This window comes from Rattus rattus, chromosome X, assembly GCF_011064425.1.
Source record: "Rattus rattus isolate New Zealand chromosome X, Rrattus_CSIRO_v1, whole genome shotgun sequence".
Classification (NCBI taxonomy): domain Eukaryota; kingdom Metazoa; phylum Chordata; class Mammalia; order Rodentia; family Muridae; genus Rattus; species Rattus rattus.
The window spans coordinates 122,546,355-122,618,443 of NC_046172.1; positions in this window are offsets into that span (position 1 = coordinate 122,546,355).

Below are 72,089 nucleotides of genomic sequence, written 5' to 3' on the forward strand. Positions count from 1 at the left end.
TTAGATAAATGATGCATTAGTTGAAGGAAGAGAGAAAAAATATTGAAAGAAGTCATAGAAGATACTCTTTTGAAGCTGATAAGATAGTTCAGCACTTAAAAACATGTTCTGTTCCTACAGAGAAATTATGTTCAGATCCTAACACTATCACCCTCTGGCAATTCCAGGGCATTTGAAACCTACCACTTGCAGATACATATTTCTCTCTCTCTCTGTCTCTCTCTCTCTCTCTCTCTCTCTCTCTCACACACACACACACACACACACACACACACACACACACACACATACACACAAATAAATCTGAAAACAGGCATCTCTTTTTTTATGATAACAAGGAAAAAAGAGTACGAGTAAGAGGCAAAACAAGAAGAACAAATAACTAGGGAAACTGAGGGGATATTTATTTTGTATAAAAAGGTATAGTTCTCTTATTATTACAGATAAATGGTAGATTTTTTTCACTATAAAATATTAATTTATAATCCATTGTATAAAACATATATGGGTATGTTAAAGAATGTAGATAATACATAGAGTTATATAGAGATATAAAATATAGGGAGTAATCATAGTATTACCAAACATTTTGCAAATGTGAACTGCTTTCCTTTACAAAAATCTCACATCCTTTACCTCTAGTCATTAAATAATTTTCATTTAAATTAATATTGTTATTTTCTGGAACCTCTCCAACTCCTATATATAGGTCAAGACTATAATCCTTTTAATTTGTTTATATTTCTCAGAGTAAAGCAACACATTTTTATTCAGTCATTATATATATATATATATATATATTTTTTTTTTTCTCGATGCATCAGAGAAGGTAGGCATACTTAGTTCCATTTTGAAAACTTTTTCTGCCTAAGTTTCAGGACTTTTGCACTCAGTCTGACTTCTCTTCATCCTACTTTGGCCCAATTTTCAAGAAAATTATTATACTTAAAATTGAACTTATTCCTTTCAGAGTACTGAGAACTTAAATGTGTTACAATCTGTGTGCATGAACATCAAATTCATTATAATTAGGGAAAACAAGTATATTAAATAATGTGTATTCCATGTATCACCGATACCAGGTTCCTTAATAATCTCATTTAATTCAAACTATTTTAAAAACAATTTTAACTACAAAGAATCCCCCAAACTGGTATCAATATGGAACATATATTTCTAAAGGAGACCATGAAACAGATTGATTCGCTATTGCTTTTAATTAATTTTCTTCCTTGGAGATGTATTAGTTCCAAATCCACCATTAGTAATATTTTAGGTTGCTACTGTCTATAATGCTTAATGGCTTGTGGTTGTTCTGGGATATATGCCAATTCCTTAAGTAGCCTAGAGTGACAGTTATCAATGTTTTCTTATACAAATCATCCTACTTCCTATTTAGCTTTCCTCATTCAGACATGCGTGGGATAAATTAATAAGTGTCTTCCCCATTTATTTGAGCAATATTTGAACTTTGCTGACCTAATATCATTAAGGCCAGTTGTTCTCATTTAAAGTAATGTATTACAGGCTACAAGTGAAGTCAAGTAAATCACATATTCCTGCAGCATCTTTGGGTTAAATAATCAGCATCAACCCAATGTCTTTTGAGGTCAACATTATTGTACAGATTTAATTAGCTCGTTTAGGTTACAATTGCTTCTGTTTTCAGAATGAACAATATTATGGGTTTGAAATTGCAAGCCTAAAGGAGAATCTGAAAATCGTATTTGATTAAAAAACTATCTTAGAGATGCACAATTTGACAAAAGCCATATTTTTGTCCTATTTCAATATACATGTTAATTTATATTGTTTAAAATGAATAATCCTTCAACCAGTTTTATACTTCTACATATCCTTATTTTCTGTGTCAATGAGTGCAGCCATCACAAGGACTCATACGACTGTTCTCATATGATCACTTTGAAAAAATCCTTCGTTAACAACTTTTGTGCCATCAAACATTCCAAGTGAGGACATTTAGGGAAAAATTGATAATCATAACTACATAGGGGATTTTATGTCCAACTCATGGAACTGGAACAAACCAAAATAAAAGGCTTTGTGTTTATCTGTAGATTGAGTCTATGATACTCTTTGGGGGGATAAAGGTGAGATGAACTGTAATATCTGAAATGATTTCTGGAAGTTTTTATTTTATAACTGATTCTATGTCAGTTAATATGTCTTCTCTAATGTGGATAAGTAGGAATATGATGTGATATATCCCATAAATTATAGTTTAAAATGTGTTTGAAGCACTCTATTTGTATATCAGAAGAGTTTTGTGATTATATTTGGAATCACTATATCTTGTATTTATAATAACTTATATAGTATGGAAAGAATGAAGAATTTTCATCTTCTCTATAGGGGAATATCAATGTACAAGAAATAGATATGTCAAACTCTGCTATGTTGCTGTCATCTGAAACTTGCGACATCTTATAAATGAGACAGTCCCTAGTTTTCTTTCTGGTCATGGAAGTTTTACCTAGGGGCATAAGCATGCTTGACAAGTGTTCTACTAGTGAGCTACATTTCTATACTTAACTTGATATTATGGCGTGTACTATTTTCAAGGACTTAAATTATTTTGAGAAGTTTTTAATACACATTGCATTAAATAAGAGCTTTTTCATGCTCTTGGTCTGTCACTCAAAATAATTAAAGGTACAGCAGAGCTTTTCCTCATTTTGATTGATACCCTCCTTTGATTTTTGCTAATTTATGAAGCAATGCCTTAAAACTTTTCTATTTTTTAATAAATTCATAGTCTTGCATGACCCTTAATATTATTTTCAAATACACTGAGACATTCACATTTGTATATTCAGTTTGGACCTCCACTATCCCCCTGAATTAAGTACCTTACAAACTCCTGATACACACTTTAGAAGTCTAAGAAAAAATTAAAAATTAGTATGTCTCAACCAAACTTTTATCTTTTCAGTGAAGCCCATTGATTTTCATATGTATTGGTACTTCTAAATGTTATTTTTCAATTTTCATTTTTCAACCCTCAAAGTCAAATTCGTTTGTGCCTCATATCTATCAGAGTACAGCAAAACATGATAACTGTCTTTAATTTATAGTTGCTTACCAGTATTTATATTTTTGAAATTGAAAATATCAAAAATATGAGTTTATTGTAAACATTGATTTTTCTTTTGCCATGATTTACAAAAGAAGATAAAATTACTGTCCATATATCATTTAAACTCTATTAGATATTAAAAGAAATCAAAATAATTAAAGTATATTGCAAGATATAGATAGGATAAATACAAATAAAATTATCATTTTACCCAGAGCTTGAAGATCTTACAGTATGTTATCTTCAGAAGGTTCTTGAACCAATGTCTTCACAATATAAGTGATAGTTTCTCTCTTCCATTTAAATTGGTATCCCACTAATATATCACCATCACCATCCTAACTTCATTAGTTCCTATACAGGCCTCACTAGATTTTTCCAGTTTTCATGAGTCCACACATACTAAATGCATCCAACATTTGTAAGCGAGATGACATTGTATGTGTTCTTATATACTGGCTTCTTTCTTAATATAATGTTTTCAAAAATCATCAAGGTTCCTATAATATTTGTTCCATTGCCAAATACTATATTGTTATATGGGTGTTCTGTGTTTCAAAAAACAATTCAACAATCGGTGAACATTTGAATATATACAACCACTATATAGAATGCTTCTGTGAATAGTTTCATACAAGGTTTTTTGTCTCTATCCTTTATAATTTATCTCCAGTTTGTGCCTTAAAGTAGGACTGATGGATAATGTGGTAAGACTACATTTAGTCTTTTGAGGAACTACCAGAAGGTTTTTTAAAGTAACGTGCATTTGTTTTATCAACAGAAGTGTAAAGGTTTTTATTCTAGCAATTTTTGATATAAAATATCCAATTTCTCCTACTGAATGAAGTAGAACATACTTGAATTGCACAATGGGTCACTGTCAATATAAGATAGAGCTTTTTTCCTCTGAAGAACCCTTGAACACTGCATAATAAAATGAGTTATATTTTTTATAGTTTCATAGTGAGAGAACTATGGCATCATTTTTGAAAATTTTATTCATCGCAATACTAATGGATTACATACATCTGTTCATTTATTTTGTGGAATTATTCCTGTATTTTTGACTTTCCTATACTTATTATTATATAATTTTTTAAGCTCTTTCACATCAAACACCAGTAATTAATTATTTGCCAATAACATATATTATAAAAAACATCTATATATTTGGAGCAAACAACATTGTCTATATTTAAAATATATTTTGGAACCATGTATTAACTCTTTGAGAATTCCACAGTATATTTTCATCCTTTTTACCAACTCTCCCCTTTCAGACATACCCAGCATATTTCCTCTTTTAAAAAATTTATTTAGTTCAATTTCTGCTTCCCATATACTATTGTTTCTGTGACCATCCACAAGACTCTGATCAACTTGTCCCTGATAATATTCTTCAAAAAAGACTCATTTACCTTCCCCAAACAAAAATTAGATGCCAATAGCTCATCAGCCAAAGGTAATGCTCCATGCACTTTCACTATACATGTGATCTTGTGTATGGTGTTACAACCATTGTCCTGTTGAATGTGCAACTTCCTTGTTATGCAAGAAAAACACCTTTCATTTTAATAAATACTTTACTACCTCTAGCTCTTACACTATTTCTTTTCCCTCATTCAAATGATTCTACTCCTCAGTTTTTCATTCTCTGAATACTGACCAGGTCTCTGTGTTTATCACCAACTACCTAAAAACAGAAGCCTTTCTGATGACAAGTGAGAGATACATTTATTTCTGTAACAATAAATTATTAGGAGTTAGCTTGATAACATACATTTAGCAGAGTAATTGCAACAGGTTCTGCCCTAGAGTTGATGATCCATCTATATACAGGTTCTTGATCTGATATTGATGTCATGTGTGGTTGTGGTGTTTTGTATATGCTTGGCCCAGGAAATGGCATTATTTGGAGGTATGACCTTGGAGTAAGTGTGGCCTTGTTGGAGGAAATGGGTATCTGTGGGTGTGGGCTTTAAGACCCTTATCCTAGCTGCCTGGAAGCCATTCTTTTCCCAGTATCCTTCAGATGAAAATGTAGAACTCTCATCTCCTCTTGCACCATGGGTGTCTGGACACTGACATGCTCTGACTTTAATTGTAATGAACCGAACCTCTGAACCTGTAAGCTGTTATAAGAGGTGATGCATTGTTCACTGAGGAACTACCAGAATGTTTTCTAAAGTAAGGTGCATTTGTTTCATCAACAGAAGTGTAAAGGTTTTTATTCTTGCAATTTTTGATATAAAATATCAAATTTCTCCAACTGAATGGTGGTCATGGTGTATGTTCATAGTAGTAAAACCCTAACACAGAAGTTGGTACCAGAGATTGGGTTTTTGTTTGAAAGAATGTAGATTTTGGAACTTTGAATTTAGAAAGCAGTGGAATGCTTTAAGTAGAGCATAATGGGCTATCCTAGTAGGAATATTGAAGACTTTCTTGTTGAGAATGATTTGAACTGTGCAAACCTTGCCCAAATGGTTTCAGTGGAGAAGAATTTCAGTAGGTGCCATAGATATTATTTTTGTGGTATTTAGTTGAAGAATGTGGCTGCTTTTTGCCCTTGTCTGAAGAGTATAGCTCAGGCTAAGGTACAGAGATTTATATTAATATATTAATGTAATAAATAATATAATTCCATTGAAAAACGCAATCTCAAAAAAGCCCAGCAACGACTTTGTTCTCTGGTTAAGTCTTATTCAGAGCATTTTAATAAAAAGGAACAAGCTGAGAAAGGAAAAATATAAAATGTATGTTTCAAATGATAAATGGCGCCAGGAAGTGAAATGAAACCAAATCCTATATTCAAGTAGATAAACAAATTAAGGGAGTTGTGCCTTTGGGGCAAAATCCTACCCACCTAATTTTAGCCGAGGCATGGTGGTACACAACTTTAATACCAGGAGACAAAGTGAACCACATCTCAGAGTTCAAGGCCAGCATGAGACAGAGCAAGTTCTAGGTAAAGAAATGCTTAAGTCCAGTTATGACTATAATACCAGCATTCAACAAACAGAGACATAGAGGTCTCTGAGCCCAAGGTCAAATTACAGAGCAAGTTCTAGTACAACCAAGCTCAACCAGTGAGAGATTTGGAAAACAGAAAGCTGGTAATAGAGTAATGGGGGCCATGTTTCAGCCTCAGCAAGCAACAGAACTCAGCAGATTTGAAAATGTGGCTCTGGCTTTAATAGTCAAGAATAGAAGAGACTACTTTGAAAATTGATGCTGGTAAGCTGGCCCTAAGAAATTAGCAGTGATTAAGAAGAAATCAGCATCATTGAGGTAAAATCTGGGAAGTGTTCCAGAGATAACCAAGGTAGTATCCAGCTAGACTTGGGAATGAGAAAGAATCACCAACATGGTACTAGTTTTGAAGGCATGAAGGGGTCATAGAAAGCAACTGAAGCTTGGCACTGTGAGAGACCCATGAAAGCCATTGGTGAATATGTAACCTCAGTTGCAATTGGCAACCCAGGTCTAAAAAGGTCATACAAGGAGTTGAGGCTTGGTACAAACAAGAGAGGCTATTGGTGAAACCTAGCTGCAGCAGAAGACCCCAGTGTGTTAGAGATGCCAGTACTATAGGATGATCACCAAACAGTAACAACATTGCGGTAGGGTCACCCACAGCCTACAGTGCTACAGAGGACAGAGCCTTAGGAACTAGATAGGTAGAGAGATTGCTGCCAGGCTCAGAGAGAGGCCTTTGGCAGCGTGATATGGGATGGAGCAGAGCGGGTGAGATGCTTTGCTGATTGAGACTTAAGATATCTAGCAGATATCTTGGGACACTGCGTTGTTGACCTAGTGAGGGATAAAAGGCAGAATTATATGTTTTATATTTTTACAACAACAGTTTGGAGTTTGGCAAATTATTTTTCTGTCTTGCTTTGGGAAGTACAGTTAAGCAATTGGATGAATTTCATAAAAGATTTTGAATTGTCCACTTTTAACATTGTTGAGACTGCTATAGAATATGGGGACTTTGGAAGTTGGGTTAAATGTATTTTTTATTATGCTCTGGTTAGGTATGGCCCCCATAGACTCATGTGTTTGAACAAGCCTATGGGGCATGGGAGTGGAATGTGGTGGTTTGAATATGTTTTCTCTGGAAAATGGCACTATGTGGATTTGTTGGAGTAGTTGTGGCCTTGCTGGAGGAAGTATGTCACTATAAAGATGGGCTTAAAGTCACTCATCCTAGCTTCGAGTAGGCTAGTCTTCACCCAGCAACCTTCAAATGAAGATGTAGAACTCTCAGCTCCTCCTGAACCATGCCTGGCAAATGCTGCCATGCTCTTGCCCTGAGGATACTAAACTGAATCTCTGAACCTGTAAGCCAGCACTAGTTAAATGTTGTCCTTATAAGAGTTAATTGGTCATGTTGTCTGTTCTCACCAGTAAAACCCTAACTAAGACAGTAAGTTTCATGCTGTTTATCTGGACAAAAATCAATTAGAATATGCTCAATTGGGTGAGAGTGTCACAAAACTTGTAGGAGAAAACAAGAACATTCCGATTGGATTTTGACATTTCTGCATATTCCAAATGAAACATATTTAGTTACAGATTAAAACATAACCTTAAAATGAAATAATTGAAGCATAGAGGTTAGAATCCCTTCCCATAGCCTTCCTCCCTGCTCAGTGAGTCTTCTGGGGCACTCCCACCTGTCTTGAGCCACTTGCTATCCCCAGAGGACCACTCTTATCCTGCCACCTCTTTGCTCAGTTTCATCAGACCTGCTGATCTGGAAGCATATAGGACATATTTGCTTCCAGCACCCATTTTCCCTGACTGCTATGCTGAGTCCTCTGGGACACAGCCAACTTCCCTAAGCAACCTACTATCCCCCTGGGCCCCTATTTTCCATCCTCTCATGCCACCTTCAGCAAACTGCTAAGTAAGAGCCATACAGTTCAAAGGTACCTATCAGAAGCTTACCATATGAGAATCATTGAAGTTAGGCACACTCTCAATACCTACTACAAGAGAAACATCCAAGAACTAAAGCCATCCAGATGGTGAAAGGCCTGCAAACAGGTACACATACACACACACACACACACACACACACACACACACACACACACACACACACACACACACACACAACAATCAATACCCTAAGACAATGTGGACACCTAAGCACATCTTCCTCACTATATAAAACCCAGAATATTCTAACATAACCAAACAACAAGAAAATGACCTTAAATCCAGTCTTATAAAGATGATAGAAACCTTTAAAGAAGGAGTAAATCCCTTAAAGAAATACAGGAAAATAAAATGAAATAGGTGAAGGAAATTAATAATACTGTTCAAGAACTGAAAATAGAAGCAATAATGAAAACTCAAAGAAAGAGAATCCTGGACATAGAAAATATAGGGAAAAAACAGAAACAATGCATGCAAGCATCATAAACAAAATGGAGGAGATAGAAGAGAATATCTGAGGTATAGAATGTACACTAGAAGAAATTGATACATCCGTCAAAGAAATGTTAAATATAAGAAAATTCTGACATAAAACATCCAGACAATCTTGGAAATCATGAAAATGCCTAATCTACAAATAATAGGAATAGAAATAGGTGAAGAATTACAACTCACAAAGGACCAAAATATTTTCAGCAAAAACCATAGAAGAAAATGTTCCCAACCTAAAGAAAGAGATGCCTGTAAAGAAACAAGAAGTTTTTAGAACACCAACTAGACTGGACCAGAAAAGAAAATCCTGCCACATAATAATCAAAACATAACATCTCCACAACAAAGAAAGAATATTAAAAGTGGCAAGGGAAAAAGGCCAAGTGACATACAAATCAAACCTATTAGAATTAAACCAAACTTCTCAATAGATATTCTCAAAGCTATCAGGCCCTGGACCAGTATATTGCAACGTATATAAAAACACAGATGTCACTCTAGACTATACCCAACAGAACTCTCCCCATGTGGAAAAAGCAAAGTATTTCAAGACAAATCCAAATTTAAATATCTATTCACAAATGGAGCACTACAAAAGTAGAAGGAAATTTCCAAACCAAAGAATATTACTATAACAAAGAAAAAACATAAAATAGGTAATTCCATACCAGCAAAAAACAAGGGAAGAATACACACACATAAACACACATACACCACCAAAATCAGAAAGCAACTATTGCTGGTCTTAATAACTCTCAAATCAATGGATTCAATTATCCAGTGAAAAGACAAAGGCTAACAGAATGGGTGTTAAAAAAGGATCTATCATTCTGCTGCATACAAGTAACGCACCTCAGTAATAAAGATAGACATAACTTCAGAGTAAAGGGCAAGAAAATGTTTTTCAAGCAAATGGACCCAAGAAGCAAGCTGGATTAACCATTATAATAATGAAAAAAAAAGACATTCGACCAAAATTAATCCAAAGATAGGGAAGGACCCTTCATACTCATCAAGGGAAAAGTCTACCAAGATGAAATCTCTATTCTGAACATCAATTCCCCAAACACAAGGGAACCCACATTTGTAAATGAAAAAAGAAATATTGCTAAAGCTTGAAGTGCACACCAAGGCTCAAACATCAAGAGTGGGGGGTTTAACACCCCACTTTCACCAAATTACAGATCATGCAGATAAAATCTAAACAGAGATATAATGAAACTAACTGACATTACATATCAAATGGTCCTTACATATATCTACAGACTGTTTCACCCAAACTGAAAAGAATATACTTTCTTTTCAACACTTCAAGGATCCTTCTTCAAAATTAACTATATAGTCATGTTCAAAGCAAGCCTCATAAGATACAAGAAAACTGAAATAACACCTTGTATCATATCATTCCACCATGAATTAAAACTAAACTTCAACAACAAAAGAAACACAAGAAAACATATACACTAATAGAAACTGCACAACTCCTTACTTAGTGATCTTGGAGTCAAGGAAGAAATAAAGCAAGGTATTGAACACTTTCTAGAATTCAATGAATATAAAAGCACAGCATACCCAAACATATGGGACACAATGAAAGTAGTCCTAAGAGAAATGTTTATAGATTTGAATGCTTTCATAAACAAATAAGAAAGTACTCATACTAGCAATTGAAAAGTACATTACAGCTCTAGAAGAAAAAAAGAAGTAAAAACATGGAAGAGTATTAGAAGGCATGAGATAAAACAAAATCAGGGCTAAAATCTATTAATTAGTTCCAAATAAAACAATATAAAGTATAAAAAATCAAGAGCTTTGGGAAAATCAACATGATAGACAAATATTTAACCAAACTAATCAAGAAACAGATACAAAGTATCCAAATAAAAACAGAAATGAAAAGAGGGAAACATAACAACAGGAAATTCAAAGAATCATTAGGTCTTATTTCAAAAGCCTGTACTCAAAGTTGGAAAATCTAAATGAAGTGGACGATATTCTAGACAGATACCACATACCAAAGTTAAATCAATATCAGCTAAACTATAAAACAGCTCTATAATCCCTATGGAAATAGAAATAGTCACTGAAATTCTTTCAACCAAAATAGCACAGGGCCAGAAGGTTTTAGTGCAGTATTCTACAAGACCTTCACATAGCTAAGACCTATATTTCTCAAACCAGTCCACAAAATAGACACAGAAGAAACACTGCCAAACTCATTCTATGAGGCCCCAGTAACCTGGATACCTCAACCACACAGACACAACAAAGAATCAGAATTTCAGACAAATTTCTCTTATGAATACTAATATAAAAAATACTCAACAAAATACAAACTGAATCCAGAAAAACATTATTCAGTATGATCAAATAGATTTAATCAAAGGAATGCAGATGAGGTTCAATATACAAAAAAAAGTCCATAAAGATAATCCACCGTATAAACAAACTGAAAGGGAAAAAAATCCCATGATCATCCTGATAATCTCATTTGATGCTGAAGACTGTTGGATAGAATCTAATACCACTTTAGGTTAAAAGGCTTAGAGAGATCAAGGATTCAAGTACATACCTAAATAAAATCAGGTCAATATATATCAAATCGATAGCCAATATAAAAATAAATGGAGAGAAAGTTAAAGTAATTCCATTAAAATCAAGGACAAAACACAGTTGCACCCTCTCTCCCTATCTGTTCAACATAGTACCTGAAGATCTAGCTAGAAGACGGGAAGGTCTCCCATGCTCACAGATAAGTAGAATTAATACAGCAAAATGGCTATTTTACTAAAAGTAGTCTACATATGCAAAGCAGTCTGCATTTAAATTCCAACATGATAGTTTACAAACTGGCAGAGCAGTTGCCACATTACATGGAAAACCAGAACCTCAGGATATCAAAAATAATTCTAAACAATGAGAGAACTTTGGCAGGAATCATGATCCCTGACCTCAAGCTGTAATACAAACAGTATTAATAAAAACGTTGTTATTTGTATAGGAACAGAAGGTGGGTCAATGGAGTTGAATCAAAGACAAAGAAAGAAACCCACAGACATTATAACACTTGATTTTAGACAAAGAAGGCAAAACCATACAATGAAAAAAAGAAAGCATCTTCAACAAATGATGCTGACTTAACTGGATGTCAATTTATAAAAGAATTCAAATACATCCATATCCCCCTGCATAAATCTCAAGTCCAAGTGGATCAACATCTTCAACATAAAACTGGACACACTAAATCTAATTGAAGGAAAAGTGGAGAATAGGTTTGAACTCATTGGTACAGGAGAGAACTTCCTGAACAGAACACTAATGGCTCAGGCTCTGAAATAAACAATTCATAAATGGGACCGCATGAAACAAAAGCTTCTTTTAGGAAAGGAAACTCTCAATCAAAACAAAAAAGGAACTTACAAATTGGGAAAAGGATCACCACTCTACATCTGACAGACTGCTAATATTCAAAATTTATCAAGAGCTCAAGCAGTAAGACACCAGCAATCCAAATAATCTAATTAAAATGGGTTAGGGCAGTGTGATTTTTAACCAAGCAAGTAAAAAGATCTGTACAATAAGAACTTCAAGACTCTGAAGAAAGAAATTGAAGAAGACCTCAGAAGATGGAAAGATCTCCCATGCTCATGGATTGGCAGGATTATATAGTAAAATGGCCATTTTACCAAAAAAAAAAAAAAGCGATCTACAGATTCAATGCAATCCCCATCAAAATACCAATCCAATTCTTCAAAGAGTTAGACAGAACAATTTGCAAATTCATCTGAATAATAAAAACCCAGGATAGCTAAAACTATCCTCAACAATAAAAAGGACTTCAGGGGGAATCACTATCCCTGAACTCAAGCAGTATTATAGAGCAATAGTGATAAAACTGCATGGTATTGGTACAGAGACAGATAGATAGACCAATGGAACAGAATTGAAGACCCAGAAATGAACCCACACACCTATGGGCACTTGATTTTTGACAAAGGAGCCAAACCATCCAATGGAAAAAGATAGCATTTTCAGCAAATGGTGCTGGTTCAACTGAGGTCAACATGTAGAAGAATGCAAATCAATCCATGCTTATCACCCTGTACAAAGCTTAAGTCCAAGTGGATCAAGGACCTCCACATCAAACCAGATACACTCAAACTAATAGAAGAAAAACTAGGGAAGCATCTCGAACACATGGGCACTGGAAAAATTTCCTGAACAAAACACCAATGGCTTATGCTCTAAGATCAAGAATCGACAAATGGGATCTCATAAAACTGCAAAGCTTCTGTAAGGCAAAGGACACTGTGGTTAGGACAAAACGGCAACCAACAGATTGGGAAAAGATCTTTACCAATCCTACAACAGATAGAGGGTTTATATCCAAAATATACAAAGAACTCAAGAAGTTAGACCGCAGGGAGACAAATAACCCTATTAAAAAATGGGGTTCAGAACTAAACAAAGAATTCACAGCTGAGGAATGCCGAATGGCTGAGAAACACCTAAAGAAATGTTCACCATCTTTAGTCATAAGGGAAATGCAAATCAAAACAACCCTGAGATTTCACCTCATACCAGTGAGAATAGCTAAGATCAAAAACTCAGGTGACAGCAGATGCTGGAGAGGATGTGGAGAAAGAGGAACACTCCTCCATTGTTGGTGGGATTGCAGACTGGTACAACCATTCTGGAATTCAGTCTGGAGGTTCCTCAGAAAATTGGACATTGAACTACCTGAGGATCCAGCTATACCACTCCTGGGCATATACCCAAAAGATGCCCCAACATATAAAAAAGACACGTGCTCCACTATGTTCATCACAGCCTTATTTATAATAGCCAGAAGCTGGAAAGAACCCAGATGCCCTTCAATAGAGGAATGGATACAGAAAATGTGGTACATCTACACAATGGAATATTACTCAACTATCAAAAACAATGACTTTATGAAATTCATAGGCAAATGGTTGGAACTGGAAAATATCATCCTGAGTGACCTAACCCAATCACAGAAAGACATACATGGTATGCACTCATTGATAAGTGACTATTAGCCCAAATGCTTGAATTACCCTAGATGCCTAGAACAAATGAAACTCAAGACGGATGATCAAAATGTGAATGCTTCAATCCTTCTTTAAAAGGGGAACATGAATACCCTTGGCAGGGAAGAGAGAGGCAAAGATTAAAACAGACACAGAAGGAAAACCCATTCAGAGCCTGCCCACATGTGGCCCATACATATACAGCCACCCAATTAGACAAGATGGATGAAGTAAAGAAGTGCAGGCCGACAGGAGCTGGATGTAGATCTCCTGAGAGACACAGCCAGAATACAGCAAATACAGAGGCGATGCCAGCAGCAAACCACTGAACTGAGAATGGGACCCCTGTTGAAGGAATCAGAGAAAGACCTGAAGAGCTTGAAGGGGCTCGAGACCCCATATGAACAACAATGTCAAGCAACCAGACTTCCAGGGACTAAGCCACTACCTAAAGACTATACATGGACTGACCCTGGACTCTGACCTCATAGGTAGCAATGAATATCCTAGTAAGAGCACCAGTGGAAGGAGAAGCCCTTGGTCCTGCTAAGACTGAACCCCCAGTGAACGTGGTTGTTGGCGGGAGGGCGGCAATGGGGGGGGGTCGGAAGGGGAACACCCATAAAGAAGGGGAGGAGGAGGGAATAGGGGGATGTTTGCCCGGAAACCGGGAAAGGGAATAACATTCGAAATGTAAATAAGAAATACTCAAGTTAATAAAAAAAATAAAATAAAATAAATGGGTTATGAATCTGAACAGAGAATTCTCAACAGAGGAATCTTGAATGGTTCAGAAATATTTAAGGAAATGTTCAAATCCTTATGGAAATGTAAATGAAAAGAACTCAGAGATTTTATCTTACACCTTACAGAATGGCTAAGATCAAACACTCAAGTTATAACACATGCTGCTGGCTAAGAGTCAGAGCAAGTAGAACACTTCTTCATTTCTGGGTAGAATACAAACTTGTGCAATGGCTCTAGACATCAATTTGGCAATTTCTTTCTTTTATTTTTTTGGATATTTTATATTTACATTTCAAATGTAATTGCCTTCCCCCCTTCTCCCATACTCCCTCCCACCTCTCCCTGCTTCTGTGAGGATGAACCCACTACCACTCACCCACTCCAACCTCAACTCCCTGGCATTAACCTATATTCGGGAAACAAACCTTCACAGGACAAGGGCTTTTCCTCCTATTGATGCTGGACAATGCCATCCTCTCCTAAATATGTGACTGGAGTCCTGAGTCCCTTCATGTGTACTCTTTGGTTGGTGGTTTAGTCCTTGGGAGCTCTAATAGGGTCTGTTTAGTTGATATTGTTATTCTTCCTATGGGGTTGCAAACCCCTTCAGCTCCTTCAGTCTTTTCCCTAACTATTCCATTGAGGTTCTTCTTGTTGTTGTACAATGGTTAGCCAAAGCTTCCTCATCTGTATCAGTTAAGCTCTGGCAAAGCTTCTCAGGAAATACCCATATCAGGCTCCTGTCAGCAAGCACTTCTTGGCTTCAGCAATAGTGACTGGGTTTGGTGTCTGCATATGAGATGGATCCCCAGATGGGGCAGTCTCTGGATAACCATTCCCTAATCCACATTCTGTCCCTATATTTCCTCCCATGAGTATTTTGCTCTCCCTTCTAGGAAGAAATGAAACAACTACATTTTGGTCTTTCTTCTTGGGCTTCATATGATCTGTGAAATTTTTCTTAGGTATTCCAAGCTTTTTGGATAATATCCACTTATCAGTGAGTGTTTTTTGTGACCTGGTTACCTCATTCAAGATGGTATTTTTCTAGTTCCATCAATTTGCCTAATAATTTCATGAAATCATTGTTTTTAAAGGTGGAGTAGTATTTCATTGTGGTTCATTCATTTCCTCTGTTTAGGGAAATCTGGGTTCTTCTATCCCACTTTTTCTTCTATTAGTTTGAGTGTATCTGGTTTTATGTGGAATCCCTTGATCCACTTGGATTTGACCTTTGTACAGGGGATAAGAATGGATATATTTGTATTCTTCTACATGCTGACTCTAAGTTCAACCAGCACCAATTATTGAAAATGACATCTTTTTACCACTGGATGGTGTTAGTTCCTTTGTCAAAGATCATCTGACCATAGGTGTGTAGGTTCATTTCTGGGTCTTCAGTTCTATTCTAATGATCAACCTACCTGTCTCTGTACCAATAACATACAGTTTTGCTCTGTAATATATACTTACATTTTGCTCTACAATACATACCATAGTGCTCTGAAATATAGTTTGAGGTCAGGGATGGTGATTCCCTAGCACTTCTTTTAATGTTGAGAATAGTTTTTTATATCGAGGTTTTTTTTTTTTGTTATTCCAGATAAACTTGCAAATTGTTCTGTCTAACTCTTTGAAGAATTGGGTTGGTATTTTGATGGGGATTGCATTGAATCTGTAGATCGCTTTTGGCAGAATGGCCATTTTTACTATATTAATCCTGCCAATCCATGAGCATGGGAGATCTTTCCATCTTCTGAGTTCTTCTTCAACTTCTTTCTTCAGAGACTTGAACACTTTGTCATACAGGTCTTTCACTTGCTTGGTTAAAGTCACACTGAGGTATTTTATATGATTTGTGACTATTGTGAAGGGTATCAGTTCACTAATTTCTTTCTCCTCCTGTCTATACTTTGAGTAGAGGAAGGCTATTGATTTTTTTTTTTAGTTAATTTTATGTCCAGCCACTTTGCTGAAGTTGTTTATCAAGTGTAGGAACTCTCTGGTGGAACCCTTTGGGTCACTTAAGTATAGTATCATATCATCTGTAAATAGTGATATTTTGACATCTTCTTTCCAATTTGTATCCCTTTTGACCTACTTTTTGTTGTCTAATTGCTCTAGAAGAGAACTTCAGGTACTATAGAATATGTAGGGAGAGAGTGGGCCGCCTTGTCTAGACCCTGATTTTAGTGGAATTGACTCAAGATTCTCTCCAAATAGTGTAATGTTGGTTACTGCTTTGCTGTACATTACTTTTAGTATGTTTCGGTATGATACTTGAATTCCTGATCTTTCCAAAACTTTTAACACAAAGGGTTGTTGAATCATGTCAAATATTTCCTCAGCATCTAATGAGATGATCATGTGGTGTTTTCCTTTGAGTTTCTTTATATATTGGATTGTAATGATGGATTTCCATATATTGAATCATCCCTGCATCCCTGGAGTGAAGCCTACTTGATTAGGATAGATGATTGTTTTGATGTGTTTTTGGATTCAGTTGGCAAGTATTTTATTGAGTGTTTTTGCATCAACAGTCATGAAGGAAATTGGTCTGTAGTTCTATTTCTTTGTTGGGTCTTTCTGCGGTTTAAGCATAAGTGTGGTGGTGGCTTCATAGAAGGAATTGGGTAGAGTTCCTTCTGTTTGTATTTTGTAAAATAGTTTGAAGAGTATTGGTATGGGGTCTTCCCTAAGAGTCTGATAGAATTCCGCACTAAACCCATCTAGTCCTGTGAATTTTTTTGGTTGGGAGATTATTTAGGAGTTATGGTTCTGTTTAGATGGTTTATCTGATCCTAATTTAACTTTGATATTCGGCATTTGTCTAGAAATTGGTCCATTTCATCCAGATTTTCCAGTTTGTTGAGTATAGGCTTTTGCAGTAGATCTGATGATTTTTTATTTTCCTCAGTTTCTGTTTTTATGTCTCCCTTTTCATTTTTGATTTTGTTAATTTGGATATACTCTCTGTGTCCTCTCGTTAGTCTGCTAAGGGTTTTTCTATCTTGTTGGTTTTCTCAAAGAACCAGCTACTGGTTTTGTTGATTCTTTGTACAGTTATTTTTGTTTCTTCTTGGTTGATTTCAATCCTGAGTTTGGTTATTTCCTGCTGTCTGCTTCTGTTATTTGCTTCCTTTTGCTCTAGAGATTTTAGGTGTCCTGTCATGTGGTGGATGTATGCTTTCTCCAGTTTCTTTGTGCAGGCATTCAGAGCTATGGGTTTTCCTCCTAGCACTGCTTTCATTGTGTCCCATAAATTTGGGTATGTTGTTCCTTTATTTTCAATAAATTCTAAGAAGTCTTTAATTTCTTTCTTTATTTCTTCCTCAGCCAAGTTATCATTGAATAGAGCATTGTTCAACTTCCATGTGTATGTCGACTTTCTGATATTTTTGTTGTTATTGAAGACGAGACTTAGTCCGTGGTGATCTGATAGGATGCATTGGACTACTTCAATTTTCTTGTATCTGTTGAGGCCTGTTTTGTGACCAATTATATGGTGAGTTTTGAAGAAGGTACTCTGAACTCCTGAGAAGAAGGTATATTCTTTCGTTTTAGGATGAAATTATATATATATATATATATATATATATATATATATATATATATATATATTCCATTTGTTTTAGTACTTCTGTTAGTTTCTCTGTTTCCCTGTTTAGTTTCTATTTCCATGACCTGTCCATCGATAGCTGTAGGATCTTGAAGTCTCCCATTATTATTGTGTGGTGTGCAATGTATGCTTTGAGCTTTAGTAAGATTTTTCTTTATGAATGTAGGTGTCCTTACATTTGTAGCATAGTTATTCAGGATTGAGAGTTCATCTTGCTGGGTTTTTCCTTTGATGAATATGAAGTTTCCTTCCTTATCTCAAACTGTATTTTGTGTAAATATGCCATATTTCTATTTTCCATTGCTCAGTTGATGAAAAACTAGGTGATTTCTTGTTCCTGTCAATAAATAAGGATGATCAAGAATCTATGTGTGTACAATAATGAGTAGAATAGTTGGATTATATAGATATATTTAAAGCCCCATAAGGGTATTTCCACACTGATTTCAGTAGAAGCTATTCTATTTAGTTACTCATAGTTATTTTAAAGAAATATGCATATTTTTCAAAGACTGTCTTTCTATTTTTAACTGGGTCTTTTTTAGTCCAAATTGGCATTTTCCTCATTATGAATTTTAGCATGATATTGAATTCCTTATCATCCTGCATCCTTACCCTATTAAGTTCTAAAATTGCTATTCTACACCATTGTATAAGACAGAAAATTATCTTTAACTTTTATATTCCTTCTTTTTTAAAGCTAAACATTCCAAAGCAAATGTTGATTTATAATCTATGGTAAAAGTTTTAAATGTATGTGTCATATATTTTGGAAGTTGTAAACGACATAAGACAATAGTATTTTCAGTTTAGTTCTTATGAAACAATAAAGTTCAATGAGCCATAACATGTCATGTTTAAGAGAGTAATCTCAAAGTAAACATATACACAATGATATAGAAAGATTGATTTCTTTTTCACTAAAGCAGGACAGAAATGTCAGGTATTAATGATAGTTGAATTTAGGTAGTCTAAGAATTAATATATAAATATACATAAGATGTATTTTAAGCCAAATTATAAACCAATAAATCTGATTATAAAATAGTGTGAATGACTTAGGTGGCCACAGCCTGAGGCAGAAAGGAGGGTCTAGCTACCGCTTTGACTGCTTTTGTGGGCCAATGGCTTTTGTGGTGCACCACTCAGGGACTACAGTGACAGCATTTCTTAGGCTTTAGAACCTGTAGCATAGTCCCTGTACCCAAATCCATTGAGGGAGAGAGCTGAACTCCCAGAAGTGAAGACAATCCTGAGACCTCAGGACAAACCACCACTTCTTCCCATTTCTGCACACATCCCTGGCCCAAGAAAACACTGTATAGTGCCTTTGGATACAGGAATGTGGGGGAAGTCAGCAGCAGGAATCTGCTGGTTTCTGCCTGCACCAGAACTGAGCAGAACCAATACCATAGCTCCTTGCCCAAATTCCACGGGGAAGAGGAGTTGAACCCTCAGAAGTGGACCTCAAAGAACCCAGAGGGACAATTACTTATGAACATTCCTGGCCCAAGAAGAAATCATCTAGAGCCATCTGTGCTCTCTGGGGACAGGGACCTAGGAGCAGTCAGGTTAAGGACCCTTCAGGTTTCTCCCTGTGCCTAGAGCTGAAAGCCAGTCACCAGGAGTGCCTACATTCCTGAGAGCAGAGGTAAGAACAGCTTTTCTGCTTCAAGCTACCAGGCTGGTAGACTCAGAAAAAGCAAAGGCAGAAGTCCTCTGCAACAGGACAGTTCCAGTTTCTCCCTGCACCCAGAACTGAACTGAACCTATACCACAGCTCAGTGCACACAAATTCCCTGGGGGAAGAGAACTGGACCCTTAGAAGTGTTTACTCTGGAAAACTCAGAGGAAACTACTACTCTCTGTCCATGTTCCTAACCCCAAAAGGAAATTGCACAGCACCATCTGTGCCCCCTGGGCACAGGGACCTAGGGACTGTCAGGGACAAGACCCTTCAGGTTTCTGCCTGCACTGAATGTGGAAAGCAAGTCACCAGGAATGCCTACACAACTGAGAACAGAGCTCTCTGTTCACAGATCTGGATGAAAGAAAACTGGTCTAAAGGAGTGCTGACACACCGGAGACAACAGGAGGGCCAAGCCACTTTCAGAGACAGCAAGACTAGCTAACACCAGAGACAACCTGATAGCAAGAGGCAAGCACAAGAACATAAGCAACAGAAACCAAGTTGACTTGGCACCATCACAACTTAGTTCTCCCACCAAAGCAAATACTGGATATCCACACACCAGAAAACCAAGATATGCATTTAAAATCACATCTTATGATGATGATAGAGGACTTTAAGAAAGACATAAATAACTCCTTTAAAGAAATACAGGACAACACAAGTAAACAGAGTCCTTGGGTGTGAAACACAAAAGTTCCTTTAAGAACTACAGGAAACTTAACAAAACAGATGAAGGAATTGAACAAAACCATTCAGGATTTAAAAATGGAAATAGAAACAATAAAGAAAGCACAAAGGGAGACAACCTTGGAGATAGAGAACTTAGGAAAGAGATCAGGAGTTGTAGATTCAAGCATCACCAACAGAATACAAGAGATAGAAGACAGAAACTCAGGGGCAGAAGAAACCAAAGAAAACATCGATACAACCATCAAAGACAATGTAAAATGCATAAAGCTGCTAGCACAAAATATGCAGGAAAACCAAGACACAATGAGAAGATCAAACCTAAGGGTAATAGGTATAGAAGAGAGTGAACGATCTCAGCTTAAAGGGCCAGTAATATCTTCAACAAAATTATAGAAGAAAACTTCACTAGCCTAAAGAAAGAGATGCTCATAAACATAAAAGAAGACTACAGAACTCCATAAAGATTGGGCCAAAAAAATTCCTCCTTTTATAATAGTCAAAACACCAAATGCACAAAACAAAGACAGAATTTTAAAAGCAGTAAAAGGAAAAGGTCAAGTAACATGTAAAGTTAGACCTATCAGAATTACACCAGATTTCTCACCAGAGATTATGAAAGCCAGAAGATCCTGGGTAGATGTCATACAGACACTAAGTGAACAGAAGTACCAGTCCAGGCTACTATATCCAGCAAAACACTCAATTTTCATAGATAGAGAAACCAAGATATTCCATGACAAAAACAAATTTACACAATATCTTTCTACGAGTCCAGGCCTACAAAAGATAATAGATGGAAAACTCCAACACAACGAGGGAAACTACACCCTAGAATAAGCAAGAAAGTAATCTCCTTGCAACAAAACCAAAAGAAGAGAGACACACAAACAGAATTCCACCTCTAAAAACAAAATAACATGAAGCAACAATCATTATTCCTTAATATTTCTTAACATCCGAGGACTCAATTCCCTTATAACATAGATATAGACTAACAGACTGGATATGTAAAGAGGACAGAGCATTTTCTTGCATACAGCAAACACACCTCAGAGACAAAGACAGACATTACCTAAGAGTAAAATGCTGGAAAACAACTTTCCAAGCAAATGATTCGAAGAAAAAAAGCTAGAATAGCCATTCGAATATGGAATAATATTGACTTTGAGCCAAAAGTTATCAAAAACGATAAGGAAGGACACTTATTATTCATCAAAGGGAAAATCCATCTAGATGAATTCTCAAGTCTAAATATCGATGCTCCAAATGCAAGGACTCCTACATGCATAAAAAGAAACCTTAAGAAAAAATGCACACATTGCACTTCACACAATAATAGTAGGAGATTTCAACACCACACTGTCATCAATGGATGACATATCATGAAAATGGAAATTAAACAGAGACATAGAGAAACTAACAGAAATTAAGAACCAAATTTACTTAGTAGATATTTATAGAACATGTAATCCTGAAACAAAAGAATATACCTTCTCAGCACCTCAGAGTACCTTCTCCAAAACCGACCATATACTCTGCTACAAAACAGGCCTCAATAGATACAAGATGATTGATATAATCCCACACATCCTTTAAGATCACCATAGACTAAGGTTGGTCTTCAATAACAACAAAAGCTATCCCATATACACATGGAAGTTCAACAATGCTCTGCTCAATGACAACTTGGTCAAGGAAGAAATAAAGAAATGAAAGACTTCTTAGAATTAATGAAAATGAAGACACAACATACACAAACTTATGGGACACAATGAAGGCAGTGCTAAGATGAAATCTCAGAGCTCTGAGTGCCTGCAAAAAGAAACAGGAGAGAGCATACATTAGCAGCTTGACAGCACACCAAAAAGCCCTAGGACAAAAAGAAGCAAATACATGCCAGAGGACTAGAAGTCATGAAATAATCAAATTCAGGGCTGAAATCAACCAAGAAGAAACAAAAAGGACTATAAAAAGAATCAAAAAATCAGGAGCTGGTTCTTTGAAAAAAATCAACAAGATAGATCAACACTAAGCGAGACTAACCAGAGTGCACAGAGACAGTAATCCAAATTAACAAAATCAGAAAGGAAAAGGGAGACATAAAAACAGAATCTGAGGAAATTCAAAAAATTACCACATCCTACTACAAAAGCCTATGTTCAGCAAAACTGGAAAATCTAGAGAAAATGGACAATTTTCTAGCATTTTCAACAAATGGTTCTGGTTTAACTGGAGGTCAACATGTAGAAGAATGCAAATTGACCCATTCTTATTGCCCTGTACAAAGTGTAAGTCCATGTGGATCAAGGACCTCCACATCAAACCAGAGACACTCAAACTAATAGAAGAAAAAGCAGAGAAGTATCTCGATCAAATGGGCACTGCAGGAAATTTCCTGAGCAAAACACCAATGGCTTATGCTCTAAGATCAAGAATCAACAAATGGGATCTCATGAAACTGCAAACCTTCTGTAAGGCAAAGGACACTGTCATTCGGACAAAATGCCAACCAATAGGTTGGGAAAAGATCTTTACCAATCCTACATCTGATAGAGGGTTAATATCCAAAATACACAAAGAACTCAAGAAGTTAGACTCCAGAGAGCCAAATAACCCTATTAAAATTTGGGGTACAGAGCTAAACAAAGAATTCTCAGCTGAGGAATATCGAATATCTGAGAATTACTTAAAGAAATGCTCAACATCCTTAGTCATCAGGGAAATGCAAATCAAAACTACTCTGAGATTCCACCTCACACAAATCAGAATGGCTAAGATAAAAATCTCAGGTGAAGCCAGATGCTGACAAGGATATGGCAAAGAGAAATACTCCTCCATTTTTGGTTGGTTTGCTAGCTCGTACAACCACTCTGGAAATCAGTCTGGTTGTTCATCAGAAAATTGAACACAGTACTAACTGAGGATCCAGCTACATGACTTCTGGGCATAGACCCAAATGATGGTCCAAAATATAACAAGCACACATGCTGCACTATGTTCATAGCAGCCTTAGTTATAATAACCAGAAGCAGGAAAGAACCCAGATGTCCTTCCACAGAAGAATGGATTCAGAAATTGTGGCCCATCTACACAGTGGGGTACTACTCAGCTATCAAAAACAATGACTTGTTTGGCACCAAGGGAAGGAGAAGCCCTTGGTCCTGCCAAGGTTGGACACCCAGTGTAAAGGAAAGTCTGGGGCATAGGAAAGAGGGGGTAGATGGGGACGGGAACACTCTTATAGAAGAGGGGGAGGTAGAGGGGATATGGAGCTTACAAAGTCAAAACCGAGAAAGAGAATAACATTTGAAATATAATTAAAAAATATCCAATAAAAAATTCTTAAAAATTAAAAAAGATAAAAAGATAAAATATTGTGAGTACCATAAGTTATATAATAAACTACATATTCCACTTGAAAATGTAATAATTCTTAGAGTAATTGGTATAAGGTATATCCCTGTTAAATGTGTTTAATATTACAGTATATTCCAATCAAACCAATAACATTTACCAAGAACTTAGGAATGCTCATAAAATTTTGACCAACTCAATATGAATCAACTATTAATATAATATGATTAAATGGATAGCAAAAGTACAAGCCTTTTTGATAAGTCCTGAGTACATAATGGCTTCTGGATCCATTAAGTCTATAATCTAAGGAGAAAACTGCAAAAAAAAAATCAAAACAAAAAAACCACATACACATACACAAAATACATAACCACACAAGTGAATTTAATTGTATCACATCAATTTGTTTTGACACTTATAGGAGTGTTATAAAACCTTATAAAAAAAAGTACCTGTCCTTCAGTTGAGGAGCAAGAAAAGCTTCTGAGGAAAAGTTACAATGCATTAAATACTGGAAAGAAATAATCAGATGTTATGAAAGTGGAATATAAGATTGAGTGTGGATAAAGTTGGTTATCAGTACAGGCCCTGAGGCTAATCAAGAGGCATAAAGGAACACATATGTGACAGTGTTCCATATGGCTGTTAAGTAGACTGTGACCGCTGCTTAAATAAATACTATGTAAAATATAAATTAAAGTCTTTTTTAATTGCATGAAACTAAGTTTCTGTGGATTAAAACTCTCAATAATTTGAAGGTCTAGAAATAAAAGTATGAAGGTTTGTATATGCTTGGCCCAGGGAGTGGCATTCTTGGGAGGTGTGACATTGTTGGTTTAGGGGAATCACTGTGGGTGTGGGCTTAAGACCCTCATCCTAGCTTTCTGTAACCCAGTATTCTGCTAGCAGCCTTCAGACGAAGATGTAGAACTCTCAGCTATTTATTTACCATGCCTTTCTGGATGCCACCTTGCTAATGGACTGAACCTCTGAACCATTAAGCCAGAATGTTGTCCTTCGTAGACTTGCCTTGGTCATAGTGCCTCTTCACAGCAGTAAATCCTTTTTTAAAATTCATAGAATGTTCTTTAGAAACAAGATGGAAAGATTCCTTTGTCATAGTATTTTCTTCTTCCTATTAGCAAATGTAAAGATTAATGACCTCCATTTTCCCCTTCTCTACTACTCCCATAAACATCTGATGCATCTTAATTGGTTTACACTGAATTACACTTTTTATGAGATTGAAGTTACTAATAATAATTTATTTACCTATGTGTCTAGTATAAAATAGAGAAGTGTGGGCTAATTGTTTTGACATCATCATACCATCCCTTCTGAATAACAGAAAGACTAATATGTCATACTCTTAATCTCAATATCATGTTTCAAGGACATAGAGTACTACTTAAAGAAAGGTTAGCAGTGTTGACAGGAGTTGGGTAAAATGATAAATATCTAAAACAGAGGGATTCTCAAGATAATATAGCTCACTGTCTTTGTTAAATGACTTCTTATTTCTTATTTCCTATACTTCATTTAGGATAAGTTACTGTATGAGATGCTTACATTTTCTGTGATTACTGATATTCACACAAGGACATGAATGTGACATATGGAAATATAAAATTTGTTTTATATATTGATATTAAATATAGTCTTTCTTAATTCTTTTAAAGTGTTTTTACCTGTGTGTGACTGAGACAGAAAGAAAAAAATAGATTGAGGACCTGGATATTATTTTGAAAATATATACAATTACAAATTATAAAATAAGAGATATTTTTCTTTGATATTTTATATTGAAGATGAAATCATGATAGTACATAGAAATACATAGGAATGGGAACAAAGTTAGATTAACATGCATATATATATGTATACATATATATATATATATCTTATACTTGTCTAATGATTTTATTTACAATCTATTACTAAAGCTGTGTTAAATAAGGTTAATAGATTACATACAATGAAAAAAATTCTTGCTGATTAATATATCACAATGCACTTACAATTTTTTTGCTACTCGGAGGAAGTATAATCTCTTAGAAAATTTTAATATATACAAAAAATTTTGATATTAATAATTATTTATCATTCTTTTCCTGAAACACACAAAGTAAACTTGTTCAGTCTATACAGAAATGTGATAGATTTTGCATAATCTATGATGTGCCTAATAAGTCCCTTCAAAGAAAGCATTATGAACATACTTATAGTTAGATCTACATTTAGCTTAAGTTATCTATAATAAATAATCAATTTTAAACTTTTGCTTAACAAATCATTTAATATGTGGTATCTATTAGGTGTTACTCTGTTCACTTTGTAACTATAAACAAAATTAATCATTTCAAGAGCTATCGGAAATGAAACTGCTATAATTCATGATTTACAAATGATAATATTAATACATGGAGAAGTTTAAATATGCTTTCCAAAACCATAGATATAATAAGTGGTATCATCAAGATTCAAATATAGTCAGTTTGTTCCTAGTCTGCTGACCTGTGACCTCCAACTAAAGTGTCTCATATTACATTCAATTATCATCCTCTGGTCAAATTCAAACCTGAAAGAAAAACAAACAAACCAAATGAATCATCACATCTCTACCCCAATGTTTTCTACCTGAGAAACATGATCTTATATGATTAACAATTCCCTGTAACTCCTTGTGGATGTTTCACTTGTTATAAGCCAAATTTAGGAGCCAGCATTAATTTTAGTTTGGGATGATTGGATACCTTTGGAGAAAATGTCATGCTTTATAGTCTTATTATTGGTATTTTATTTTTAGATTAAGTAGGCTTTCTGTTATGGGAAAAGAGTTTAAGATTGCAGACTACACACAATTGGACTCCTAGTCCTTGAGCATTCTGTTTCTCCTCTCCCCTTCTCTCTTTTGAGGACTGCTTCCTGTATACACTTTGGATCCTCACTTCCACTACACCCACCCAAGTGAAGTCCTCATAAAGCCATTTAAGTTCCATTCTTGAAACCATCATTTTGCACAAATGTACAGAAACACAAAAATATAGGCTGTACCCCCTCACTCTCTCTTCACTCTTTTCTTTCCACGGTACTACTTGGTATGTTCTTCTCACATCTCAATATAATCTTCCTAATGGAATTGAAGAAACTACTTTTAGCTCATCTCTATAGTCTGACTCCGTAATCAGTATTCCTTCATAAGTATGTTTCTAAATAGTGGAGTGAGTGAGGAGTACGATTGCAAAGAAAAATACTGGATCTTGCTGGATACAATAAAAGAGACAGACCACTGATGTGGAACAAAAGTATTTCTGTTAAATGATGAGTGTTTGAACATTCATTTTCTTTGCAAGTTCATATTCAAAAGATTCCAGTTGCTTTACAGGAAGAGAGATAGCCCTCACAATCAACTAATCAGAACATTTCAGGAATAGCTGACTTCTAAAAGACAGGCTGCCAATCTTAACTTCTCTACTCCCCCTCCCCCAAGTGATTTTTTTGTCCTATAAGAACAGGTAGTTCTCACCTTGTTTTGATAATCATTCAAACTGTTAATATTAATTGCAAAACTGCAACCATTTTCTATGTTACTTGAGTTGTATCAGTCAAGTCGTTTTCCTCGCATGTCATTTTGAGTGATTCTGGTGACTTTCAATAGGGATACAGCATAGTCTCTATCAGTCCATGGAGTTCCAAGCGCAATCTGTACTTGCCTTCCACCTTTCCTGTGGGCATTCTTGGATTTGTAGCACTTACTCTTACATCTCTCCTTTCAAATGAACAGTACAAAACAAACATTCTTTTGCACTATTTGCTCTGAAAGCTTACTTCTGTAGATCTTTTAACAATCTGGCCTTCCTGAATTTCTCACTCAGTAGGATTGATATCTCTGGAATTAACTGACTGGGACTCCCCTTGTGTGTTCTCTTGGGGTTAGGAACCCAGAATGAACATTTGTTTTTCAGATTTATTTTCCTCTTTAGAGACAGTCAGAATTGATTTTTCCCCCTTTTCCTTCCAGCAGTCATTTACCACCTTTCTTCAAATATAATCAGTCTTCTCTGCAAGATAGAGAAAACAGAGTGGGACTTTGCATGCCATTAACTCCACAGTTGCAAGGCCCTTCTCTTCACAGTGTGTTTCCCTACTGAAGTCAGCCATATTAAATGACAGCAACATGCTATAAGAAATAGCTACCTCTAAAAAGACAAAAGAAGTATATTTGTGGAATAGAAAAGTGGCTATAAAAACCACTTTTATCTAAATCTGCATGGCTAGTGGTCATAAGAAAAGAATAGCTTTTCATTATTTTTGGTAAAGTAATTGAAGCATATTATAACTTTTGCTTTAACTTTTTCTGTTATCAGGAAATACAGTTAAAGTAGTAGGTCCTAATATTTGTGAAAAGGTATAGTGAAAAAAATGTATAATATATTAGAAGATATTTTCACCTCCACAATAAAAATTCTAGTGAGTCTCTTAGATTGGTCATGTTCAATTGTTCTTTCATCTCTCAAAGATCCATGACATGTTATTAATTTAATAGTTTTAAAAGCATCTTGCAAATGCATTTCTATACATTAGAACACATTGTAGCTTAAAGTTTTTAATTATTTTGTGTTGTATATTGTTTCTTGAAAATATCATTTTTATTACACTTAGTCAAATTATTGACTCAAAATTATTGATTTTCTACTGTGTTGAGCATGTGTAGTTCTACATCCTATGGATATAATAATAGACATAATTGTCTAAATCTTACTTCATTTGTAATGAAAAATGACAAATACTAAGGATAATGCATGAAACATAGTGGCTGTATAAAGTGCCAGAACAAGATTGATTCAAAGGGTGGAGGTATCATCAAGAAGACATGGACTACAATTTTAATTAAGATGTTCATGGTATTTATAAGCATTAGAGTGTTGAGTAAAGACAGAAAGGACATGGAGAAATATTGAAGTAGCTATCTGCAAAAGAAGCATTGTTTGCAGAGAGCATTAAGAAATAAGGTCCTAAGACAACAATACATACCACTTGCCAATGTTTATGAAAGACACAGCTTTTGCATCAAGGTGATAAAAGATATGCCTTATTCTTGAGCCAAATGTGAGCGTGTGAGTGACCATGACCTGGGAACACAAATTCAGTTTTCCTAAAATACCTTGCCCCAAGGAGGTAGCAATTTCGTAAACTCAGTATGAAAGACTCATTATTGTTAATTGTGTATGTGTGTTGGAAGTAGTGTCTCTGTGTGGGTATGTGCAATGAGTGCTGATGCCCACAGAGGCATGAGGCATAGAATTACATTGAAGTTGGAGGTAGAGGTGCTTAGGAGCTGTCCAATATAGGTATTAGGACATGAACTGGGTTCTTCTAGTCATTCTTAACCAATGAGACAAGGCTTTAGCCCCAATCACAAACTTTTTTTATGGCAACAATATAAAAGTCATAAATTGACACACTTTTCTAATTCATTGGTGGGTCCATAGAGTAAACAAGTTAGAGCAAAGCACGGAAAACCTTGCTATATGGCGGCATTCTTTGTCATTGCATGGTGGAAACAAGGGACTAGTTGACGCACTATGAAGAAGTAAACTAATAATGGTAAATGTTGTTAAGTCGTTTTTAGAGGAGGGCAATGAATGGCTATGTGGGATAAAGATGCTCTCTAATTGGCTTTGGACTTGCACCATTCCAACCTTTCCAAATCATTGAAGTTCTAATAAGCTAGTCATCCAGTTCAGATACACCTTTTATACAGAAATTCTCATTCACACAAAGGAATAATATAGAAATGATAATATTGGAAAATGAACTACAGTAGCCACAGGTGCTAAAGGGGTACTAAGGTCACAGTTTGAAGCAATCAAAAAATATACACAATATAGAAAGACAGCTAAATGTCTGATCTAACGTTATGACCTTATTTAAAAAGAGGTACCCTGAATGTCCATAGTTTATAGAATTTCTCTAATTTAAGCATACAAGTTTTACAGAATAGACCAATATTAACATGACTAGCTGTAAAAGTTCTTATTGGGCAACTTACTGGGGTAGTTTTCATTTTGCTAATATAAGAGTAGAAAGAATATTGGTCTGTGGAATACTAACAAAGAAAAGTAAAACAATTTCTTAAAGGTCAAAGGCTGTTAAAGACAACTTGATCAGCTTTAGGTTTCTTGTGTTAAGATTTAAAATATGACTGCCAACTGATCTTAACTAATAACTTGGCTTTCATAGAATGAACAGCTCTTAAGCCTCGTTAATTGTTTAACCATCTTGCCTCTTGGTTTCTCAGTTTTCTTCTGGTGTCAGGACTCTAGAGTGAAATGCATGCTAAGAGTATTTATCATATGTCATTTAGGGAAAAGATCAATACTGGCAGAAAGGTTTAAAAATCAAAAATGCAAGGCCTTTTTCTTTGAGTTAAATATGAAGCACTTTCCTGTGTATAAAATCAACCTCCTCTGCAGAGTGCATTAGTACACTTAATTTAATAGTGTGAAGTACTGCCTGCTTCTAGACTAAAGGCCAAAGATGATCTCTATCAAAAGATCTCTAATTGTATTGCAATAGTTAAACACTTTTTATTGTGAAATTACATTTAAATAAACTGTTACTTAGACTAATGAGATGACACTTACTTAAAACATCCAAATAAAGTGCAATTTAATTCTGGTAATAGAAGTAATTTTTCCTTAATTAATAGCTAAATTTTTCTATATATTTTACTAATAAATTAATTTTATAAACTATCTTATTGGATACATAAAGTGTGTCAATATTGTGTCTTTGTATGTATGTCTCTCTCTCTCTCTCTCTCTCTCTCTGTGTGTGTGTGTGTGTGTGTGTGTGTGTGCACGCACATGTCTTTTACCTTTGTGTTCCATATTACATGTCAACATCTTATGATGAAGCATCCAGAGAACTATGAGTATGAAACATATGGAAATGATATTGTCATACACGTATAAAGATCCTATTATATTTTAGACCCAGGAACACAGGCTCTAAAAGAATTTGCTTTAGATTTTTCTCATTTATAATTTTTTAATGTAATGCCATATATGTTAGTGTATTTGTTACCTGTATTTCATCAATCAAGTAATTAGGCTATTGCATCATTTTACATCTTCCCCCACTGGAATTATGAGCCATTTTCCTTTTAATTGCAATAAAGAAACAATGTATCATGTTTATCCAATTAAGAATTGCTTTGCAAAATATTTCTGAAGCTTGTTCAGATTGTTCATTGCAAATTGCTTCTCAGGAGAAAATACTGCAATTATATGATTCAGGACTAAGCACATATATTTTCTGAAAGCTATTTCTTCTATGGGCTTATCTTCCTACTTCAGTTCATTTCAAGGGGTAAGAGTTGGTTGTTTCTTGGAAACTTTCAACTCAAGTACCACGTTAAAATTTCCTCATGTTGTGGTTACAGTATCAAACTCTTTAAATCCATAAATCCTTTCAGTCTTGTGACATTTGTTATAATATTTTATCTTCCACTTTGCTGTTTTAATGTTCTTCTCCAGACTCCTGACATTAATACAGCTGAGTTGAAGGCACCACTTCAGCTCCTGCCAGAGAGATTTAAAATCCACTCTTACACATGAGAGTAAGAGTCCAGGAAATTTGCTTCAATTTAGGGAATTATTGTTTAATTTTGTTATAGTTCTCCCAGAAGTAACAGGAGAAAGAATTTAAATCAATATTCAGAAATGTCACATCCTAGAATTATTTGACAGGAAAAAAACTGTGATTTCAAAGGCCACTTAAATAAACAAATAATTGGCCACCAGATGGGGATTTATCAGAACATGTTAAAGTAGAAAAAAATCAGTAGTTGTATTGTGTTCATTTTTAAAGTGTTGATGGGAAAAACAAAACAAAGCACAATGAATTTATGCTAAATAGTGTATGGAGTCTGATGGGAAAAAAGCTTCTGGAAGAATCATTTCTTTAAATAATACTAAGACCACTTAGGGTAAACCTATGGCTAAGAGGTGGGAGTGGGTGGGTGGGTGGAGGATCACCCTCATAGAAGAAGGGGGAACGAGTGTGGGATAGGAGATTTGCCAAGGGGAAACTAAGAAGGGGGTAACATTTGAAATGTAAATTAAAAATAAACAATAAAAAGAAAAAAGGAAAATTAATCATCCAAACAAATGAAGGAGTTTGGTATTAAATCTTTTTCTAAATTAGTAATGGTCATTCTACAGTGAAGGCAGTAAGGAAGAGTGCTCAGAATGCAAGCTCTGGGGCCACAACAATGATATACACATTTTGATAACACAGTGTGATTTACAGTCTGACTTAAGTAGATTAATTGTAAATTGCTGGGCTTTATTTTTATTATATGTGAAAAGTATATAAAACAGTCACTTGTGAGTGGGGATCTGTAAATTGAGTGCTGACCTATAATTGTCTCAAAACAATATTTGACTCACTAGTGTGTTTCCCTACCTTTGATTACAGACTGAGTAAAATATTTGACAGAAAACAATAAAGAAACATTTAGAATTTTATATGAATTTAGATCATAGATGTATATGTTGTTTTCAAATAAGTGGGAATAATTATTTAAAAGAAAGGATATTAGCAACAATTGGAAAAGTTAATTTCTGCTTTTCATGTATTAACAATAAAGTCATTGATGAAAAAAATATCCCAGTGAATTTTCTCAAAGCATTGTTGGTACAATGGCCATTCAGGTGGAAAATAATATCAACCTTTGAGATATACCACAGTGTGAAGTTAATCACAGTGTGAAGATACTGGAATAGTTGGTACATATTGTTGGTACAAATGGCCATTCAGGTGGAAAATAATATCAACATTTGAGATATACCACAGTGTGAAGTTAATCACAGTGTGAAGATACTGGAATAGTTGGTACATATTGTTGGTACAAATGGCCATTCAGGTGGAAAATAATATCAACATTTGAGATATACCACAGTGTGAAGTTAATCACAGTGTGAAGATACTGGAATAGTTCACCATTGTGGTAAAAATATGGCAATTATTTAATATCTAAGAAAATGGCATCCCTCAAAATTTAAAGATAAGAATATCATTGGATCTACCAATTTTGATATCCAAATCATTACAATTTCCACTTAATAAGCTAGATGGCAATAAAGGGGATGTATAGGGGCAATACCCACATGGGGGAGGGGCAGGGAAGGGAACGGGGGCTTATGGACAGGAAACTGGAAAGGGAAATAACCTTTGAAATGTAAGTAAAGAAACCTATCTAATAAAAATTAAAAAAATAAGTTGTGCTACATATAATAAAGAAAATAGTGTTTACTCATAGAAGTTAATTGCTAGTATATGATGAAAATATGGATTACCTTCAAACACAAAATTCTGAATGTGTTATGGCTCTGTTTATATGACATTGCAGGATAGATAAGCTCATTGAAACACAAAGTAAATTTTGTTTACTAGGGTATTGGTTGGTGAATTGCCATGGAGCAAGGGAATAGGGATTTACTGATTACTGCATAAGAAGTTAGATTTTAAGTTAATGGTCATGTTCTGAATCTAAAATAATGCCAATAAATCTTCAAAATGGAAAAGTGTTAAATATAACTAGATTGGTAAAATAATGAATTTTATGCTGTATGAATTTATCCATATTAAATATTGCTATGTGCATATATTTTAATTCTAGTTGTTTGTGTTTCTATTATAGCATGCTAAAATATATTAATGAAAGAATATTCCTAGGCTAAGTATTTTTCTCTGTTATAAGTACTTAATATAAATTACCACCAAATGAAAAAATGGAAAAGTTCTAATCTAATATACATCAACATTTGCAAGCTTTGACATTGTAGCATACCCTGTGAGTCATTCCTATAGTCTGGGCATCATATCATCATTCCATGTCTATAATTCTTCACACTAATCTTCACACTTTGCTTACTTTTCTTAAAATCTGTCCCCTACACTTGAAAAAATTAAGCTTTCGGTAGCTGGTGGTATAAAAATGGCTCTACTTCAATTTTGTATTTTTCTTATTTTTAGAGATTATAATATATTTACTTATATCATGTTTCCCTTTTAAATTTTCTCCTTGCAAACTCTCTCTTACACCACTTCTTGCTCTCTTTCAAATCCATGGCCTTTTTTTCGTTAATTATTGATACATATCCACATACTTATATGCCTAAACACTTAAATACAATGTGCTCAGTCTGTATAATGTTACACATATGTATGTTTTCAACATTGACCATTTGGTATTGAATAAACAACTATGTGCTCTTCCCTCAGAAAGATTATTTCTCCCACCCTTGGCACTCCTTAGTTGCCTATAGTTCATTGTATAGGTATGAGGTACCATGATATTTCCCCCTTTTAAACCAGCATATCTTTTGATGGTGTCCTAGTTCTGCTTCTGATTTTAAGGCAACTATTTTGGTGAGCAACTAAGGGTGTAGCTTCTGATATTTCTAGAAGATATACTTTCACAGAAAACTCCTGATTCCTCTCACTTTCATAATCTTACTGCCCCCTATTCCCCAATGTTCTCTGAGCCTTGGGTAGACATGTTTTAACTTATGTTGGGACAGGTCTTCATATGTCTGTGTTTTGACTGTTTTTCTGCAGTGCTCTCCATCTGAAGCCCAGTTTTCTTGATGAGAAATGAGGACTACACTTACCTCTCAAAATAAGAGTAAGTATTCAGAACATAATTAAGAGCTGTGCTACTTCAAGTAACATGGCTTCACTAACCCTGGGTAGCTGACGAAATTTCCAGTACCAGGCAGCAATAGGAAGGTTGAGAACTACCGATCTAAGTCATGTCAGAATCAAACACTGAAGTGACAGCTCACAGTGGACATGGATCAAAAGGCACATGTTGAACAGCTTATCTTTCTTTAATTTTTATAGTTTGACATCTTCCTCAAAACCACAGGAGTATAGTTTTTCATTGGTTCATTTCTATGTCTTGTGTTATGCTTCATTTTTGACAAATTCTTCTCCTTTTCTACTATGGCTTTTTAGTATGAATTAACTCACATATTATGATACTCTCAGCAATGTAGATTTTGTGTATTGGATTGCCCATTTAGTGACTAAATTATTTTATTTCTATTTAATTTTTATGTCCTTCATATATTGTAGAAAATTATCCCCTGTCACATGTATAGTTAAATATTTTCTTCCATTCTTTTTGCTGTTTCTTTACTGTTTATTTGTTAACATTTAATCCTTTCTTATTTGTGAAGTTTTGCTCTTATTGACTGAGCTGTTGTAAATAAGTACATTCACAAGAGAAATCAATATGAAGATTGCTTGGAAAACTAGAAATAAATCTGATAATGCAGACCTAAAAATCCATGTTACTTACAAGGTGAAAGTCAAAGAATGGCAGCAATTCAGACATGACTTAGAGCACTGGTTCTCAGTCTTTCTATTGCTTCTATTCTTTATTACAGTTCCTCATGTTGTGCTGACCCCCAACCATAACATTATTGTGTTGATACTTTATATCTGTATGTTGCTACCATTCCAAATAATAAATTAATATGATTTATATGTGATATGAAGGATATTTGATATGAGATGTGTTTTCAACCCAAAGGGTGAGAACTAGTGCGTAGGAGTATTTCTCTCAAATGTGACAAGAACATTTTGGATGGCCAAAACAGTACTCATAAAAGAATTTATTCCTTATGTAAACTCCATAATTTCAGATATAAAAATATTCTCTAGACTAACCATTTATTTTTGGTTTTTATGTATTTTTTGAAGCTAAAATTTTTTTGTTGAGTTTAATTTTCCATTTGGAGCCCATGAGAGTGCACATCAAAAATTCATAAATAGATACAATGAAACCAGGTTGAAAAACTGACTTTTTATATTTGAGGACTAATAAGCTCATTCCATTCTTAATTTTTCTACTGAATGCTAAGAACCATGAATTGACAATCACACAGTGACAAATAGAATGTGTTATCTGTTCTTTGAGTTAATTTGTATTGATCAGCAAAAGTGTCAGTGAAAACTGCTGTTGCAAACTATCTACTTCAAGCAACTGTTGTATAATTTATGTTCAAAATTCTAATGATTGTATCCAGAAGAAGCAAGAATAATTCAGTGTCTTTTAATGTGAAGGGACAGGAAAGAAGTACAGAGGGTCAGGAAATCGAATAGAAATATGTAGCAATGGGGGATGGATAAATAGGGGTAGCTACTAGAAAATCGCAGGCACCAAGGAAGTGAGAGGCTCCCAGGACTTAACCGCAATGACTTTAGTCAAAATACCCAACAAGGGGAGATAAAACCTACAGATATCAAATCCAGTAAATAGGTATTGACCCAGTTGATGGAAGGGGCCACACACCCATCTCAAAATTTTTAAACCAGAATTGTCCTGTCCAAAGGAGTCAGGGACAAAAAAGTGAAGCAGAGACTGAAGGAAAAGCCACCCACAGACTGTCCCCCTAGGGATCCATCCTATTTGCAGACACTAAAGCCCAACACCATTGCTGATGCCAAGAAGCACTTACTGAAACGAGCATGGTATGGATGTACCCTAAGAGGTTCTGCCAGCACCAGACTAATACAAATGCAGATACAGCCAATCATCTAACTGAGCCCACTGAACACATTGCAAGAATAAGGGAAGGACTGAAAATAGCTGAAGGGGATTGCAACCCCATAGGAAGAACAATATCAACTAACAGGACCACCCAGAGCTCCCAGAGACTAAATCAACAACCAAAGAGCATGCATGGAGAGATCCAAGGCTCCAGCTACCTATGTTCTTATCTGGCATAAATGGGAGGGGATGGCCTTGGTTCTGTGGAGGCTGGATGCCACAGCATAGGAGAATGCTAGAGCAGTGAGGCAAGAGTGCGAGAGTGGGTAAGTGGGTATGAGGAGCACCCTCATAGAGGCAAATGGCAGGGGGCATAGAATAGGGGGTTTGTGGAGGGAAACCAGAAAGGGGATATCATTTGAAATATAAACGAATAAAATAATTAATAAAAAAGAAAGTGGCAAAATATATAAACAAGAAAAATTTGTTTTTATGGAACTTCATAAATCTTGGTTAATGAAACATCTTACACTGGATGAATATGAAGTCTGACAAAACAACAAAATTTATGTTTAGTTTTTGTATTAAAGCAGTAACTATACTGGTATAACTTTCTGCATGATGTTATACATGTTAGTATTTTTGTGCAGGTCAGGAATTCCCAGATTTGCTGTCCTTGCCTAGAGATAGTGAGTATACTCTATTCTAGGCCTATATATATTACCAGTCCCTACACATATATGAATTCATATATGTATATATTCAGATGTATTATATTTAATTTTATATATTTAACATATAATTTTCATACTGTAATATATAATATAAATATATATTAATGCATTTATAATATATATAAATATACAATTTCATGGACACATAGTTCTCTGAATATAATATATATATTAATATTTGAATAAGAAATACATGTAAAAGCTCCATATTGTAGATTGTCTTATAGCTAATATTCCTTAGTATTCAGGTAATACTCAGTAGAAAGAGCATTAACTAATGGCTTTACAGGTTTCAGTTGTTCATACATAGTCTCCCTTTCCTGCAAATAAGATTATTCAGAGAGTTTGACATTGTGTCTCCTAGTTATACCAGAAGTTACGCCAATAAAATTTAACCAACATGACTCATTAAATATGATCTGGACAAGAATGACACCAACAGACATACCAAGTTGACCGGGAGAAATCCACAAAGCCTCAACACTACACAAAAAAAGATAGCCAATAGGAAAATTTGAAGTAGACATGGTGTTCCATGGGGAAGACCACATCGATTTCTTTTCCAGTGCTAATTGGTAAGCCCTGAAAACATAGACAAAAGTAACATTACATGGAATCAGTAGGTTATATTTAAGAATTTGTATGCACACACATATGTATGCATATGTATATATATGCATAAATATCCATGCATGCAATAACAATTAATGATAAAAGAGACAATTGATTTGAATAAGAGTGAAGAGGGGTACACGGGAGTATATGAAGGGAAGAAAAAGAAAGGGAAAGATGTAATTAGTCGAAAATAAAAATAAATTTAAAAGAATGATTAATGTAGTATGTTATATACAATTTAAAGGGCAAATGGTTATAAATAGAAAAATAAAACTATTCTCTGGAATTTCATAAATATTAGTATAAACGTCTATCATTGAGCACTCCTTGAGGATGCTAGCGACTCTTTTTGTTCTTGTGGACAGTTACACAAGTAACAGCTTCATTCAGTGAACAACTTAAGGAGAATAAAAAATTCTTCTGAGTTAAAGACAACCACATTACTATTTGGCTACAAAAGTATGCAGTTGCTCAAAACACTTCCTGACAAGGGCAATATCTCATCTCACTAAAATTTGGTTACATATTTTTGTTTCTCACCCTAAATTGTCCAGTTCTTAGTGATTCTGATAGAGAATGAAAGCGGAAGATTTTGTCTATGCAGTTCTCTAGGTTTTTTTTTTTTTTTTTGGAGGTTAGCTTCTTGAGTTCTTTATATATATTTTGGATATTAGCACTCTATCAAAAGTGGGGTTAGTGAAGATTATTTCCCAATCTGTAGTTTGTCACTTGATCCTATTTTTATTTGTTTGCACATTTATTTATAAGATATTTTAAGATGTAGCTATTATAAATAATAGCTGTCCTGACAAATAATCTCAACACTTCGACCAACAACCTATACCAAATGTAGCTTTTTTAAAAATTGTTTCTTTTCCTCCATCTTTATTTACATTTCAATTGTTATTCCTTTTTCCAAGTTTCCAGGCCAACATCCTCCTAACCCCTCCCTTTCCCCTTCTACATGCCTGTTCCCCTTCCCATCCTCACTCCTTTACCGCCCTTCCCCCAACAATCCCGTTCACTGGAGGTCAGCCTTAGCAGGACCAGGCTTCCTTCCACTTGGTGCCCTTACTAGGCTATTCATTGCTACCTATGCAGTTGGAGCCAGGGTCAGTCCATGTATAGTCTTTGGGTAGTGGTTTAGTCCCTGGACGCTCTGGTTGGTTGGCATTGTTGTTCATATGGGGTCTCAAGCCCCTTCAAGCTCTTTCAGTCCTTTCTCTGATTCCTTCAACAGGGGTCGTTCTCAGTTCAGTGGTTTGCTGCTGGCCTTCACCTATGTATTTGCCATATTCTGGCTGTGTCTTTCAGGAGAAATCTACATCCGGTTCCTGTCGGCCTGCACTACTTTGCTTCATCCATCTTATCTAGTTTGGTGGCTGTATATGTATGGGCCACATGTGGGGCAGGCTCTAAATGAACCCTATTTTATAATATGGTTATTTGTCTCCCTGCAGTCTAACTTCGTGAGTTTTTGTATATTTTGGATATAAGCCCTCTATCAGTTGTATTATTGGTAAAGATCTTTTCCCAATCTGTTGGTTCCTGTTTTGTCCTAAAAACAGTATCCTTTGCCGTACAGAAGCTTTGTAGTTTTATGAGATCCCATTTGCCGATTCTTAATCTTAGAGCATAAGCCATTGGTGTTTTGTTCAAGAAACTTTCTCCAGTGGCTATGTGTTCAAGGCCCTTTCTTGAGTATCTGGTTTTATGTGGAGGTCCTTGATCCACTTGGACTTGAGCTTTGTACAGGGTGATAAGAATGGATCAATCTGCATTCTTCTACATGCTGACCTCCAGTTGAACCAGCAACATTTGCTGAAAATGCTATCTTTTTTGCATTGGATGGTTTTGGCTCCTTTGTCAAAAATCAAGTGCCCATAGGTGTGTGGGTTCATTTCTGGGTCTTCAATTCTATTCCATTGGTCTATCTGTCTGTCTCTGTACCAGTACCATACAGTTTTTAACACTATTGCTCTGTAATACTGCTTGAGTTCAGGGATAGTGATTCCCCCAGAAGTCTTTTTATTGTTGAGGATAGTTTTAGCTATCCTGGGCGTTTTGTTATTTGAATTTGCTATTTGTTATGATGAATTTGCAAATTGTTCTGTCTAACTCTATGAAGAATTGGGTTGGAATTTTGATGGGGATTGCATTGAATCTGTAGATCGCTTTTGGTAAAATGGCCATTTTTACTATATTAATCTTGCCAATCCATGAGCATGGGAGATCTTTCCATCTTCTGAGATCTTCTTCAATTTCTTTCTTCAGAGTCTTGAAGTTCTTATCATACAGATCTTTCACTTGCTTGGTTAAAGTCACATCAAGGTATTTTATATTATTAGGGACTATTATGAAGGGTGTCATTACCCTAATTTCTTTCTCGGCTTGTTTCTCTTTTCACTTGGTCCTATTGACTATGACCTATAGAAGCTTTTCAGTTTCATGACGTCCCCTTTATTAATTCTTGATCTTAGAGCCTGAGCCATTACTATTCTGTTTAGGAAATTTGTCCCCTGCGCCAATGAGTTTTAGGCTCTTTTCTTGTTTCTCTTCTATTAGATTCAGTGTAACTAGATTTATGTATAGATCATCAATCCACTTGGGCTTGAGCTTTTTACCAGGTGACAAATCTGGATCTATTTTTTTTATTTTTTACATACATATTGCCAGTTAGACCAGCACCAAAAAATGCTTTCTTTTTTCCATTGTATATTCTTGGCTTATTTTCCAAAGATCAAGTGTCTATACGTGTTTGTTTTTCTTCTGGGTATTCAATTCTATTCCATTGATCAAGCTGTCTGTCTCTGTACCAATATCATGCAGTTTTTTTTATCACTATGGCTGTGTAGTATAGCTTAAGTACAGGGATGGAGATTCCATCAGGATTTCTTTTATTGTTAAGAATTGATTTTGCTAAAATTTTCACATTATCATTAGGTACAAAAAAAAAGATTTATCAAAATACAACACCCCTTCACATTCAAAGTACTGGAGAGATCAGGATTTCAAGAGCCATACTTAAACATAATAAAAACAATATATAACAAATCAACAATTGATATCAAATTAAATCAGGAGATACTTGAAGCAATCCCACTGAAACTAGGGAAAACATAAAGATGCCCACTCTCCCTATATATATTCAATATCATACTCAAAGTTTAAGCTGGAGCAATAAGACAACAAAAGGAGATTAAGGTGATACAAATTGTCACAGAAGCCAAAGTATCACTAATTGCAAATGATATGAGAGTATACATAAACATCACCAAAAATTCTCCCAGACAACTTCTATACCAGCTGATAGACAATTTCAGCAAAGTGGTTCAATATAAAATTAATTCAAATAAATTAGTAGCCTTCTCTATACAAATGATAAAGAGGCTGAGAAAGAAATTAGGGAAACAACACCTTTCAAATATTCACTAATAATAAAAAATATCTTAGGGTAATTCTAATCAAACAAGTGAAATGTCTGTATGAAAATAACTTTAAGTCTCTGAAGAAAGAAATAGAAGAAAACCTCAGAAAATGGATAGATCTCGCATGCTCATGGATTGGTAGAATTAAAATAGTAAAAATGGCCATCCTACCAAAAGCAGTCTACAGATTAAATTGCTTGATTATCAAGATGGGTGTGATTCTGAGTTTTGTTGTTATTTTATTTTTCCTCTGCGAGAGAGGTCAAGCTAAAAGTTTTCCTGGTTACTGGCTAAAGAACATAGTTATTTTTAGAAAAGGTGATTAGACTCTGGGCACCTTCCAGAGTTATATGGATCAGAAATGCCAGAGGAAGATACTTTGAAGAACTAGATTCAAAAGAATCAATAAAAAAGGTAAAGATTATTTGTCCCACACTTCACAAGGCACAAATGGATACTTATTATTGGTTATTATTAAAATTGGAGAGAGGGGATAATGTTTGAAATATAAATAAAAATACCCAATAAAAAATTATCTTTCACTTGCTCAAACAAAAAGTAAAATTTCATCCTAACTAGCCTGTACACCCTACACAAACTAATAAAATCCATACAGATATCTTGATGGAACTTAAATTTTGTTTTAAGACTTGTGTATTGCAGCGTGTACAGCTTTAGTGAGATTCATCATCAGACCTGCAGAACTGACCTGCTAGAACTCCTGATGTCATCTATTTTCAGACAGACCGAGTCCGAACACAGACATGAGAGAGTAATAACAGCTTTTAGCATGGCCTTTTTAAGGCCTAACTAACTCCCAATTTTCCCTACCCTGTCCCCCTTCAAAGATCTCTCATGCCCATATTTAGCAGGAAGAAGATATGAATAGTCGTTATCCCATTTCCCCATGTTTTGGGGTCTGGAAGTGGTTATTCTATTTTGTCTTTCTGGAGAATTTAGAAATTGTCATAATCTGAACAGGGAAGATACAGCTAAAATTGTTTGTGTAGCCATAGTCTCATTTGGTAGAAATCTTCATAATTACTAAGTTCAATTTCTTACATTGGTACAGAATTTTGTGATACTCATTTAAGTTTTCATTGGTATGAATTTCTTCTATTGATACAATAATTTAAGTATACAACACTTAGACCCAATTCTTCTCTAATTTTCATTACAAATTGATTTTAGATGATTAAGCATATGAGTTAAGGTCCAGATAGTAAATTCAAGGCTCTGAGTTAATTGTAAGGGTGTTTTCAAGACATTTTAATTGGAAATCGCTGAGAGTGGTTAAAAGACAACCATCCAGATTGCAACCAACATCAGAAATCCACAGAATATGACATTTAATGTTATTTAATCATTTGTTGTTAAGACTTATCTGCTCCTGACAGCACCCCATTCTTAGATTCCAAGAAGTAACTGAGCATCTATACATCCAGCTGAGGTTGTGTGCCATGGTTTGTTAGCTACTGGGAAGAAATTGACTATTCATCTACAGAAAAAATTAATGTCCAGAAAAGGGCATACTATGTGGAATAGTTGACTGATAATCTCTGCCAATTCAGGGTAATCAATCCCTCAAAAGTCTGCATTACAAAGGTCTGTCAGGTGATTCTGGGCCAAATGGCCACAGAATGATGCTACAACCTGTGGAGAAACAGAGGACTTTGCATTTAGGCAGCTGTCTCTGCAATTTGTTTCAGTTTTGGAAGCTCTATTAGTGCTTCCTATATGTTCAGATAAATTTTAGGTTGCTCTCAGAATTCTGGTGGGATTGAAGACTAACCATAGTCTGTTAACCAATCCAAAGTATTTAGCATTGAGACACACACACACACACACACACACACACACACACACACACACATATATATATATATATATATATATATATATATATATATATATGTTTTCAGATAGTATAGTAAACAGGGTATAACTCAGGTTTAGACTTATAAGTCTTTTAAGTTAGACAGATGGTAGAGTGATTCATCTAAATTGATAGATAGATGGACTGGATGTCATTTGTTCTTCATACTATGTACTTCATTTGTCATAATTTTTTTCAATCATATCTGGGAAAAGAGGTTTTTTGTGTGTGGGGTGGGATGAGATGTAGCAGAATTTTCCGCTAATTAATTGATTGGATAATAAAGACAACAACAAGCCAACTCCTGGGTGAGAAGGATGAGGCAGGCCTGCCAGGTCCAAGAGAGGAAGAGGGGACACAAGAGAAAGGAACAGCCTATTTTAAATGGTGAAGCAAGAGTGAAAGGAAGCAGGATATAGACTAGGAACTGTTAGATCTGGTGGCAAATTTCACCACCATAAGATTTTCAACATAGAATAGTTGATGAGTTTATGAAAACAGATTTCTTGCCCAACAATTGTGTTATCTATTGCTTATAAACTAAGATTTTTCTGCTGTTTGACATACGAGGTAACTCAAGCTGGCCAGAGGGAAAGAATTTAGCCATGGCAGAATTCAGCCGAGCTTTAGAACTGGAAAACTGGGTAAGGACCAAGCTCCAGGAGAGAGGTAAGCTCAGGGGAGCTTGGACTGGCAAGAGTGCATCCAGAGCTGGTGGTGGGGAACAAAAGAGTGATGATCTTGGAGCTCTGCAGAGGCAGGGCACGTATTTATGGGAGAGATGTTGGCTAGGAGAAACACAAGGTCTTAGTCTCCTACTATGCTGGGAACAGAGACAGCCAGCCAGCAATTGATTACCCAGATTAACATGGATTTATTTTATAATTACACACCACAATAAGGAAGCTTTTAATAGAGAGAGTCAATATTTTATAAATAAATATGGTCAGTGGAGTAGGTAGAGAATGAGGGAGCAGGGAGCATCAAGCTTCTGTGATTTGGTGAGTAGTCTTAGGAAGACACCATTGCAAGGAAGAGGGAAAATAGGTGTACCTTGAAGGGTATTACTGTACCATAATGAAGACTTTAGACTTTCTTAAATAGGAAAATTAACTAAATATTCTTTGAAAATTTATCTAACTGAGAACTAGATTTGAAAGTAAGAATATTGTGAAGGTAAGAGGCTAGAACTTAAGAAAGTGAAATTATTGCTTGTTGAATAGTTCACACAGTAGATAATATCAAAATAAATGACTTTTTTCTGATACTAATTTATAAATCACCACTGTAATGATTTTGATATTCAGAAGTTAACAGACATGTTAGATGTTTAATAACTGGAAGGATGGGAGATTCTTGTTTGCTGAAATACTATCAAAGTGCTTTAATTTAACAGTTGGTACCATTGACTCTCTTGTCCTACATACCTGGTATTGTGACTAAGGATAGGGTTAAAATTCTGAGTACTAAATAACTAGTGAATTTCAATTTATTTTCTGATTTCTAGTTTCCACATTAGGAGCATTTTATTATCAACTGTAACTTTCAAGCAAAAATACTTTATAGGCTTTGAGTTGAAACAGATCATTTTTTGTTACAAGAGTGACAATACGGTGGTTTTTGACTATGAAAAATGAAACTAGTGCACATCTATAAAATAATGCACAAACATAGTAGTGAAATAAAAAAGAAATAAGATTGTTTAAATTGCCTCATTGTAGTTAGCATCATAAACAGAAGACAGGGCAATAGGGAGCCACCAGAGTGAAGATACCTGGTAAAGTGAGCCGTGGATATCCTAGTGCAGCTGAAGCACAAGAAAATGACTTTACATACAATTATGTGAAGGTGATAAATACCTTTAAAAAGGAAATGAATAAATACCTTAGGAAATACAGGATAATACATTCAAATGGATGAAAAATGGATAAAGTTGTTCAAGACCTGAACATGAAAATAAAATCAATAAAGGAAACACAGTGGGGATTTGGAGAGGAAATACAGACATGAACACCACTAACAGAACACTAGAGATGGGTGTGAGAATCAGAAGTGTAAATATGTGATAGAACAAATTGATATATTTGTCAAAGAAAATAAATGTCAAATCTAAAAAGTTTGTAGCACAAAATATCCAGGAAATCTGGGATATTATGAAAAGAGCAAACCTAAAAATTAAAGGAATAGAAGAAACAGATTCCCAGTTCGAAGGTCCAAAAATATTTTCAACAAAATCACACAAGAAACTTTCCCCAACCTAAACACGTAGATGCCTATAAACATACAAGGAGCTTACAGAATACCAAATAGGTTAGAACAGAAAAAGAAAGCTTCTACACATAATAAACAAAGCTCTAAATGTACTGAAGAATAGTAAAAGCTCCGGGGGAAAATGGCCAAGGAACACATAGAGGCAGACCTATCAGAATTACAACCAGCTTCTCAACAGAGACTCTAAAATCTAGAAAGGCTTGGGCAGATGTTTTGCAGTCTCAGAGAGACCAAAGTTGCTAGCTCTGACTACTATACCCAGAAAAACTTCCAATCAGCATACATAGAGAAAACAAGATATTCCATAACAAAACCAGATTTAAACAAAATTGACCCAAAAATCTCAAGGGAAAATTCCAAACCAATGAGATTAACTGCACACAATAAAACACAAGAAATAACTAAGTAAACATCAACAAATCAAAAAATGATCATTATACATATACACACACACACACACACACACACACACACACAGATCAGGCATGCATATGTGCGTGCACACGCATACACACACAATCTCTGTCTCTGTCTCTTTTCTCTTTTCTTTCCTTCTCCATCACCAGCAAAATCAGAAATTAAGGATCATTGCTCATTAATACTTATCAACACTAATAAACTAAATTAACTAATAAACAGACATAGACTAACAAATTGGAGGCAAAAACAGGATCTATCATTCTGATGAGTACAAGAAACATTCCTCAGCAACAAAGATTGACATTTCCTGAGATAGAGGGCTGGAAAAAGCTTTTCAAGCAAACAGATTGAAGAAACAAGCTGGAGTAACCATTCTACATTTTTCTATCTACTAAAATAGACTTTCAAACAAAATGAATCAAAAGAGATAGGGAAAAACTCTTCGTACTCCTCAAAGAAAAATCCACCAAGATGATATATCAATTCTTAATTTCTGTGCTCTAAATGCAAGGGCACTCACATTTGTAAGAAAAAAATATTGAAAATTAAATCATACCTCAGTTCCCATTCATTAATAGTGGAAGACATAAACAGCCCACTCTCACCAATGAATATGTCATTGAGTGAGAGAAATAATGAAACTGACATCTACAGACTATTTGACTCAAACACCAAAGCATTTATTTTCTTCTCAGCATCCCTTGGAAACTTCTCCAAAATTGAAGATATCTTGGGTCACAATGCAAGTCTCAACAGATAAAAAAAATTGAAATAATACCTGTATCTAATCAGATCACCATGGATTTAAGCTGGATTTCAGAACAACAGAAAGCTTACAAACTCATGGAAATTGAACAACCCTCTACTCAGTGACCACAAGGACAAAGAAGAAATAAAGAAATTAAAGATCTTTTGAATTCAACGAAAATGAAGGCAAAACATACCAAAACTCATGGGATACATTGAAAACAGTGCTTAGAGAAAGTTCATAGCACTAAGTGCATTTGTAAAGAAATTGAATAGTTCTCATGCTATCATCTTTTCAGCATACCTGAAAGCTCTAGGAACAAAAAGAAGCAACCACACCCAAGAGGAGTAGATGTGATGAAATAACCAAGCTCACTGCTGAAATCAATAAATTAGAAACAAACTTTGAGCTGGCATTTTGAGAAAAATCAAGGAGATAAACCTTTAGCCAACTAAATTTTTGAGATAGAATATACAAATTTACAAAATCAGAAATGAAAAGTTAGACATAATAATGGATGACTTGGAAATCCAAAGAATCAGTAGGCCACATTCAAAAAACAGTATGCCGCCAAATTGGAGACTATAAATGAAATGAACAATTTTCTAGATAGATCCCGCTGAAAGTTAAATCAAGATCAAGATCAGGTAAACAACTTAAATAAACCAATAACCACTAAGAAAATAGAAGCTCTCAACTAAAAGCCTCCCAACCACAAAAGCCCAGGACCAGATGGTTTTCTTTAAGAATTCTACTAAATATTCAAAGAAGAGCTAATACCAAAACTGCTCAAAATCTCCCATACATTTAAAAGAGAAGGAGCACTGCCAAATTCATTCTATGTGGCCACAGTCTCCCTGATACCTAAACCAAAGGAAGACTCAACAATAAAAGAGATCTTCAGACCAATTTCCAATATGGAATTTTATTTTTTGTTCTAATAACATAGAGGTGGGTATCTTCCTGTTCTTTTGCCACTCAAGACTTATTTTAAATAATAATAAAAAAAAGTTGAGTGTCTTTGATCCAGGAACCACATGGTCAAACGTAGGGTATAAACCCTAGATTGAGATTAAAAGGTCCTACAACTCACACTACTAATGATATTGTTCTATAATTGTATTCAGGAACTGAGGATAACTGCCATCTGAGAGGTGTTACCCAGAAGCTGATGGAAACAAATGCAGAGACCCACAGGCAGACCTTATATGGAACAAGAGGAATCTTGTGGAAAGGAGGAGGAAGGATTGAGGGAGTCAGAGATGTCAAACCCACCACAAGAAAACCTCCAGAATCAATGAATTTGGTCCCATAGAGACTCGCTGAGGCTGACACAGCAAGCAGAGAGCATGTACAGGGTGGAGCTAGGTTCCTTACACATGTGTAATCAGTGTGCAACCTGGTCCTCCTGTGGAACCTCTAGCAACAGGAGCAAGTGATCTCTCTGACACTGTTGCTTGGCTTTTGGATCCCTTTCCCCTAACTAGGTTGCCTAATCAATAGAAAGCACCTAGCATCGTTAGAAATACCTAGTCTTACTGAAACTTGATATGTCAAGGTTGGTTGATATTCATGTGAGGCCTTCTCTTCTCTGACTAACAAAGGGAAGGTAGGGAGAAGAGTGGAGTTGAGAAGGAGGGACTGAAAGGAGAGAGGGGGAGGAAACTGCAGTCAGTAAAATATTAATGAAAAAATAAATATTTAATGAATAGGCCAAAACTTCAGAGAATACAACTTAAATTTAAAATTAACAATACAGTTTACATAAAATATATATTTATGTGAATATTTACTGAAGAAAAAAATTGTGTGCAAAAAATAGCCAAAAGATATTTTGCAAGAAAATAACCCAGCTGTATATCCATATCTATTTTTGAACCAAAAGAAATTGGTAAATATAGAATATGTCTCTACATGATACCTTGCTCTTTTCAAGTGGTCAAATATTTGCTTTATAATATATTAAGAGCATTGGCTTTCAAATTTAATATCATGACCTTTAAAATTTATGAAAAGGAACTATTCTTTTTGATGGTCTAATTTCTCATTTGTGGTATAGGAAAGTAATTAGCATTTAGTGTTGTCATGAGGAGTAAATGAAATAAGAGGAGGATAAATACAAAGAACCTAAAACAACAAAAATATTCTAAAAACGTCCATCTTTTTCTCTTCTACAATATTATTTGGTTACAATACACATTGATTTAGTTAACAAATAGTTCAAATCAACATTTAAAATCTTATTGTTATTTTTATTCTGATAAAATTATGTTATAAATATATTTTCAGAAACTTAAGCACTTGCCTATGTTAATAATTTCATAGAATATATTGCTAGAAGTTCAATGTTTGAACAAAAGATAATAAACCTTTTCAAGTCACGTTGATTTCCTTGGTTGTCTTTTAGTCTAAAGAAACAATTTATAGACACCAGCAAATATGAGAGTGTTCAATTCTCCATGATCTTTGCAAGTTTTTGGATATGGATCATGGAAATCCTTCCAATTTCCCTTCCAATATTGGAAAAATCTTTTCCAAAATCCTTTTAATTTACATTGTATTCCTACTAAAACTTGTTAAGCATTTGTGCTTTGTACTTTACATATAGCTCTAAATTTTTGGTATTTTTTTCTTTCATTTTTTTTTGCCTTGCTTGTACCTGTCACTTTTATACACAGAAATATGTAAATTAAAATTTTACGCCTTTACATTTAAATACATTGTAAACAATTTTCTCTGTTCTTTGGTTCATATTTTTTAGTACAGAAGTGATATATTTGAGTGATTAAAAGACAGTTGGGGTTGAAGAAGTAGCTCAGTATAAGAGTACTTACTGACATGTCCATTGACCTGGGTTCTGTCCTCAGTATAAAACAGAAACTTCAAGTCATGGTTTTACTGTTCACCTCAAGCACTACAAATAACACTAGTTCATTGAATTTTTGCCTGTATAATGGTAACATTAAAAGTCATAACAAACTATAAAATATACAAATACTGCTTTCTATATAGTATTTTGTGATGTTAAACTGAACAATTTTACTAAAAAAGGAACTGCTTGTTCATCATATTCTTGGCATCAACAGACCAGTGAGTCAAGGAGTCAAGTTGAATATTAAGGAATAACCATTTAAGAACAAGATAGATAGATAGATAGATATTCAAAACTGACCCTACCAGACTGACACTTTTTATAACTTCAAGAAAAAATTTTTCTTTACCATTTAAAATAGTACTGTAGTACAGACACCTAAATGGTGTTCAACCATGAGGCATTTATTTAATTCTTCAGCATCCTTATGTTGAGCACTCAGTGCTTTAGTGAACACTATGATAGCAAATTCAGCTGTAAGAAGGAAAGTGAGTCTTAACTACCAGGAGACCTCCCCAAGTGGGACACAGGAACTGTGTTCAATGCAAACGCAAGAGATGTATTTTCCAATGTCGGGTCAACCCTCAATGAGCCCCTCATGATGAGTGACTAGAGGGCAACCCTGAATGGCAAAAAAACAGTTTTTATGCCTTTTAGGGGTACAGATTACATCAGCAAGGTTGCAGTTTGAACTTATTGGCAAAGCATTTGACCTTTGAATCTATTGGTTAGCAAGCATGGGCAGATTATGACATGTATTTGAACTCTATCTGGGACCAGAGGGTGAGGTGACTATCAGTAAGTACATTCTGCAGTTTTTCAAGAGTGTTCCTATTCCTCTCCAGAGAACTGTGGGTGGAGAATGGAACTAGGCCTAGCCTTGACCAGAGGCAGGAAATTGGAACATGGTCTAGCCTTGCCACAAGGCAGGTGGGTGTAAGGCTGGCAAAAGCCCCTAGGGTCCTTCACAACTAATGAAATAAGCATGATAGAAGAAATCCCTGATTATACATATAATAAATAATATTGTAAATGTTTATAAACTTCATATAATATGCTTTTATATTTTATTGGGAAGAGAAATATAATATAAAATGTGTCTTACCTGAGTATAGTGCCATATACATTTAATCCAAGCACTTAAGAGATAGAGGTATATAGTGTGACATGTGACTCGTGACCCTATCCAAGCAAGTGAAAGATATGTATCACAAGAATTGCAAACCTCTGAAGAATGAAATTGAAGAATATCCCAGAAGATCAAAAGATCTCCCATGCTCATGGATTGGAAGGAGTAATATAGTATAAATGACCAGATTGACAAAAGCAATGTATAGATTAATGGAATCCCCATCAAAATTCCAACATGATTCTTCAGAGTTAGAATAAGCAGTTTGCAAATTCATTTGGAATAACAACAAACCCAGGATAGTGAAATCTATACTCAACTATAAAGGAATTTCTGAGGGAATGACTATCCTAACCTCCAGTTGTATTACAGAGCAATAATGATAAAAACTGCATGTTTCATGGTATATTCTCACTAGTAAGTGGGTGTTAGCAAAAAAGGTACAGAATACCTAAAACCCAATCCACAGAACTCTAAAAGTTCACCAAGCTGAAGGGTCCAAGAAGATGCCTCAGTCCCACTTGGTAAGGAGAAGAAAGCAACCACAAGGAGGGAGTGAGGGTGAGACAGGGGAGTAGAAGGGGATGGGGGTGGGCGAGAGGGGATTATGACCTGGTATTCTGTGGGGGAAAGGGGCTGAAGTCCTGAGGGCCAGCAGAAAGAATGGAAACAGGCAGACTCACCAGGAAGGAGGTTGAGAGGATCCTTCAGAATGTACCTGAGATCTGGGAAGTGAGAGACTCATGACCCAAAGGGGTGACCCTAGATGAAATGCCCTACGGTGGGGAGAGGAAACTTCTTGAGACCACCTCCAGCAGAAAGACAGGATATAAAGTGAGGGATGGGGTTGCTATCCCAGAGTCAAAGCTCTGACTCATAATAGTTCCTGTCTGAAAGAAATGAAGGGTTGGAAATGGAGAAGAGCCCAAGGATAAGAAGGTCCAGTGATAGGCCCAAAGTGGGATCCAGCTCAAGGGGTCGTCCCAAGACTTGACGCTGTTACTAAGTCTATGGGACACTCACAAAAAGGGAACTATCATGACCATTCTCCAAAAGACCCAACAAGCAGATGAAAGGGTCAGATGCATATATGTGCACCTGACCAATGAACGGAGGCTTCTGACCCCTCTGGTTGAATTATGGAAAAGCTGGAAGAAGTTGAGGAGGATGACCCTTTAGGAGGATCAGCAGTCTCTATTAACCTGAAGCCCCAAGATGTCTCAGACTCTGGATCACAAACCAGGCAGCATACACCAGCTGAGATGAGGCCACCAACACATGTAAAGCAGAGGACTCCTGTGTCTGACTTCAGTCAGAGAAGATGTAACTAACCCTCAAGGGACTGGAGGCCCAAGGAAGTTTAGAGGTCTGGTGGGGTGTGTGGGAGGGGATATCCTCGTGGAGTGGAGATGGCAGGGGTAGGGGAGGTATGGAATGTGGAACATTTAGAGGGTGGACAGGAGGGGAATAAAACCTGCAGTGTGTGTGTGTGTGTGTGTGTGTGTGTGTGTGTGTGTGTGTATGTTGCCAATAAAGTATTTTAAAGACATTAAAAAACAGGAAGAAGTGCATGATGACAGGAGTCTGATATAGTTGTCTCCTGAGAGGCTCTGCCAGAGCCAAACAAATATAGAGGCAAATGCTCACAGCCAACCATTGGACTGAGAACAAGTCCCCAGTGAAGGAACTTAAGTGGTTTGCAAACCCCTAGGAAAAACAACAATATTAACCAACTAGATCCCCAGAGCTCAGACTTATATGTAGCAGAAGATGGCTTTATCAGACATCAATGGAAGGAGAGGCCTTTGGTCCTATGAAGGCTAGGTGCCCCCGTGTAGCCGAATGCTAGAATGGGAAGCTGGAGGCAGTGAGTGGCTAGATTCCCCTCCTGTCCACCCTCTAAATGTTCCTCATAGAAGCAGTGGGAAGGGAGGTGAGATAGGGAGTTTCCAGAGGAAAAACCAGGAAAGGGAATAACATTTGAAATGTAAATAAAAAAGGGTGACTAGAAGGAGGGGTAGTGAAAAGGATATTAACTGCATAAATGCATAGATAAATTAATTAATTAAAATATTTTCCTTTTAGATACATGAAAATGTGAATTGAAATTCCACATATCTTATAAGTAGAAAGCTCAGTGCATGCTAGAATACATTGAAATGTTTTCTTCTTTTCATCCAATATATTTGCTATATTTATTTCATGACTTAAACTTTTTAAAATTTACACTTTTAAACCCTTACCTTATAATACACCAGAGTTGATTTAATAAGTAGCTCACATAAAATATTCATTACCTTCATTTCCTGTGCCTTCCTCTAGTAGACTCCCTGCTACAGCTTTTCTTCAAAGTACTTAAAAACAGTTGTCTGCTTGAATATCTATAATTATCTCTTCTTTTCCAGTTCTTAGGTCCTTATGTTCTTGTATATTTCAAACATAGAGAAAAGTGCTATGTAAATAAAAACATACTTTCAGTACCTTAATAATCGCCATGTTATTTCTGCAGGCAGGAACATTGAAAATTCTTCTCAAAGTTAGTTTATGTTTAAAAAAATATAATAACCCATGGCAGATATAAAGTAGAGAGGAAATGTAAAGAGAAGATTTTTGACAATCTGCCTGGAATGAATAATACAAAAATACCTAAATATGCCATATAAAAGAAGTCAAAACTCTTTTCATAGACTCTTACAGTTTAGGAATAGCACATTATTATATAATAGCCAATAGGAAAAATTGGCCTTATATCAACTAAAATGTCAGTAATAAAATGGAGTTTAGTCATTGTTTCACTAAAAATGACATCTGATTAAAAGTTGTTGATGATATGAGAAAAGGAGTATTCTTTAATAAAGTCCATTTATTTATACTACATGAGATAATTTAACAAAACTTAGAATTTTCTTGCCCATTTGTATGAAAGATTATATAAAATAAAACTAAATTTTCCTGGCAATTTTAGAGTTTTCTAAGTTTCTCTGATTTTATCTAATTTGACCTTCATAGCAGGAAGCAGGATCAATTAAAAAAATAAATACTGGCAAAAAGTGTAATATGTTTTGTTTGTTTGCTGTGACAAGACTGGAAGCTGTAGAGGTACATATAAGCCTAAAATTGGCAGGAAAAAACTAAAGGACACTTTTTGAAATAGCACTATGACTGAAAATGCACTATTATTACCTCATTTTCTGTATTTTACCAAGATAAATGAAAACTGCAGCATCTTATAATAATGTCTTCCCTCCTACGGTGCTTTTATTCTAAAATTCCTGCTCTTCTCTTCCAACTGTGTTTGTCTTTGTCTATCAAACAGCTCACTGGTGTTCAAAAGTAGGCTCAAATGTCAACTTCTTAATGTAGATTACCCATGCAAATCCATTAAGAGGTACTAGTTAGTAGTTATTGGTTCCACATTCTGATACAACAATTTTTTTAATTTAAGGTTTGTCATCTATAATTATTTAAAACTGAATTAAGAAACTTAGTTCTTTAGAATTTTAATTTTTTCAGTGACCAATTTAAGAATTATTCATGTATGTTTTCTGTGGATGACAAATTTTCTTAAGAAAAATCACATGTAATAGGTACTAGCAAACTAAATTTGTATCAATTTCTGTTTGAACAACAGAAAGAATTTTGAGTCACAACTTCTGATATGCAGATAAATATACAGATATGACGCAGATAAATGTTTCAACATGGGAAACAAGATTATATATAAATGTTGGATATCCACGATTGAGGGGTTCTTTTTATTGTTTTTGTTGTTGTTGCTTTGTTTGTTTGTAAGACAGCATTACTGTGCACAACCCTGTCCATCCTGGAACTCAGTCTGTTGATCAAGCTGGCTTCAAATTAACAGAGATCTGCCTGCCTCTGCCTCCCACATGCTGGGATTAAAGGCGTGGACCACCACTACTTGGCCTGGATTGAGTTTTAATCTGGTAAAATCAGTAGACACAATTATATAAGGATTTGAAATTTTCATGGAAATAAATAATCTTTACAATGCAAGTTAATCTAGTTGGTGCTTTCAAATTATGTTGGAATCTGTAGAAATTAAAGGAATAATGAAAGAATAAAAGATCTTAAGTGTGCAGTTCTGTTACAACCATTATTACTGTTCCTATTCCCACTTATATTCACTCAATGTAATTTCTAAATTAAGGGTGATCCAGCTCTACATACTGAGGAATCCAGTAATGAGCTGGGGATTCAAATTATTTGTAAATTGTTTATTTAACATTCACAAGGTCAGCACATTAATCTCAGGCACTATAATACATAAAACAAAATGTCTAATACCAAAACTATACCATTTATTTATTTATTTGGAGATTAAATTATATAAAAGATGGCTTAATAATATGGAAAACAGTATTTGTAAAATATCTCTCTGGCCATTGTTCTTCTATTACTTTCTTTTACCCAATTTCCTAACTTTTCCCATGCTCAAGGCTAAAGTGAGCAAAGGACGATTCAGCTATATAATTGAATTAATCTTTTTAATATTAGCATAATGAGATTTAGGGAAGAGCCCTGTATAGATAGTTCAGCAGACACCTACAGTCAAAAGCAATACAGAGACATGTACATGTGGACATAGTCCAAATTAATAAAAATAAATCTTAAAATTATTTAGAGAATAGAAACTAAAGTAGATAAGGGAAATGATGTGTTAAAGACATTACAAAAAAAGCTAGCCATAAAATCAGTTGCTATATTCCCCAAATAAATAAAAACCTCTGAAATTTTTCCATTCCATATTTTAAGTAAACATGTATTATTATTGAAAATATAGAAGTAAAGTTTGTATTAGTTACATTTCTATTGCTGTGAGAAAAAAAACACTACAGTCAATGGCAGTTGTTTGAAAGTGGAAACTCATGTCATGGAAGCATGGCAGCAGGAGATGGAAGCTGAGTTCAAAACTTCAACAAAAACATGAAGGAAAGAGAAAGGATGGAGAGAGAGAGAGAGAGAGAGAGAGAGAGAGAGAGAGAGAGAGAGAGAGAAGACAGAGAGAGAGAGAGAGAGACAGAGACAGAGACAGAGACAGAGGGAGACAGAGAGACAGACCGAGATAGGGAGAAAGAGCTACACTAGTCTTACTATGAATTCTCAAAACTCACCCCTACAAACTTCCTCGACCAGGCCTCTCCAACTAAACCTTTCCGTAGAGCACCAACAACTAAGTATTGTCATAAGTGGTATTGTCATAAGTGAACTTATGACGGACATCTGTTGTTCATACCATCATTAAAAGTTACTATTATTAAATACTAAGGATTTTATTGTTTTCTGACATAGACTGTCTCTGTGCTGTCTTGGATATTAATGAAATATGTGATATACACAATGTTCTTATGGCATTGTGACACATTATGAAGCAAATCATTATAGGCAAGGAATAGAAAGCAGACTTATATTTGTTATATTTGCATATGTATGTATTTGTACTTACATGTAACAATAACAATAAAAACAAGGAGGCCATACATTTATGAGAGAGTAGGGTGTGAACAGATGGAAATGGTTCAAGGGGGAAAGGAAGAGGAAAATGTTGTAACTATACTTTAGTCAAATATATATTTTAATAAAAATCTGAGAAACATTCATTATAGTATGTTTGAAGTATATATAAAAATATAGTCAAAGGATCTTCAATTCTGTAGTCTAATGTTCAGGAAAGTGAAGCCTTCTCAGTTCCCAATTTGAGATTTATAGATTAAAATTCTTTGAAACTTTTCCATTTGTACCATGTAGGGTACCATGTAGTACGATTGGTCCTCAATTTCCCTATAAGCAAAGTTTATATTCCCATGCCTACTACATATTACTACCACTATACCCAGCTATTTACATAGTGTTTCACTACCATATACTGCCTTGTGTGAAATATTTCAACATGTTTTATACATATTAAAATATTTCCTATCTGATATCTACATATTTGTTGTCAGTATTCATTAAAATACTAATCTTATTTAATTTGTATGCTCATGAAATACATCCCTCAAATTGGATGATGCTTCTTCCATTCTTAGCATCCCACAATGTACCCACCCATTCCTAAAGGTAAACTATATATATATTAGTTAAAACAAATGTTTTAGTGGCTATATCCGTTTTTGGTTCTGGAACTAAGCGTAACTAAAAATGTATATATAGTTAAAACCACATTTTTGCTTAAGAAATCGATATGTAGAAATCAAATACATTTTAACAATTATTGTCTCCTTTAGTGATAAAATTTTCTTTCATGCATAAACTAACAAACTGACTTTTCCTGTCATTGACAGCATGGTTTCAACATAAAGAGTATATGATACACTGGGGTGTCACTATAAGGATAATGTTATTGTTCTAATTCTATGCTGGCAACACATGGGAATCATATCAATGAATACAGATGCACACAGCTAAAGAAAGATAATGCACATAAACCACCTTGTGAACTGATTTTTGCAAAAACCTGTTTGGTTATATCATTTAGGGAATAATAAGATGGCTTTGAAATGTAAAATTCCCAGTGATCTCAGTCACTTATTTTAATTCAGGCTTAATGATTATTGGTACTCCCTGTTCATCAGAGATTGCTAGTTAGAAATTAAAATACAAACAAAAAAGATAAAACCAAAATACCAGTTCACTATAAAGATGTCAAGATCACCTGCTCCTTGAAAGCAAAAGTAAAGTATATTTTTCACATATCCTTCTGTCCATCTTGAAATATAAGCTAAAGTAATGAAATACATAGAAATTATATCTAAAAAGTTAATTGAATTTGGCTCAACAAAATAATCATTATTTTCTTGGTGTTGCCCTTGTTAAACTCATGCCAATATGAAGAATGGCATAGTTTTCACTGACAGTATCATATCTGAACTGGAACTGTGCTCATAATGTACATAATGGTAAAATTGATAAATTCAATGTGTAATAAATTTAATCATTGCTCATTAAAATGCATGTGTGCCCCAAGTGTGAGCCACAAAGCAAATTTATGTTTCCTACTAGTGACATTTGGAAAGGGAGATGGAACAAATTATAGTAACTTTAATTATAGCTCACATATATATATATATAATTTTAGTAATATCAATATCAATTGAAAAGCATATCAATTAATTGTCCAGTAAAAGTTCAGCCCTGAAAAAAAATATATATATATGTAACAATATACATAATTGTATAAGTGATCAAGTTATATTTCAATGTTTGTGTGTATGTGTGCATGTGTACATTCTATAAAATGTTGCTTTTTCACATGAAATGATGAGATGAGATGAGAACCATATGCAAGCTGCGAGAATACACAGCTTGGTCTGAGCCCAGAGCATTTCTTTCTCTGGTCTAAGTATACCTAGCCCTAGAACTGGAAGCTGCTAGCATCCATAAAATTTAGTTTTCCAAGCAGACTGATTTAATCCAGCTTCTCTCAGTTTCTGACTGATTTGTTTCACATGGCCTCATACTAAAGTTGACAATATGTTCTGTTCTTCTGGTTCCTTTTCATTCTCTGACTTGTTTTGTCTTCTCTTGTGTCTAGCTTATTCTCTTTGTAATCAGTCTCTGTATAACTGTCCCAGTGAAACTGCCCTGCACAGATCACATACCTAAATCTATACTGACATTTCTTTCCATGCTCTAAGTGTTCCCTCTTTCCTGTGTTGTTCATATGTGAGTTGGGGATAGCTTATTTCTGACTCATTCTATTTAATTTCTCTCTGGTTTGTCACTTTGCCTGCCCCTTAATTAGATAATCACTTTCAAGCATGTTTGCTTTCTTTTACAAACTAATTTTACCTTCTAGGTTAGGGATTAAAGTTGTGTACTAAGGTCACATCTATATTCCGGCCAGATCATGCTGTAATCTAGGGCATATCTATGTTCTGGCCAGCTCACATAGATCTATATAAGTTCTTTGGATAGGATCCCTTGCCAGAGTAGCGATATTGCTAGATTAAAATTCTTGTACAGCATTTGATAACAATTAGTTGAAAAAGGAACATTATTTTGAAGGAGAACTGGAAGGAGTATATTACCTACTCTTGTCTCTGCCCTCTTAGGGTAACCAGGCCTCTTGCAAATATGTGGTAGAACTAAAGGGATAGATGCAAAGCCAAACATGAGTAGGTACAAGCAGAATCTTGGTCAGCCATTGAGTGTGAAAGGATAAAGAAGAGAGACAACCAGGAACAGCTTCAGAGAACAAATTCATTCTTTGAGAGAAGCAAATGCTATTTAAACCTTTGGGAGTTGAGTAGATGCAATGGAGTGAGTGTGCATCATTGGTCTGGACCAGGGTAGTCAGTATAACTAATTTGCATAAGGAGGGATTCCAGGTGCTACAGGACATGACATATAAGGTGGCAGGAAGTTTACCTTGGCTACAAGCTATGGGACATCCTCTGGTGAGGCAATGGTCAGGAGTACAGGGCTATATGCACCAGGATATGGAAGCCCAGGACAGGGAGCATTAATCCTACTCCTGTCTATCTCAGAAGAAGATTTCTGAGGTTTCAATAAACCTCAATCCCACTCTTGTTCCAGTATTGTTCCTCTCAGATGAACAGCTCCCTGGCCCCACATTATATGAGAGGTTTTGGATCAAATAAAGGGAAGGGAGAGATGTTGTAATTATATCATAATCTCAAAAAAAGTAAATTTAAAAAGCATGCATAAGATATTTTACTTCTCATTGTATCTGTATCTCTCACTATTTGGATCTCCCCCTCCGTGTGTGTGTGTGTGTGAGAGTGTAAGTGTGTGAGTGTAAGTGTGTGTGTTTGTGTATGTTTGTGTGTGTGTGTGTGTGTGTGTGTGTGTGTGAGAGAGAGAGAGAGAGAGAGAGAGAGAGAGAGAGAGAGAGGGAGAGGTAGATTATATTAGTCCACCTTGATTATGAGCCTATAGATACTCTATCTCTGACCACATTCCAGTTTAGAATTGCTGGAATTATACATACTTACTTCCATGTAAAGCTTTTTGTGAGTCCTGGGGTTCAGAACTCAGATGCTCCACTTGTGCAGCAAGCACTTTGCAAGTTCATTCAATCTGGTATTTTCATCTATCTTCCTTTATTATCTTAAAAATCTAGAGAACAATTGATACTTACATGCTATGACATTTCAACTTGTAATATTCACATTTTATGTGCTCAGTAGTTACTTGATATGAGTAGCTACCCAGCCAGAAAATATATCTATGATGAAACATTCATGATATCTTCTATGATTAACTCTTGTTGCATTCATTTATGTACATATATGTGCACATACATATATATATATATATGATATCATATATGGTATATATAATACATAATAAGTATACTACTACTTATATAAATATTTTCAGGGATGAACAGTTGGTTTGGGATGACCAATTAGGACCATGGAATTTTTTAAAAACTTATTTATTTAACATGTGAATACACTGTCACTGTCTTTAGGCACACCAGAAGGGGGCATCTGATGCCATCACAGATGGTTGTGAGGCACCATGTGGTTGCTGGGAATTGAAATCAGGACCACCGGAAGATCAATCAGTGCTCTTAACTGCTGAGCCAACTCTCCAATCCCCAGGGTCATTCATTTAAAAAGAGAAAGCATGGATATATGAGATAGTTTGGACAAAGTAAAGGGAAGAGTAAAATGATATAATTATTTTATTATCTCAAAAATAAATGAAATAAAAATAAACATCCAAGGACACATTTGGGGTTTGCTTTGAGGGGTTTTATTCTTTCTTTGGTCTAGACATTCCTTGTTGTGCTTTTATACATCCCTTTTGGAGTGATAATATTAACTTTGTGCCACTATATGTTGGAAGGATATAGTTGATTGTGATTTCAAAAGAGCTCATACATAAGAGATTAACTTGATTTTCAGATAAGATGTAGACTTTGGAGTTTTAAGTTGTGCTAAAATTGTTAAAAGTTATGGAAACTTCAATTTTTTTTGCCTGAGTATATTGTACATTATGGGATGACCATAAATTGATGAAGAAAACTAATGGGCTAATTGTGATCCCTGTCCCTGACCTGCTGCAGCACTCAGAACAGTGGGCGCTGCATCGAACCTCAGCAGCACAGTAGTACTGATCCTGGCAATGAAAACTAGAGGGGCAAGATCAGTCTTCTGCAGTAAAGGTGCATGGATATAGCAGTGATATCCCCTCCACATTTACTGTCTGCTATAGTTAGGAGAGCTGGCCATAGGATCATGAGGGTTTGTATGCTGCCCCTCACATTTTACATTAAGCTTATGTTTGTCAAATATTTGTCATAGAAATGAAGCAAGTAATCGTCATAGAAAGTAAATTTCCATTAATTTCATAGCAAAGTAGAAATAAATTTCTACCAGACATAGTAGGACCAAGATACAGAAAACATCGGTAAAAGCTAGTTAAGTGGTACTATCTTTTAGAAAAATAAATGTAGCCAAAAGACAGTAAATTTATATAACAACCCAAATTATAATTCATTGTACCATAGTTAAGAATATTTTTCTCCATCTTTATTAAATTGGGTATTTCTTATTTACATTTCAATTGTTATTCCCTTTCCTGGTTTCTGGGCCAGGTTCTCCCCTTCTATATGGGTGTTCCCCTCCCCATCATCCCCCATTACTGTCCTCCCTTCAACAATCCCATGTTAAGAACCTTTCTATACTTGTGAGTACTCCATAATTTTCCTCTTTTTGGTCTTTCATATTTCGTGTTATAAAGTTTTTATCATTTTACATTCTGCTTAAATCTTTGCTTCAAAGTTTTGTTCAAATTCATATGAATTTATTCATTTTTTTCCTAATTGAATTTCTTGATCAATTCTGACACTGTGATTATTTTGAAATCTACGAAATAGTTTTCATGTGTCTTCATCAACAGGGCTCCTTGAATCCTAAGGGGAGGAATTTTATGGAGACATAGCATTTTTAGGGTTTAGTGTTCTAAGACCACTCACAATCTGAACATTCTGTGCCTGTGGGTCTCTATATCCTGCAGGAAGAAGCTTCTCTAAAGAGAGTTGAGCAAGACACTGATACATGAGTATAGCAAAATGCCACTGAGGGTCATTTTCTTTTAGCTGCAAATTGTAGTACTTGATTTGCTCCAATTCTATGGTTTATTTAGTCTCAGATTCATGGCCACCTGAGCAGTGTCAGGAATGGTTTCAATCTCATGGAGTGGATCTTAAAGGCAATCAAATAGTGGTTGGTTACTATTATGACATTTGTGCTACTATTGTAAGAGCATATCTTTCAGTCAGGACACCATTTTAGATTGAAATATTTGTTGTTGGGTTGATGTTTTCCTATGTTTGGTAGCATGCAGTATTCATATCCATGAACACTAGTTCAGATGGACACAGATACTTATTAAAAAGCAGCTTGACTTTTCTATATTCAAAATGAGTTGTTTAGGTATCATCTTCAACAAAGATCCTTAGCAGCAGATTCTAGAGAGCAAGCACTCCAATAGCCTTAGTAATAGCCTAGGCTGTTTGGCGTTTCTGTAGGGCGACTATGACCAACATGATTATATGTAACACATTCTTACAAATGGAAGCTTTGTTTGGTGATGAGGGATGTCTAGTTGAGGCTCTCTCTGATCTGTTATTTGGTAATTTATAAAATCTTCATACATGAATGTACTTTAGGAAGCTTCTACAGTATTAGGTTTTCATACAATACTGCAAATGGCCATTAGTTTTAGCTGTCTATGATAGTTCTTTCCGTATTCCACTGTTCCATTCCCCCTCCACATATATGCCCATTCCCCACTCCATCTATAGATTACTTCCTAAACTATTGCCCTTCATAAGGAGATGTATCTTTGCTCCCAGTTCCTTATTCTATACCCTACCTCTTTGGTTATTCAGATTGCAGCTAAAGTCCACATGAAGCAGATTCATAACATCTTTCTCTTTCTGGTCTAGATCACTTACTCGTGGTGATTTTTTCTCATTCTATCCATTTGTCTGTGAATTTTGTGATTTTGTTTTTTAAGAAAAAATGGCTAAGTAATAGTCCATTGTGTGATGGTACCACATCTCTTTCCTTCTATTCAATTGTCTATGAATTTCATGATTTCATTTATTAGAAAACAACCAAGTATGTAAAGGCACCATATCTCTTTCCATTCATCTGTTGACAGACATCTAGAGCACGTCCAATTATAGATAAAATATCAATAAAGTTATTAAGTGTTATGTAATAAAATGCAGAATATTTGAATTTATGCCCCAAATTGATAAAACTGGATCTTGAGGTAAATCTATTACCAGCTTTCTAAAGAACCACTACACGAATTTTTATATTGGGTGTACAAATCTGCATTCACATCAGCAGTAGATCAGTGTTCCCCTTATTCTCTATCCTATACAGCATAAGTTTTCATTTACCATACTGACCTTGGCTATTCTAGCTTGTGGAAAACAAAATTTTAAAATAGATTTGATTTGCATTTCACTTATAACTAAAGATGTTGAACATGTATTTCAATCTTCCTTAGCCAACTGGGTTTTCTCTTTTGAGAATTCTATTTAGAACTGAACCCATGTCTAATTGGGTTGTTTTCTTTATTCATTCTCTCTCTCTCTCTCTCTCTCTCTCTCTCTCTCTCTCTCTCTCTCTCTCTCTCTCTCTCTCTCTCTCTCTCTCTCCCTCCTCTCTCTCTGCCTGTCTGTCTGCCTGTCTCATATATATATATATCGATCATTAGCCCTTTGTTGAATGTGTAGTTGTTAAAAATATTTTGCTACTACAGGCTGCCTGAATGATGTTGTCTTTTTCATACAGAAGCTTTTTAGCATCATGAAGGCTCATGTCTTAGTTTTTTTGTTCTTCGGGCTTATGCAATCAGTGTTTTGTTCAAGAAATTGTCTCTTGGGTAAATGAGTTCAAGGCTATTGACCACTTTCTCTTCTATCAGGTTAAGTGTACCTGGCCTTATATTGTAGCCTTTGATCCATTCAGGGTGGGTTTTTGCAAGAATATGTTGCATTCTTCTGCCTGCAACTGTCCAGTTTGACTAACAGTTTTTTTTGAAGATGCTGTCTTTTTTATGGTGTGTTTTTCTGTATTCGCTCTCAAAAAACAGATATCTGTAGATGTGTGGACTCATGTCTGATACTTTAATTCAATCCGAGTGATCAAAGTGTCTGTTTTTATGTCACTACAATACTGTTTTTTTTATTATAGCTCTGTTCCCTAATTTTATTTTTTTTTTATTAACTTGAGTATTTCTTATGTACATTTCAAGTGTTATTCCCTTTCCCGGTTTCCAGGCAAACATCCCCTTCCCCCCCCTTCCTTATGGGTGTTCCCCTCCCCACCCTCCCCCCATTGCCGCCCTCACCCCGACAGTCTAGTTCACTGGGGGGTTCAGTCTTAGCAGGACCCAGGGCTTCCCCTTCCACTGGTGCTCTTACTAGGATATTCATTGCTACCTATGAGGTCAGAGTCCAGGGTCAGTCCATGTATAGTCTTCAGGTAGTGGCTTAGTCCCTGGAAGCTCTGGTTGCTTGGCATTGTGGTACATATGGGGTCTCAAGCCCCTTCAAGCTCTTCCAGTTCATTCTCTGATTCCTTCAACGGGGGTCCCGTTCTCAGTTCAGTGGTTTGCTGCTGGTATTCGCCTCTGTATTTGCTGTATTCTGGCTGTGTCTCTCATCAGAGATCTACATCTGGCTCCTGTCGGTCTGCACTTCTTTGCTTCATCCATCTTGTCTAATTGGGTGGCTCTATATGTATGGGCCACATGTGGGGCAGGCTCTGAATGGGTGTTCCTTCAGTCTCTGTTTTAATCTTTGCCTCTCTCTTCCCTGCCAAGGGTATTCTTGTTCCCCTTTTAAAGAAGGAGTGAAGCCTTCACATTTTGATCATCCGTCTTGAGTTTCATTTGTTCTAGGCAACTAGGGTAATTCAAGCATTTGGGCTAATAGCCACTTATCAGTGAGTGCATACATGTATGTCTTTCTGTGATTGGGTTAGCTCACTCCAGGATGATATTTTCCAGTTCCAACCATTTGCCTCTAATTTCATAAACTCGTTGTTTTTGATAGCTGAGTAATATTCCATTGTGTAGATGTACCACATTTTCTGTATCCATTCCTCTGTTGAAGGGCATCTGGGTTCTTTCCAGCTTCTGGCTATTATAAATAAGGCTGCGATGAACATAGTGGAGCACGTGTCTTTTTTATATGTTTGGGCATCTTTTGGGTATATGCCCAAGAGAGGTATAGCTGGATCCTCAGGCAGTTCAATGTCCAATTTTCTGAGAAACCTCCAGACTGATTTCCAGAATGGTTGTACCAGTCTGCAACCCCACCAACAATGGAGGAGTGTTCCTCTTTCTCCACATCCTCGCCAGCATTTGCTGTCACCTGAGTTTTTGATCTTAGCCATTCTCACTGGTGTGAGGTGAAATCTCAGGGTTGTTTTGATTTGCATTTCCCTGATGACTAAAGATGTTGAACATTTCTTTAGGTGTTTCTCAGCCATTCGGCATTCCTCAGCTGTGAATTCTTTGTTTAGCTCTGAACCCCATTTTTTAATAGGGTTATTTGTCTCCCTGCGGTCTAACTTTTTGAGTTCTTTGTATATTTTGGATATAAGGCCTCTATCTGTTGTAGGATTGGTAAAGATCTTTTCCCAATCTGTTGGTTGCCGTTTTGTCCTGACCACAGTGTCCTTTGCCTTACAGAAGCTTTGCAGTTTTATGAGATCCCATTTGTCGATTCTTGATCTTAGAGCATAAGCCATTGGTGTTTTGTTCAGGAAATTTTTCCAGTGCCCATGTGTTCCAGATGCTTCCCTAGTTTTTCTTCTATTAGTTTGAGTGTGTCTGGTTTGATGTGGAGGTCCTTGATCCACTTGGACTTAAGCTTTGTACAGGGTGATAAGCATGGATCGATCTGCATTCTTCTACATGTTGACCTCCAGTTGAACCAGCACCATTTGCTGAAAATGCTATTTTTTTTCCATTGAATGGTTTGGGCTCCTTTGTCAAAAATCAAGTGACCATAGGTGTGTGGGTTCATTTCTGGGTCTTCAATTCTATTCCATTGGTCTATCTGTCTGTCTCTGTACCAATACCATGCAGTTTTTATCACTATTGCTCTGTAATACTGCTTGAGTTCAGGGATAGCGATTCCCCCTGAAGTCCTTTTATTGTTGAGGATAGTTTTAGCTATCCTGGGTTTTTTGTTATTCCAGATGAATTTGCAAATTGTTCTGTCTAACTCTTTGAAGAATTGGATTGGTATTTTGATGGGGATTACATTGAATCTGTAGATCGCTTTTGGTAAAATGGCCATTTTTACTATATTAATCCTGCCAAACCATGAGCATGGGAGATCTTTCCATCTTCTGAGGTCTTCTTCAATTTCTTTCTTCAGAGTCTTGAAGTTCTTATTGTACAGATCTTTTACTTGCTTGGATAAAGTAACAACGAGTTACTTTATATTATTTGGGTCTATTACAAAGGGTGTCATTTCCCTAATTTCTTTCTCGGGTGGTTTCTCTTTTGGTTTGAGGAAGGCTAATGATTTATTTGAGTTAATTTTAGACCCAGCCACTTTGCTGAAGTTGTTTATCAGCTTTAGTAGTTCTCTGGTGGAACTTTTTGGATCACTTAAATATACTATCATATCATCTGCAAATAGTGATATTTTTTGACTTCTTCTTTTCGATCTGTATCCCTTGACCTCCTTTTGTTGTCTGATTGCTCTGGCTAGAACTTCAAGAACTATATTGAATAAGTAGGGAGAGTGGGCAGCCTTGTCTAGTCCCTGATTTTAGTGGGATTGCTTTCAAGTTTCTCTCCATTTAGTTTAATGTTAGCCACTGGTTTTGCTGTATATGGCTTTTACTATGTTTAGGTATGGGCCTTGGATTCCTATTCTTTCCAGGACTTTTTTTTTATCATGAAGGGTGTTGAATTTGTCAAATGCTTTCTCAGCATCAATGAAATGATCATGTGGTTTTGTTCTTTCAGTTTGTTTATATAATGGATCACGTTGATGGTTTTCCGTATATTAAACCATCCTGCATGCCTGGGATGAAGCCTACTTGATCATGGTGGATGATTGTTTTGATGTGCTCTGGATTCGGTTTGCCAGAATTTTGTTGAGTATTTTTAATCCCGATGTTCATAAGGAAATTGGTCTGAAGTTCTCTTTCTTTTGTTGGGTCTTTTTGTGGTTTAGGTATAAGAGTAATTGTGGCTTCATAGAAGGAGTTCGGTAGTGCTCCATCTGTTTCAATTTTGTGGAATAGTTTGAATAATATTGGTACGAGGTCTTCTATGAAGGTCTGATAGAATTCTGCACTAAACCCGTCTGGACCTGGGCTCTTTTTGGTTGGGAGACCTTTAATGACTGCTTCTATTTCCTTAGGAGTTGTGGGGTTGTTTAACTGGTTTATCTGTTCCTGATTTAACTTCGGTACCTGGTATCTGTCTAGGAAATTGTCCATTTCCTGCAGATTTTCAAGTTTTGTTGAGTATAGGCTTTTATAGTAAGATCTGATGATTTTCTGAATTTCCTCTGAATCTGTAGTTATGTCTCCCTTTTCATTTCTGATTTTGTTAATTTGGACACACTCTCTGTGTCCTCTCGTTAGTCTGGCTAAGGGTTTATCTATCTTGTTGATTTTCTCAAAGAACCAACTTTTGGTTCTGTTGATTCTTTCTATGGTTCTTTTTGTTTCTACTTGGTTGATTTCAGCTCTGAGTTTGATTATTTCCTGCCTTCTACTCCTCCTGGGTGTATTTGCTTCTTTTTGTTCTAGAGCTTTTAGGTGAGCTGTCAAGCTGCTGACATATGCTCTTTCCTGTTTCTTTCTGCAGGCACTCAGCGCTATGAGTTTTCCTCTTAGCACAGCTTTCATCGTGTCCATAAGTTTGGGTATGTTGTACCTTCATTTTCATTAAATTCTAAAAAAGTTTTTAATTTCTTTCTTTATTTCTTCCTTGACCAGGTTATCATTGAGTAGAGCATTGTTCAATTTCCACGTATATGTGGGCATTCTTCCCTTATTGTTATTGAAGACCAGCTTTGGGCCGTGGTGGTCCGCTTAGCATTATGGGATTATTTCTATCTTTCTGTACCTGTTGAGGCCCGTTTTTTGACCAATTATATGGTCAATTTTGGAGAAAGTACCATGAGGAGCTGAGAAGAAGGTATATCCTTTTGCATTAGGGTAGAACGTTCTATAAATATCCGTTAAGTCCATTTGGCTCATGACTTCTCTTAGTCTGTCTACGTCTCTGTTTAATTTCTGTTTCCATGATCTGTCCATTGATGAGAGTGGGGTGTTGAAGTCTCCTACTATTATTGTGTGAGGTGCAATATGTGTTTTGAGCTTTAGTAAGGTTCTTTTACGTATGTAGGTGCCCTTGTATTTGGGGCATAGATATTTAGGATTGAGAGTTCATCTTGGTGGAATTTTCCTTTGATAAATATAAAGTGTCCTTCCTTATCTTTTTTTGATGACTTTTAGTTGGAAATTGACTTTATTTGATATTAGAATGGCTACTCCAGCTTGCTTCTTCCGAACATTTGCCTGGAATGTTGTTTTCCAGCCTTTCACTCTGAGGTAGTGTCTGTCTTTGTCTCTGAGGTGTGTTTCCTGTAGGCAGCAGAATGCAGGGTCCTCGTTGCATATCCAGTTTGTTAATCTATGTCTTTTTATTGGGGAGTTGAGGCCATTGATGTTGAGAGATATTAAGGAATAGTGATTATTGCTTCCTGTTATATTCATACTTGGATGTGTTATGTTTGTGTGCTTTTCTTCTCTTTGTTTTGTTGCCAAGACGATTAGTTTCTTGCCTCTTCTTGGGTATAGCTTGCCTCCTTATGTTGGGCTTTACCATTTATTATCCTTTGTAGCGCTGGATTTGTAGAAAGATATTGTGTAAATTTGGTTTTGTCATGGAATATCTTGGTTTCTCCATCTATGTTAATTGAGAGTTTTGCAGGATACAGTAGCCTGGGCTGGCATGTGTGTTCTCTTAGGGTCTGTATGACATCAGTCCAGGATCTTCTGGCCTTCGTAGTTTCTGGCGAAAAGTCTGGTATGATTCTGATAGGTCTGCCTTTATATGTTACTTGACCTTTTTCCCTTACTGCTTTTAATATTCTTTCTTTATTTTGTGCGTTTTGTGTTTTGACTATTATGTGACGGGAGGTGTTTCTTTTCTGGTCCAATCTATTTGGAGTTCTGTAGGCTTCTTGTATGCCTATGGGTATCTCTTTTTTTTAGGTTAGGGAAGTTTTCTTCTATGATTTTGTTGAAGATATTTACTGGTCCTTTGAGCTGGGAGTCTTCACTCTCTTCTATACCTATTATCCTTAGGTTTGTTCTTCTCATGGAGTCCTGGATTTCCTGTATGTTTTGGACCAGTCGCTTTTTCCGCTTTACATTATCTTTGACAGTTGAGTCAATGATTTCTATGGAATCTTCTGCTCCTGAGATTCTCTCTTCCATCTCTTGTATTCTGTTGGTGAAGCTTGTATCTACAGCTCCTTGTCTCTTCTTTTGGTTTTCTATATCCAGGGTTGTTTCCATGTGTTCTTTCTTGATTGCTTCTATTTCCATTTTTAATTCCTTCAACTGTTTGATTGTGTTTTCCTGGAATTCTTTCAGGGATTTTTTGACTCCTCTCTATGGGCTTCTACTTGTTTATTTATGTTTTCCTGAATTCTTTTAGGGATTTTGTGTCTCTCTCTATGGCTTCTACTTGTTTTATTTATATTTTCCTGAATTTTTTAGGAATTTTGTGATTCCTCTCTGTAGGCTTCTACTTGTTTATTTATGTTTTCCTGTGTTTCTCTAAGGGAGTTCTTCATGTCTTTCTTGAAGTCCTCCAACATCATGATCAAATATGATTTTGAAACTAGATCTTGCTTTTCTGGTGTGTTTGGATATTCCATGTTTGTTTTGATGAGAGAATTGGGCTCCGATGGTGCCATGTAGTTTTGGTTTCTGTTGCTTGGGTTCCTGCGCTTGCCTCTCGCCATCAAATTATCTTTAGTGTTACTTTGTTCTGCTATTTCTGACAGTGACTAAACTGTCCTATAGGCCTGTGTGTCAGGAGTGCTGTAGACCTGTTTTCCTCTCTTTCAGTCAGTTATGGGGACAGAGTGTTCTGCTTTCGGGTGTAGTTTTTCCCTTTTCTACAGGTCTTCAGCTGTTCCTGTGGACCTGTGCCTTGAGTTCAACAGGCAGGTCACTTGCAGCAGAAAGGTTGGTCTTACCTGTGGTTCCGAGGCTCAAGTTCGCTCTCGGGGTGCTGCCCACGGGCTCTCCGAGGTGGCAGCAACCAAGAAGATCTGAGCCGCCTCTTCCGGGTGCACCAGGGTTCCAGATGGATTCTGGTGCTTTCCTCTGGAATCAGTAATGTGCAGAGAGCAGTCTCTTCTGGTTTCGCAGGCGTGTCTGCCTCTCTGAAGGTTTAGCTCTCCCTCCAACGGGATTTGGGTGCAGAGAACTGTTTATCCGGTCTGTTTCCTTCAGGTTCCGGCGGTGTCTCAGGCAGGGCTCCTGCTGCTCCTGGGCCCTCCCCCACAGGAACCCAGAGGCCTTGTACAGTTTCCTCTTGGGTCAGGGATGTGGGCAGGGGTGGGCAGTGTTGGTGGTCTCTTCCGCTCTGCAGCCTCGGGAGTGCCCACCTGACCAGGCGGTAAGGTATCTCCTGTTCCCTAATTTTAAATTTGGCATGGTAATGCCTCCAGCAATTCTTTATTTGGGATTATTTTAGCGATCTTGTTTTCTGCTGTTTTGATCTTTGCATTACCATATGAAGCTGCAAATTATCTTTTCAAGTTATGTGGAGAATTGCGTTGGGAAATTGATGGAGATTGTCATGAATATTTAGTTTGCTTTTGTTAGATTACCACTGCTAGTATATTAATCTTAAAATCCATGACTATGATTGATCTTTCCATTTTCTGATATGTTCTTCAACTTCTTTCTTAAATGTCTTAAGTTTGAACCATACAGTTCTTTTATTCACTTTGTTAAAATAAACCCAAGGTGTTTTTCCGTGTGTATAACTATAGTGCAAGGTATTGTTTCTCTGATTCCTTCCACACCCCATTTTTCATTTATATGTAGGAAGTCTACTAAAGTCTATGCATTAATTTAGTATCCTGTTAATTTTCTGAAAATATTTCTCAGCTGAGGATGTTTTCATATGTTTATACTGAACCATTTGTAAGTCTCTTGTACTCTGTTGGTAAGGCTTGTCTCTGAGGTTTCTGTTTGAGTTTCTGAATTTTTCATTTCCAGTTCTTTCTCAGTTTGGGGTTTTTCAGTGATCATGTTCCAATTTCATGTTTGATCTATGTGTTTGTTTCCTTTTTCTGTTTGTATTTTCACAGATTTTATTAATAGATATATTCATATCTTCTTTCTGAATCTTGAAAACATTGGTAATACCTATGTGGGATTATTTTTTTTTCTTTCTTTCTTTCTTTTTTTTTTTTTTTTTTTTTTTTCAGAGCTGGGGACCGAACCCAGGGCCTTGTGCTTGCTAGGCAAGTGCTCTACCACTGAGCTAAAAACCCCAACCCCTGGTTTTTGCTTTAGCTATATTGCACTTCTTGGGGCATAATGTCAGAGGGTTGCTGGGCTTTACTGCAATGGCTACTATTGATTGTGCTTTTACACTAGCATGTAGGCATCTGGGTTAGTAATATTTATAATTCTAGGTGGTTATGTCTGGTCTTGTCTTTATTGGTTGGGAGTTCTGTTCCTTAGGTTTTGTTATATTCTCTGGTTCTCAGGAGACTGTTTTGGCTTAAAGAATATTTCTGACACCCTGAGAGGTGTGGCCACTGAGGCCAGTGTAGAATGTGTTTATGGGTATTGGGAAATGGCATTAAGTACTTTGGATGGAGTTGAACATGGGTGGCTAGAAAATCAGCAGGATAGAGAAAAGTTGGTTATCCCATCAAGATCTGCATAGACCCCTGGAAATGGGGTCATAAAAGAAGAGGCCACAGCACATGATCTGTTATAAACCTGGCAGTAAGACTGGGGAATTGGAATTGGGGGAAAAGGGGAGAGTGAAGATAGCTTACCTGATTATCTGGCTGTAATAGATGGCAGTTTTTCTGAAAGTGCCTACAGGACTTGGGCAAATAAGAAAAATGAATAGGATAATAGAAGAAGGCCTACAGCAGAAGATCTGAGTGAACTGCTCTGAAGAGGGACAGAGAAGAAGCAAATGGTCTGCTACAGGGCTGAGAATAAGAGTAAGGTTCTGGAATTAAATTGCAGTGGGTCATGGAAATGGTGATCACCTACCTTATTCTCTGACTGGTATGGAGTTATGCTTTTATTTATGTTTTGTTTTTGGTTTTCACATTTTTTTTCAAGAGGGGAAGTTTATAAACCTACAGTCGTCTAAGTCACGATAGACAGAAATGTTTTGTATTTTCTCAACAGAGTTTAAGATCCCTACATAGTTGCAAAATCTCTTGAGGTTTCTCAGAGAATGGAAAAATTTGTTTCCAAGATAATAAAGTCCATCAGAAACAGATGAAATTATGAAAAGGAAAGCATGTTGACTTGGGGTTTATGAATATTTAATAAGCAGAATAAAAATTTAAAAAACAGATTCTACCTGCTTCACTTACTCATTCATCAATTTCTGCAGATCACAGATTTACAGAAAAATCTTCCAGCTGACCAGCTATTCTATTTTGGCTGCTAAACT